Raw genomic sequence first — 64223 nt, 5'->3', positions numbered from 1 at the left:
TTGCTCAAAGAAAAACATAAATGAAGGAGCTCAAGGTGAGCACTAAAGCAGCATCTGCTGCGTTCTCCAAATGGTCCCCCTATTCTTCTCCAAATGGACTCTTAAACTAATTAGGTTTTGTTTTCATGTGGTGGAAAGACGGTAACTCGTAAATAACGAACACTTATTAATTATGGTTAAAAAATAAAACAAAATATATGCGGGTCAGTTCGATTAACCGCACCCTAAGAATTTTGAGAACCAATTAAAGTCGGTGCAGTTCGGTTTAATAACCGAAAATTTAAAATATAAAAAAAAAAAAAAAAACCAAACCAAACCAAATTACTGGTGTTGTTCGAGCGGTTCACTCAGTTTTTTTTTTTAAATGCCCAACCCTAGTTTGGGTGATGGAACTTTTAGATTTCAACATTTAGGCAAAATAAAGAAGAAATGAATTATAAAAAGTTATATAGAAGGAATTAGAAAATACATCACATGAGCATTATAGAGGTATATAAGAGAACTTGTAAATGTTTCCTTCTGTTGATGCATAAAATCGGCGAGGACTTTGGTACAACAGAAAATGTCAAGTTTGTGACCTTCGCTAGGTTGCTATGGTCATTAGTGTGGATAAGTATGTAAATGAATAGAGACAGGGAAGCAAATAACACAAGATGTACGTGGTTCACCCAGATTGGCTACGTCCACGGAGTGGAGGAGTTCTCATTAATTGTGAAGGGTTTACACAAATACATAGGTTCAAGTTCTCTTTTTGTGAGTTCTAGTGAATAGTTTAGTACAAATGACATTAGGGATTATTGTGGGAGAATGATCCCCTTTTATAGAAGAGAGTTTCTAGTTTTGTTGTGACATTGACACGTGTCGTGTTGTGATTGGCCTCTGATATCGACACGTGTTGCGCTGTGATTGGCCTCTGATACCGACACGTGTCGCGTTGTGATTGGCCTTCTAGTTGGAGGAAAAGTCTTGTGGGTCATTGACGGTATGCTGTTGACCGGTGCTTATTAGTTTCGGGATTGGTCAAGTATGGTACAAACAGTGCTCCTCTAAGTTCCCGAGTGAGGGAAGCTCATCGGTTGGGGACTTGCAAGATCCAAACCATTGAGTAATCACGAAACTTCCAAGTACCGAAGTGTGGTGTCGCCTTCACTTGCCTTTTTTGTCCTGTAAGTAGATGTGGCATCTTCTGTTGGTAGTACTTTTCCTTCATCCAGGAGTGGTATCTTTGGTTGGCGTTGACGCACAAGGTAATGTATCATTTTCATTTGAAGCTTACTTGTAGTTTCGGGTTTGGTCAAGTGCGATACAAACCATATAGTAGGAGTCCCCTAAGTCTCTAAGTGAGGAGATCTGCCGAAGGAGGTGACAGACAAGGTAAGCAATCAAGGTTCCAAGCAATCAGTCTCAGATCGGTAGGTTGATCTTGGGTTTCGGCTGATTGTAATCATTCTCCCTGTCTCTCATTCAGCAATAAGGATAAAGAAAAGAAACAGGGAGAATAGATGATATGAGGTACTCTTGTTTTTGGAGAAGACGAACGAATCGGCACGTGCTTTATTGTACTTGATGCTTTATTGTACTTGACTTTCCACATGTGTATTCTTAAACTGCGCTGGAGGGTTTTCTGGTTTCCTCCAAAGGAGCGAGCCGACTCCAGAATTTGAGGGTCAAAACAAGCCCGTCAGACCTGGAGTATGTTCGATCTTGATGATATGGGATACTTTTGTTGTTTGATAAAGTAGTAGATGTGGTATGGCGAAGCTTTGTTCTTCGACGACGGTGCTAGCAAAAAGCTGTTGAGACTTCTCGATCTCTTCAATTAGAGCAATGATGCTGAGCTTGGATTTGACTTAGACTATTCCGTCTGGATTGTGCGGTTCCAAAAGAAAGGGCGTCGTGCTGTAGTGATATGTTCTAGCTCGCTGTTGAACCTTCTGCTTCAATCTTTTGTATAACAGAAATGGTGCGCAACCTTTGCATTTAAATGGTCATTCAGAGCACTACTTCTCAGTGACTCATCCATACTTGGCAGCTTCAGTGTAAAGAGTCAATATCGTACCAACTATTCTGAGGTATTTGCCGAAGGAATTCATGACCTTGACAACAGTTGAGGATGAGTACTCAAGAGTAATGCTAGGCAAGCGATCAGGCAAAGGTTCCAGGCAATCAGTTCTAGATCGGAAGTTTGATTTCAGGTTCCGACTGATTGCATTCTTTCTCCTTGTCTTACAGGTAAGAGCAAAGACAAAGAAAAAGACAGAGAAAAAGCATGATATGGGATACTCTTGCTTTCAACCCTGATGATATGAGATATTCTTGCTCTGATGTGGCTGGTTGGCATGGGTATTATCGAAGGAGAAGAAAACGGAGTATTTCGAGATGCTAGATTGGGAGTGCCATTTCGGATGTGGGGAAGGGTTGAACATTTTTTTTTTGTTTAGCAGGTCTGCCTGGCTGTGGAGGATGAAGGTTAACATATATAGGAATTGTCCCAACAGCGAGTGGTAATGCTGTTCCTTTACCCTTCTCGGTCAAAGCAATGTAGTGGTCGCTGCAAGGTTCACGTGTTTTAACTTTGTCAGAGCACTTTGAAAAAATGGTATGTGGTATCCAAAAAGCTGATGTTGCGTGTGAGAATTGTGGACAAATTTTATCCAATGAATCTGACTTCTCGAAGTTCGGGGAGCGGTGCCTCTTCAATTTCTGAGCAGGCAATCTTGTTGGGGATATGGTTCTCTGGATTCGGAGAGCGATGCCTCTTCGATTTCTGGGCAAGCAATCCTGTTGGGAGTGTTTTCTCAGATATGTTGAAAAGTTGGGCATTTTTGAAAGTCTGCTTTGCCACGGAGCACAGAGGTTGACACACATAAGGATTTTCCAATAATGAAGCAGTGGTGCTATTCTTTTATCCTTGTGGGTAATAGTAGGGTAACTGGGCCTTCAACATTTACCTGTATTAACTTTGTCAGAGTTCTTTGGCAAAGTTTTCCTTGGTATCCGAGAAACTGATGTCGCGTGTGGAGATTGCTAATAAATTTTAACTCAGGAAATCCGCTTCTCGAAATTTGGAGAGTGGTGCCTCTTCGATTTTTGAACAAGCAGTCCTATTGAAGATCTTGCTCTTTCTTTTATAGGAGCACCAATTAAGTTCAAGGAGTCCGTTCTGAAAGTTATTGCTTGTAGGAATTTTTCCCTTATCTTCGTACTTCTGAGACTTATTGTACTTCATTTTTTTCTTCATCTTTTCTAAGAATGTCTGGCCTCTCCGACCGTCGTTTGGACTTGAATGTTGTAGAAGAGGTAGCCTTGTCTCCTCAAGATAACATATGACGCCCATCCTTCTTATCTTCTACTGGTACCCTTATTATTGGAGACTCTGTGATGAAGAATGATATAACTGCTGCAGTGGTGGTCAAGAATCTTCTTACTCCCAAAGACAATAGACTACTTTCCAAACGATTCGATGAGTTGGCTGTTAAGGATTCTCTGGCTTTCAGTGTTCAATGTGTTGGTTATGTGTCTAATATGGCCCAACGCCTATTTGCTCGAACCCGCCAAGTTGAATCGTTGACGGCTGAAGTAATAAGTCTCAAACAGGAGATCAGAGGGCTTAAGCACGAGAATAGACAGTTGCACATGCTCGCACATAACAATGATACAACCATGAAGAGAAAGCTTGACCAGTTACAGGAATCCGAGGGTCAGATTTTAAATGATCATCAGAGGTTTGTCAGTTTGTTCGAAAGGCATTTGTTGCCTTCGTCATCTGGTGTTGTACCACATACTGAAGTTCCAAATGATCAACCTCTGGTGCCTTCTCTTTCTGGGGTTCTGCACCCTCTGGTGCCTCCTATTTCTGGGACTTTGCCGAGTGTTGAGACTTCTCCTGAGCAGCCTTTTTGAAGGCGCCCTCCTGTTTGTTTTTTTTATTCATGTGTATGCACGTATTTTTAATTTATCGAATATATCAATACATAAGTTTTACTTTATTCAACGTGTTGTGTTAAATACACTAAGGTATCCTTCATTAAGTTCTTTGAATTTTTTATTTTGTTGAAGTTTACATGTTGAAACTTCATGGGTGGACCCTGTAGGTTGAAGTAGTGCTCCCTTAATTTCTTAAGTGAGGAAAACTTCTCGGTTGGAGACTTGAAAAATCCAAGGCACTGAGTAGTCGTGAAATTTCTGAGTACCAAGGTGTAGTGGTGTATGGTATGAGTTCCCCAAGTCTCTGGTTGAGGGAGTTGACGAGGGAGGTGTCTTGCTAGTAGGCAATTTTCCAAACAAAACTTCACCATTTTCCTTTCTAAGTGGTTGCCTAAAACTCCTCATTCATATATATTTGGTATGAAAGTTGTTAGGCCCAAAGAAGGGGAGGTCTAGGCTCAATTTTTTTATTTTTTATTTTTTGAATTTATGAAATTTATTTATTTATTATTTTTTTAATGGGTGAAGCTTTGATGTTGAAGTTTTGTAGGTGAAGTTTTGGTGTTGAAGCTTTTGTGTTGAAACTTTGGTGTTGAAGCTTTTGTGTTGAAGCTTTGTAGGTGAAGCTTTTGAATTGAAGCTTTGTAGGTGAAGTTTTGGTGTTGAAGCTTTGTAGGTGAAGCTTTTGTGTTGAAGCTTTGTGTTGAAACTTTGTAGTTGAGAGTTGAACCTTTGTAGTGAAACTTTGGTGTTGAAGCTTTTGTGTTGAAATTTTGTAGTTGAGAGTTGAACCTTTGTAGGTGAAACTTTGGTATTGAAGCTTTAGTGTTGAAGCTTTATAGTTGAGATTTGAGCTTTTGTGTTGAAGCTTTTGTGTTAAAGCTTTTGTGTTGAAGTTTTGGTGTTGAAGCTTTGGTGTTGAAGCTTTTGTGTTAAAGCTTTTGTGTTGAAGTTTTGGTGTTGAAGCTTTGGTGTTGAAGTTTTTGTGTTGAAGCTTTGTTGGGCACCATAAATTGATTTTGCTTCACACTATCTTGATCAAGAGTGTGTGAAGCTTTTGAGAATTGTAGTTGCTCTCCATTGATGAAGCTTTGTTTGATGTTGAAGCTTTGTAGTTGAGAGTTGAACCTTTGTAGGTGAAGTTTTGGTGTTGAAGCTTTTGTGTTGAGAGTTGAACCTTTGTAAGTGAAACTTTGGTGTTGAAGCTTTGTAGTTGAGAGTTGAACCTTTGTAGGTGAAACTTTTGTATTGAAGCTTTGTAGGTGAAGCTTTTGTATTGAAACTTTGTAGGTGAAAATTTTGTGTTGAAGCTTTGTTGGGCACCATAAATTGATTTTGCTTCACACTATCTTGATCAAGAGTGTGTGAAGTTTTTGAGAATTGTTGTTGCCCTTCACTTGTTGAAGCTTTTGTTGACATCATAAATTGATTTTGCTTCACACTATCTTGATTAAGAGCGTGTGAGGCTTTTGACATTTGTTGTTGCCCTCCATTTATTGAAGCTCTTGTGGTGAAGCTTTGATGTTGAAACTTTGTAGGTGAAGCTTTGAGGTTGAAGCTTTGTTGGGCACCATGAATTGATTTTCCTTCACACTATCTTGATTAAGAGTGTGTGAAGCTTTTGAGAGTTGTAGTTACCCTTCATTTGTTGAAGTTGTTGAATTTCCCAATTTTTTTTTTTTAGGAAAATTAGAAATTTGAAAATATGGGAGAGATAACATATACAAATTTTGCTTTCATACTGTTGAGCAAGAGATTGTATTGCAAGCCAGACCTTGTAGTAGTCGAAGGTTTGGATGAACCATATAAATTGAATTTGCTTCGAACAGTCTTGATCAAGAGTATGTAAAGCTTTTTACGAGCTATAGTGTTTGCATTGTTACAGAGGAAAAATGTCTGAAGCAGATGTAAGAGGGTTGAAGAGCTTGATCTTCATATACCATGCGCTGAAACCGTTGTTGGCTTGCAATAAGACTTTGTTGGTGACTATAACTCTTGTTAGGTATAAGTGCTCCCCTAGTTGAGTTGTAAAGCTTGAAGGTTTTTGATTATTTATGAATGCTAGGAATTCACATGTACAAGTTGTATCACTCGTCTTCTGGTTGGTGGAATGAATGGTGAGTTGCTTTCATCACTTGGTTAGTGGTACGAATGTGAGTTCCTTTATCACCTTTCATCACATTTCACCACCTGGTTGGTGGCACGAAGATGAGTTCCTTCTTTACTTGGTTAGTGGCATGAGTGGCAAGTTGTCAAATGATATTAGAGTACATATTGTACATTTCATCACCTGGTTGGTGGCATGAAGGAGAGTATGAGTTGTACATTTCATCACTTGTTTGGTGGCATGAAAATAAGTTTCTTCTTCACCTGGTTGGTGGCATGAATGGCAAGTTGCCAAATGATATTAGAGTACAGGTTGTACATTTTATCACCTGGTTGGTGGCATGAAGGAGAGTACAGGTTGTACATTTCATCACCTCGTTGGTGGCATGAAGATGAGTTCTTGCTTCACATATCATCACTTGGTTAGTGAGAATAAGGGCAAGGTGTCAAGGCACATTGTAGCAAGTGTCAAATGACATAAAGTATGTTGAACCCTTTCGAAGCACAATTGATTTATGTATGGATGTGTTGGAATGTATGATGTTTATGTTTATGTATGAATGTGTTGGAATGTATAATGTTTATGTTGATTGACATGAGTGATGCTTATGAATGTTTTGCTATGCATGAAGGGATCCATGTTTTCGATATGTGAACCATGTTGGTTGTAACACTTAGTATCACATACTTTGTGTCAAAGTACGCATGTTGAAGCTCTGAGTTGGAGTATAGGGGTAGGTCAACGTAGACCAAGTGTTCTAGTGCTAGGAATGCAAAAGATTCAGAAGAAGTTGTCTGAATTCCCTCTTCTTTAAATATTTGCCGAATGGCTTGTGTGACAAAAGATCTCAAGTGGTTGAGAGTCAAAACATTTGTAATGTGTATGCCTTCTTATAATAGCATTTCTTTCAGTACCCAGTCCTCCACTTTGAAAAAGTGAGGCTTGGCCTCATAGTCTTAATAGTCAACGATACGTTCACCTCTAGTTGTCTTGATACGAACTTTTATCCCTCTTGTTGTAATAGGCTTGCTGAGAGTAAAAATTCTTCCTCTTACCAAGAGACAAATACGTTGGGTGACTTAGTAAGTAGCTAAATGAGGCAGGAGATGATGCAATAGGTGTCTGAATGGCCAAGATCTCTTCACTTGGTAGAACTTGACTTCCACTTCTCACTTGTTGATAGGGGTTAACCATATGAAGATCCCCTTGGTATGTCCTTGCTTCGGCGGAGGCGTGGTTGTAAGCATGTGCCATCACCCCAGAGTAAGTCTTCCAAGTGTTGGCATTGATCATGTACTTGAAGAAACAATCACGTAGGCCTGCCGTGAAGGCTTTGATGGAGGTCTCGTCATCTGCCTCAGCGCAGTGAGAATACTCATAGCTAAAGCGGCCGACATACTTTCGTAGTGACTCGTCCGGCTTCTGACGAATAATATACAAGTCATCTGCGGAATGCAAGCGATCTGTCTGGAAGATGTGTTGAGAGACAAACAGTTTCCTCAGTTCCTCAAATGAGTTTACTGTCTCAGGTGGAAGACGACAATACCAATTCAGAGCTCCGCCAGAGATAGTAGAAGGGAAGAGAAGACATCGTTCTTCGTCGGTGTGCATTCGGTATACCATGGTGGACGGTTAAGGTGTTCAACTGGGTCCTCCTTTCCACTGTAAAGTTGTAAGCCAAGCTTCTGCTTTGTCTTTGCTTGGAGGGTGTGTCGAGGATCCTCTTTGTAAGAGGGCCAGGCCTAGGTTGGTTCCAGTCAGGTATTTCAGCCTGACGTTCGACCTTCAACTTGTTTACTTCCTCAAGGAGTTGTAGGACAATGGGGTCCTGAGTGGAGTCAGGTATTGCTGGATCATTCTTCTGTAAGTCTCCATCTCCTCTTGGAAGTAGGAAAGTTTGATCAAGGGCATAAGATTTTTCTTTGGACTCACCGTACTGACTTCCAGGGCAAGCCTGTCAAAACGCCCCCGAGTCCCTTGTACCTTCATATTCATCTAGGACATGTCGCTCATTCCCTAGATTGGCAGTTGGCTTGGGGCATGTGAGATGACTGAATCTGTCAGAAACCTTTGGGTTATTGACCTTCGAGTTTATGTGGATGGGGTTCTCTCGACGTTGCCTCAGGAAGTCTTGACAGTCGCGATAAACGACTTTTGATCTTTTTACTTTTTCTGCAAGAAGGTGCATTCCTCCACTTCTCCTGCTTCGGGTCGAAGCAGTTGGGTCGAGAGATGTCTCATGTTAATCAACACCTTGATGAGTAACTCGCTCCCCATCAGGGATATCCATGTTGAAGACAGGTGATCCCTCATGTTGGGGGACACCCAAGTGGTGGTTGACTTCCTCAAGGACGATGAGTTCGTGTGTTTAAGTATGCCTAACTTCATGGAGCATCCTGAAGAGCTTCTCATACTGCTCCTGGATGATCTCATTCTTTATCGCTATCTTGTTGTTCTGAGCCTTTGGCTCATCGACTTTAGCCTGAAGAGCAAACTTCTTTCGTTCCTTCTTTCGTTGCTTCGCACTAAGTGCGAGGGGGTGTCGTTCTGAGTGCTGTGGCTCCCTTCACTCCCCATGTTGGAGAGGGCTGCTTGGTCGAAAGAATTTGTATGAATGGTGGAAACCAGCTTGACAAAGCTGGAGAGAGTAGGAATAAGTGTGATTCCCACAGACGGCGCCAAATGTTGATGCACAAAATTGGCGAGGACTTTGGTACAACAGAAAGTGTCAAGTTTGTGACCTTCGCTAGGTTGCTCTGATCATTAGTGTGGATAAGTATGTAAATGAATAAAGACAGAGAAGCAAATAACACAAAATGTACGTGGTTCACCCATATTGGCTACGACCACAGAGTATAGGAGTTCTCATTAGTTGTGAAGGGTTTACACAAATACATAGGTTCAAGCTCTCTTTTTGTGAGTTCTAGTGAATGGTTCAGTACAAATGACATTAGGGATTATTGTGGGAGAATGATCTCCTTTTATAGAAGAGAGTTTCTAGTTTTGTTGTGACATTGACACTTGTCGTGTTGTGATTGGCCTCTGATATCGACACGTGTTGCGCTGTGATTGACCTCTGATATCGACACGTGTCGCGTTGTGATTGGCCTCTTAGTTGGAGGAAAAGTCTTGTGGGTTCTTGACGGTATGTTGTTGACCGGTGCTTAGTAGTTTCGGGATTAGTCAAGTATGGTACAAACACCTTCCAAGTAGTCATTTGCAATTTGTCTCACATGTCTTTTGCAATGCTCATGTGATGCATTTCTAATCCCTTTAATCTATTTTCTTTGAGAAATTTGAAAAAAAAAAAAATCAAAATTTATACTTTATAGAATTAGCTACCTTTTTAAGTTTATAATAACTATTACCAAATGTTGATATACTTAATGCATCATTTTTTTTTTTGAACCATGAGAGTGTAGTCTGGTATTGTTTATCATATCACCAAAAAATGAATCCATAAAGAGTAATGTTAGGGAGATCAAAATTTTTAAACCAAATTGCAAACTAAATGATGTCAAACATGTTAATCGACATTTAATTAATAATCTAATCATCTATAACCACATTATTTAGTTTGCAAATTTAATTTAAAAATTTTGATAAGAAAGTTCCAATTCTTTACTTGGTTTTCACTCGACCAAGCTCTTGAAATTATTTACGTAGTATTCTGTTCAACTTTTTATTGGGTTGTGATTTTTCATTCCAAAACTAAAATAAAAAATCAATTACAAGTGATGAATTGTGCAGTCCTCAGCCAGTGTTCTAGAATTAAAGAGTAAATTGTAATAACGGTTCCTCAATTTTAATTAAATTAAAGCAATAGTTCATCAACTAAAAATTCATTACCATTGATCTCTCAACTCATTAAAACGTGTAGTTATGGTTCTTTTTGTCAACTTTGTCAAAATTTTGTCAAAATGAGTTATGTTGGAATGACCATTGCTACAATTGGATTAAAGTTGAGGATCATTGCTCCAATTGAGTTAAAGTTGAGGGACAATTTCTCCAATTGGATTAAATTGAGAGATCATTGTACAATTTTTCTTATTTGATTTTCCATATTTGCCCGTTGATTTAGCCTCACGTTATGGCACGTGACTCATTTTGAAAGAAATTCTAATAGAGTTGACGAAAAAAATTATAGTTGTACGTTTTAGTGAATTGTGGGATTAATGGTACGGAATTTTTAGTTGAATGTTCATTACTCTAATTGGGTTAAAATTAGAAATCATTGCTCTAATTGAGTTAAAGTTAAGAGATGATTCCTACAATTTACTTAGATTTAAAACCTTTCAACCTATTGCAATTTGCAAATTGAAATATTAAAGTTTTGTATAAAAAAAATCACTCTGTAGAACATAAAGGATTGAAAAATCGCTTTAACCACTACTACCACGGAAGAGAGACGATTTTCGAAAGAATAAGGTTGCAGGGTAGATTTAAGCCTGTCTCCTGCGACAAGCGAATTGCGGTGAAGGGACTTTCTCATGGCTTTTGCTTCTGCGACGTGCTTTTCTTCCCAACTGCAACTGCAACGGCTTCCTCGCGGCCTCGCCGCCAACAGTCCCTTATTCGTATTTCCTTCTCCTTCTTCTTCTAATTGTCGTCGTTTCAGACCTCTCAGTCCGACACTCAGAGCAAGCAGACCCTTTTCCGCCGTTGTATCGGCGGCGGCGGTGAAGAGTAATTCGCATTCGAATTCGAATTCCAGTGGAAACAAAACCAGTAAAGCAGCACCAGCGGAAGAAGAGGATGCAGAAGAAGCAGTGGAAGAAGTGGAAGAGGATCTACCGTGGATTCAGGAGAAGGCCTTGGACGTGGTAGAGTTCACGGGCTCCGTCACACAGGCGATTCCTGGACCCAGAGTGGGCACCAGCTCTCTCCCTTGGATTCTGGCTCTCCCTCTCGCCTATGCCGGTCTCACTTTCGTCATTGCCCTTGTCAAGACCGTCAAAAAGTTTTCTTCCCCTCGACATAAACGCAAGAAGCTGGTCAATTGTCTTCTTCTTCATCTTTTCCTTATTTTCCTGTCAACTAATTATTGGGGTTTATGAATGATTTTCTAATTGATTGATCTTCTCCTTATTTTCCTGTCAACTATTTATTGGGGTTTATGAATGATTTTCTAATTGATTGATTGATTGATTAATTGTCTTGTGACAAACAAAACAGGTGAATAAAAATGCTATGCTATGTAAATCAATAGACGAATTGTTTCAGAATGGTGCAGAAGTCAAACCCGATGTCTTGAACCAACTTGTGCAGAAGGTGACATTTCTACAACTGATACATATGCAATTCAGAGGCAGTGTCATAATTTGCCATATCGTGATTACACTTTTGTTAACTGCTGAACCAAGCAAGTGCATTTGTTGTCTTATTCTTCAAAATTATTTATTCGTTCAATTTGATTCATGGTTTTTCTGGAGGAGCACTTTCGAGTTTGGAGTTCAGCTGTATATCTCTTCTGACATTGATAAATTTTTTATCCACTGAATGAGTACTGTGTCCTTTTATAAATTTCATTTGTGGTACACTTTGCCATTTTGAGTTTGACAATACATTGCTAATTAATTTCCAGACTGGTTTTGGCATGGAGGAAATTTTGCGAAAGTACATTCGATATACTTTGAATGAAAAACCATTCAACCCAGATGTGGTTTCCAACTTAATCCAGCTCAGAAAAGCTTCCAAGTTCGATGACTCTCAAGTTGCTGAAATTCTGAATGAAATTTCAAGAAGAATTGTACGAGACAAAGGTAAGCTGGCTCATCAAACAACTGCTTTCATAACCCGTTTGGTCTAATTACATATCGTTGCCTTTTCGATGCGAACATATATAATCTGACGAGGACACATTGTGAAAGTAGATCACTTCCTCCTACCTATGAGATACCAAAGATGGATGCTTTTAGTGCGGTCCAATAACGCTCTTTCAACTAATACAACTCTATTGATGTTGTTGTTGTCCATCTTGTTAGCGTAGTACTGTTTCTTTCATCCATGTGTTTTCAAATTACATTAAATTAATTGGCTGTTTAACCTTTTAACAAAACCATACTATGAAAAGTCGGAAAATTTCCTTCCAAAACTTTGCTATCAGTTGCTGACAACGTGTTTTCGGTTTCCAGGCCCAGTTGTAATGGATGTTTCAGGCTACACTGAAAGAGGTTTCAAGAGAAAATTAGCTGTTCAAGCCCTGTTTGGAAAGGTTTTCTATCTGTCAGAGGTAAGGGACTGAACATTCAAAATGGTAACTTTGACATATTTTTTGTATGTTACAGTTTTTCTCACCCGCCTTTTCTCTTTTCTGTATTGTCACTAGAAATCTTACTCGTATAGAGTCACATGAAAGAAAGATTGTGGTATACTTCCAGTTATGGTTTCGTCCAGTCAGACATGGTGGAAAACTACCTTTTGATGAGAAAAAAAAATTATTGCAAATATTTGTTTACGTTTCCAAATAGGGCCTTACCAGTTTTCCTACCTTGGAGAAACTTTTGTATTCAAAGGATATTTATTCCCCACCTATTCCCCTTTTCATGTTTTGGTTGCTTGATCGGCATATTGTGATGAGAGGGCTGTCAAAAAAAAAAAATTTATGTCCTCAACTGCTCCTTGGAGTGCTTAAACATGTTTGTCAGAAGCGTGAGGGTTATGGCTGAAACATGTGACACCACTCCACTGGTTGAATTAAAACTATGAATTTTGTGCGCAGAAATGGGTCATTTCGGTATCATTGCCTCAAAGATTCTGAACTTTTGCTGAAGCATGATGTGAGTTAGTGTTTGTCCTGGAAATTTATACACTAAATTTGCTGCATCAGTATAACTCCAGATTTGTAGAAGAGCATAAAAGTTTTCTGGGAAATCTAGGCATTTTATGATGATACATCTTGGTTATTTTGGAAATTCTCCACCTTTAGTTTGGTAGGTTAGTTATTTTCATGGAAAATCAGGGTTTTTGGAGTATAGTATGTTAATAATCTTCATGGGAAATTTTTGCAGCTTCCAGAGTTCTGTTCGAGGGATAACTCCTTAATTGTCAAAGAAATATTTGGTGTTACAGAGTATGCCTCTATCCCTAATATTCAGCTCTTTGAATTCTTGTAAAAGAATGAGGGAAACCGAAATGTCCATGTGATTGTGATCCGAAAAAAACTTTTAAGATTTCTGTTTTCAGCGCTCATGACTAATGTTTTTCCTTCTTATATTCCCTTGTTCCCAGTGAAGATGCAGATAAATTACGGATACATACACTTTCTGAAGCAGGGGACATAGATTCGTTAGAAAAGATGGTTGATGGTTCAGATTCAGATGATTCTGGCCGGGGCTCTCCTTGATTCACATGCACCACATCCATTTTGTTTGGCACGGAAAAGTAAAGTTGTGAAGGAGGAGGGAGGGCGTGTTAGTACCTCAAAGGCGCGCCTTAAAGACGTATTCTCATTTGTTACATGATCATGTGGAAATTTTTTGGTTGCAGTACAGCATGAGTTCAAATTTTGTCAAAGTTTTGTTTAAACTTCACTTTTAAATATGACACTAATTGGATTTATTTACTGAGAAATTACTGATATATATATATGGAGATGGAGTAATATGAGGTGGCGATGTACAAGTTGCTTGGGCACACATCATCGACCTGCAGTCCAACTTCGTGGAGTTGACTGTAATCTCTACCGTCCATAATGCCTGTAATCTCTACCGTTCGAAGGTATTCGATCTGTGAAAGACCATAAAAAGGCCATGCAATACTGGTGAAGCCGAACGCTAAAGCTTCGACGGTGGATGTATCCCTTCCCAGCAATGCGTCAAACAAGTTTGAGGGTCCTTTGTGTTAAATAAACTTCCAATAATGGGTTGAATACCTTCGAACTTTCACTTTCTATTCTTTATGGTTACATTTCAAGTTTCGATTCATGGAGTAGCCTATTCATAATCGTCATCTTATTTTTACCCACCCACATTACTAGGCTAACTTAGTAACTTCTAATAAGGCGCAGCTACATTCAAATATTCGTAATTGAAAACTAATGAAAATGGCTTGAAGACTTTGAGTTTTAACGATAAGGACAAAACAAAGGGTAAAATGAATAATACCATATTTGACTTTTTAGTATAAAAATATGGTTTTTTGTTAAAATGAACAGTACCGCGAACTTTTCGTTAAAACTCCATTTTCCTAATTTGTACTTTGCCAATGCAGTTGTAATTTTGGTAATTAAATGCTTAATAGTTTCTTGACAAAAGAAAGAGGGTCTGCAGTTTACTCAAATTTGCACCTTCGGCTGTTTTTATTGTGTTATGGTACGCATTTTCATGTTGTACGTGTATCATCTGTATCTATAGAGAAAATTTGAGTAATTGTTCTTAAATTGTGGTCCAATTGGAGCTTTGATTTATTTTCAGTGTTTTCATCAAGGCATTAAGTCGAGCTTTTAGTGGGCATGTCATTATCTTTCTAGTTATAATAACTGTTGGAAATATTGGTGATTCAGATGTTACTTCTCTTACAACAAATCCTATAAAATTAATATTAAGATATCACAATTTTATTAAATAAAATAACCAAATAAGATAAAATACTTATCTTTTGTAGTTATAGAACGTTCTTCGTCAATCCTTGAGTAGACAAAATTTTAGGTTGAGACGTGTAGTCACTATCCTTAAGAGTAGATTTCGCTCATCTAAGACAATGTCTTGGTGTAGCAGATTATGACGCCTACTCTCCAAAATACAACCTATGATCGTTGTAAGTGTACACTCGCAATACTTGGATCGAGTGAACAACTCGATTCTTTCTTTTAACATATAAAAGGTGGAAATTATAATATCATTTGAGATAATATGAGAGATTAGGAGAGGAGAAGATGGTGGGACTGTTTTTAACTAGGTGGGGTTTGTCCGTTGAAGGAAAGAGATGATTACTCCACAAAAAAAAAATCACCTTTGCCTCAAAGAGAGGATGATATTATATATAGGACAAATAGGCTATACACGAAGGCCATTTAACAAGGTCTAGAACGTTCGACATTATAGCCACAACGATTATAAATTAGTTAATGCTTCAATTTTTAGTTTTACTAATAAAAAACTCAAATAAAGACCTTAAAACAAATTGAATAATATTAAAGTTACTAATGAAGAGTTGTATTTTGAAATACCTAATTAAAAATTTCAACAATCCCTCACATATTACAAAATACAAATTGAATCACCAAAAGGAATTTGAGAAACCCAAGTTTAAAGAGGACAAGGAAGTACCAAAGGAAAGTGAGAATCCAACGCATCATTACTGATATCTTTTGGACTATGAACCATCCTTAGGACGAGCTAGCCGTAACTCACAGAAATTTGGTGAAAATTAACCTTTCTATGAATCAATATTTCTTTGTGTGAATCATAGGACTAACCATCCACATTGAATCCTCGGAATCGAGCATATTCTAGCGGGTTGGCGCAAATAGGCCATGCGCCCACCTGGATATTCATGAGTGCTCTAGAGAACCTGTCTAAGCTCTCATAGGAAGCGGCCCCACTCCCACACTCAAATAGGTGAATCCATCATATGTGCACTGTAGTCAAGCACGCCACCTATATATAGGTTATGGTATTCATTAAGAACATAAGTTCAACCTCACAAGCTATAGTAGTTGCACTATCTACACCACAGGGATATGCTCTCAATAGAGTTATTGATATAAATTGATAATGCATGCCCAATCAACAAGTGACTTGTTCTTACCCATATGAACCTACTTCTTGGGATCTCCATTCACATTGGTTGGGTTACCATCACTCTTGATTGATGTTATAGGCATTCGTCTCATCCCCCTCGATGTAATAATCATTACTAACATTTAGCTTAATGGATTTGTAAGAGGATTAGCTAGATCCATTTATGACCTCAAACATATTATGTCAAATGCATATATGCAAAATAAATTTATATTTAGCTCAAACTCTTGTAGCTAGGCTATCGCCACACATACACAGATAAATTTATAGTCTCTTCCACAATTAGTGGGATACAACGGGTCGCGGCGAAATGCGGGGAGGGAATTAAGGGTTTGGGTGTGTAGGAGGGGAAGGGAATCTGGGTGTGGGTTTGGTTTTGTTTTTTTTTTTTTGGTATGTGATCTAGGTGTGGGCTTGGTTTTTTTTTTGTTTCTTCAATGAGGTGGTGAAGATGGAGGAAGAGAGGCAGCGGTGGGGTGGTGAAGGAAGGTTGGGTATGGAGGGACTAAGGGAGGGATGGGTCGGGTTGGGAGGTGGTGGTGAGGGAAGAACGAGTGTAAGTGGGGAGAAGGACGGAGGAGGGAGACCACATTGTAGAGAGATGAGAGAGAAAAGAGAGAGAGGGTGGTGGAGGAAGGTTGGGGGGACGGAGAATGGTTTGGTGGTTGTCGAAGAGAAGAAGAAAATGGGTTGGTGCGGGTGGAAGCAAGGGTAGGCCGGATCCCTTAGGCCATTTTTTATTTTATTTTTAGTTTTATAATTTATATATTTTTTTAAATTTTTAATATTTAATTATTTTTTAATCCAGTGGTATTAGTGAGTAGAGTTCGTTTCTAATCACGTCAACATTTAACAGAAAAACTAAGAAAAACATGACATTGACATAAATTCCTAAGCTGAAACATGATATTATTATTTAAAAAAAATAAGGTACGAAAATATCATCAGACCAATAATTAAGATAGTGTTTTATCATTTACCCAATATTTTTTAGATCGACGGGCAAACTCTCCCTCCTCCTGGATTGCAAGAGCAATGCACTGGAGCGCGCCTTCAGGTATGACAAGATCTCCCTCCTCCACACGTGGACCTTGTATTTGCAGTTGCAGAGTGGTAAGTCCAAACTCCCAAGCTCCTGGATTGGATTAAATTGGTGGGTTGTAGAAGAAATCTAGGTATTCTAGAGAGGAAATTGAGGAGGAATCGAAGACGACGATGATGATTCAGCTGCAATCCCAAGTTTCATCATCATTTTGGCCAATCAGCCCAATCCCGATTCAGGCTCCGAAAGGCCGGATGTCTGTCTTGAATGTGCGATCAGGAGGACGTCGAGGAGGAATACGATGTGAGGCGATGGCGGCGGGAACGGGAACGGGAATGGGGCCTTACACGGGGAGAGACCCAAATGTGAAGAAGGCGGAATGGCTAAGGCAGAAAGCCCCCCAGGGACACAAGTACGAGGAGGTCAAGGAGTCCTTGTCCCGTCTGAATCTCAAGACGGTGTGCGAGGAGGCCCAGTGCCCTAACATCGGCGAGTGTTGGAATGGAGGTGGCGATGGCATTTCCACTGCCACCATCATGCTCCTCGGCGACACCTGCACCCGCGGCTGTCGCTTCTGTGCCGTCAAGACCAGCCGGACCCCTCCACCTCCAGATCCCATGGAGCCTCTTCACACTGCCACCGCCGTTGCCAGCTGGGGCGTCGATTATATTGTTTTAACCAGTGTCGACCGCGATGACCTGCCCGACGGTGGAAGCGGACATTTTGCTCGCACCGTCCAAACCCTCAAGGTTAATTGGTTACTAACTAATCAGCTTGCTTGCTTCAATTTCTCTACTTTGATTGATTGAATGCATTATATCATGTCTGATGACCTAGCTTTTAACATAACATAAAGACTCTGAGACGAGCACAGAGCATTGCAAAATCGGCAACTTCTTTCTTACATAATAATAAATTAACAATAATCCTTTCTTACATTCATCAATACAATACAACAATACAATGTTTTACACACTCATTTCACTCTGCAGACTCTCAAGCCTGACATCATGGTTGAGTGTTTAACTTCGGACTTTCGCGGTGACTTGACGGCTGTACACACTCTGCTTTACTCTGGACTTGATGTTTTTGCACACAACATTGAGACCGTCAAACGCCTCCAGCGAATTGTCAGAGACCCTCGCGCTGGGTAAGCTAGCTGCACTCCAATCCAAAGTCTTTCGGTTATGTATTTCGTAAAGAAGTGCATAAGTGGTCCGACCCAGATGATTGCACCATATGACATGCATCAGTTTTTGTACAAACATATTTTTTAAATCATTTACATGCATACCATATTTCTCTCATAAAATCATGTTTGGAAATATGGCCTTGACACATATGTGCTATGCATGCTCCAAGTTTAACATAACATTCAACGATACAATACCCACCTAGGATTAAACTTTCATGTACTTCAGGTAACAGTATCATAACAAAAGGTAAGTCACACAAATGTGATAGCTAAAGAGGACCATAACAATACTTGTCCAGGCTTTGTATGTATTTGTCGTATACTAGGAACTGAAGTCAATGGGCTGAAGAAGTTTGTTTAATGTGGTAATGCAGGTATGAGCAAAGCTTATCTGTTCTAAGACATGCAAAACAAAGCAAGAAGGGGATGATAACAAAAACTTCTATAATGTTGGGCCTGGGAGAAACAGACGATGAGCTGAAGGAAGCCATGGCTGATTTAAAGGCTATAGATGTTGATATATTGACACTTGGACAATATTTACAGGTTGGTTAAAGATGCATAGCTTTCATGTATTTAGCTTTGATTACTTTCATGCAAGTACATTGGAACTTACAGACTGTAAGGCTGGTGTCGTTTTAGGCAATCATGAAATGAGACTAAGTCATATCCCAGTAGAATTTTTGACAGTCTAATTCTTGTTATATGCTTGAAGAATGGCTGTAATCTGGCCCATGGTAGTTTTTATTTTCTATAAGCAATCCTCTTTTACTGTTTATGAGGCAATCATGAAATGAGACTAAGTTATATCCCAGTAGAATTTTGTGATAGAGATTATGATTTTAAGTTATTTTAAGTTGCTTAAAATTGTTGCAGCCAACTCCATTACATTTGACTGTAAAAGAATATGTTGCCCCTGAGAAATTCGTTTTCTGGAAGGAATATGGGGAGTCTATTGGATTTCGTTATGTAGCCAGTGGGCCCTTGGTAAGATGTTCATTAACGTCAGTTTTATAGATGTTGTGGATTATCTTTCTTTGCTATTCTTGTTTGAATGTAGTTACCTAGTTTACCATTCTTGGTGAAAAAATCTTTGCATCTATTAATTTTTCAGGTCCGGTCCTCGTATAGGGCAGGGGAACTGTTTGTTAAAACAATGGTCAGGGAAATGGCTAACAGCTCTATTGGCGTACCTCAGTAACTTATGGACTTCAATACTGATGGCTACCAAAACGACAATAAGTTGGTGGCTGCATGAACAGCTAAAAATGGGGAAAAGTTATGATTGCAATGAGCGGATGGCCATACATTTTTAGAGGGTCTGAATTTCCTAGGTCTGCTATATATATACAAATTTTGGTTCAATTGAGAATGTTGATGTGCCACAATCATTTGTTTGTTAAACGTAGTGGGAGATAAGAACACATGTTGGAGTCGGAATCAGGATTTTCGCATATTTCTGTTAACATTTCAATTCAAATTAGGAGAGGAAAGAGAGTTACTTTGATTGTAATTTCAATTGGATGGGCGGCATGGTAGCTGCTGTGGTGAACATTTGCTTGCATTTGCAGTTGCTTTTTGCTTAGTATTCAGTTGAGATTTTGAGGTATTTTAATTCTTTTAATGGATCTTGGGGTATTCAATTAGAAATTTAAGAGCTTGTTTGGTATTCTACTTGAGTTCAACTTTTTTAACTGAAAAACACTTTTTGAGTTTTAGGTGTTTAATTCTTGTTCGGTATGACTCTTTTTAAAAATTGGATTCAAAACTAACATAAAAACATAGACTATTTCCTAAAAACACTAAAAGTGAGTTTTTAGAGTTTTTTCTGCTTTCTACTCAACATTTTTTTTTGCTCTCCCCTAACCCTTTTTTATAGGAGATTTAATAAAATATTCCCGATACTGTTTATTTAAAAAAAAAAAAATTACGTTTATACTTTTTCCTGTACTATTTACTGTACTTTTAAAAAGGGTCATTACATGAAAAGTATTTTTGAACTTTTTTAGTTTCCTGTATTTTTCCTCTCCCTACCCTCTGTTTCCTCTCTCTCCCCACGTCACATCCAGTCTTCTCTCTCTTCTCAACCTTTGTCTCATCACCCTTTTTTTCTTCTCACTTCGGTGCATTTTTCATCCCCTTTTATTTTATGCGGTTACGATTAAATCACGTCAACATTTTATATTGATTTTTTTATATAGATAATAAGATAAAAAATAATAAGAATATAAAATATTGATGTGATTTAACTGTGATCACGTAAATAAAAAATGATAAGAAATACATCCAAATAGGAGGGCATACAATCTGCCTTCCCTCCCTCACCTCTTCACTCTCTCCTTGTCCTTCTCTCTCCTCGCCAACCATTTCCTCTCTCATTTTTCCCAATTCTCTCTCTCCTCCAGTATTTGCTCAAGTAGTTTGAATTCAAACTAAAAAAATTTATTTTTAAAAACTCAACCAAACAGATTTTTGAAATTTTGAGATTTAAAAAAAAACTGTTTTTAAGTGATGTTATTTAAAAATTATTTTTGGGAACAATCAAAGTTTTTTTGCTAGGATACCAAACGGACCCTAAGTGATTATCTGAAATTCAATGTGTATTCAATCAGGATTTTAAGATAGTTTATTAAAATTCTTATAAATTTAGGTGTATTCAATTAAGATTTTAAATAAGTTTATAACATTCTAAGTGTCACATCCCGGCCCGGGGCGGATCACTTCCCGGCCCCGCTCCACTACCGTAGCACGATATTGTCCGCTTTGGGCTTACCATTCCCTCACGGTTTTGTTTTTGGGAACTCACGAGCAACTTCCCAGTAGGTCACCCATCATGGTTTTGCTCTAGCCAATTCCGGAGGCAACTCCAATCTGTAAGCTACCTCACCAACACGCTCTGTGACCACGTATGGTCCGATATACCTGGGACTCAACTTTCCTTTCTTTCCAAACCGCACAACACCTCTCCACGGTGAAAGCTTCAGGAATACCCAATCTCCAACCTTGTATACTCTGTCTGTAGCATGCCGATCTGCTAAACTCTTTTGCCTGTCCTGGGCTGCTTTCAGGTTAGACTTAATCACCTGAACATTCTGCATAGTCTCCTCAACAATCTCCGGACCCACTAGAACTCTCTCGCCAATCTCCGACCAACACAATGGTGTGCGACAAGACCTACCATACAACGCTTCGAATGGCGTCACGCCAATACTCGAATGGAAACTGTTGTTATAGGCAAATTCCATCAGGTCTAACCGTTGGTGCCAAGCATCACTGAACTGTAGCACCGAAGCTCGTAACATATCCTCCAAGGTCTGAATAGTCCTCTCTGACTGTCCGTCTGTCTGCGGATGATATGCTGTACTGTAAAGTAGTCTCGTGCCCAAAGCTTCCTGAAAAGCTACCCAAAACTTCGATGTAAATCGTGGATCACGATCCGAAACAATACTCACAGGGACACCATGGTACTTCACCACCTTCGAGATAAATAACTCCGCTAGACGGCTCAAAGAATACTTCTCTCTCACTGGAATAAAATGTGCCGACTTAGTGAGCCGATCCACGATTACCCAAATGCCATCAAAACCATTATGTGTACGCGGGAGCTTGTACACAAAATCCATGGTAATGTTTTCCCATTTCCACTCTGGAACGGGAAGCGGCTGTAACAGCCCAAACGGCTTTTTCCTTTCCGCTTTAACCTGCTGACAAACAGCACATCTGCTCACATATTCAGCTATCTCCCTCTTCATACCCGGCCAATAATAAAATGGTCGAATTGTATGGTACATTTTAGTAGCTCCTGGATGCATGGCGTAAGCCGAAATATGTGCTTCATCGAGAATTTCCTTCTTTAAATCTTCATTATTAGGCACGAACAACCTGCCCTCTTGCATCAACATGCCATCAGATTCACGAACTCGGAGGTCTCGCCTCCTTCCTTGCTCTTGGGCTTGAATTAATTCTTGAGTGTTATGGTCAGCTACCTGAGCTTCAAGCACCCGATCAACAAGTATCGGCCTAACTTGGAAATTAGCAAGTAAAGCCATATCTCGGTCTTCCGCTTCTAACTTCACACCTGTAGCACGCAAGTCCGCCAAAAGAGGAATACGACTAGCGTACAATGCATTAATGCGGCCCTGAGACTTCCTGCTAAGTGCATCAGCCACTACGTTCGCACGACCCGGGTGATAATCAATCGTGCAATCGTAATCGCTGAGCAACTCCAACCACCTCCGTTGACGAAGATTAATTTCCCTCTGAGTAAAAAGATATTGAAGACTCTTGTGATCTGTAAAGATCCTACACTTTTCCCCATAAAGATAGTGTCTCCACAATTTCAATGCAAAAATGATAGCAGCCAACTCCAAATCATGTGTAGGGTAATTCAACTCGTGGGGTTTCAACTGCCGCGAAGCATAAGCAATTACCCTACCATGTTGCATCAATACACATCCCAGACCATTCAAGGAAGCATCACTATATACTTCGAAATCACCACTATCGTCCGGGAGTGCCAAAACTGGTGCATGAGTGAGACAATGTTTTAACTGCTGGAAACTCTGCTCACACCTATCATCCCACTCAAATTTAACATCCTTTCTCGTTAATCTCGTCAGTGGCAGGGCAATCACCGAAAAATCTTTAACGAATCTCCGATAATAACCCGCCAAACCAAGGAAACTTCTCACTTCAGTGACGGTTCGCGGTTGTTCCCAACTATCCACAGCTGCGATTTTCTGAGGGTCCACCAAAATACCCTGAGCCGAAATGATGTGCCCCAAAAACGCAACTTGGTCTAGCCAAAACTGGCACTTACTAAACTTGGCATACAATTGGTGTTCCCTCAACCTCTTCAACACCAAAGTAAGATGTCGAACATGCTCTGCTTTCGACTTAGAATACACTAGAATATCATCAATGAATACAATAACAAATCTATCCAAGTATGGCTGGAATACCCGGTTCATTAAATCCATAAAAGCAGCTGGTGCATTCGTCAACCCAAATGGCATAACCAGAAACTCGTAATGACCGTAACGAGTCCTGAATGCCGTCTTAGGAACATCATCTCTGCCAATCTTCAACTGATAATAACCAGATCTCAGGTCAATCTTGGAGAAGACACAAGCACCACGAAGCTGGTCAAACAAATCATCAATACGTGGCAACGGATAACGGTTTTTGATCGTCACCCGATTCAATTGCCTGTAATCAATACACAACCTCAAAGTTCCATCTTTCTTCCTCACAAACAATACTGGAGCGCCCCAAGGTGAAGTACTAGGCTGAATGAATTCCTTATCCACCAATTCTTGCAACTGAACTTTCAATTCCCGTAACTCAGCGGGAGCCATACGATAAGGAGTCAAAGAAATAGGATTTGTACCTGGAAGCAACTCAATAGTGAACTCCACGTCTCGATCTGGGGGTAACCCAGGTAAATCCTCGGGAAAAACATCAGGAAAGTGTCTGACCACTCTCACATCCTCAACTCTATCAGGAACGGCCTCATTCAACACCACATGTGCCAAGTACCCTTGGCAACCTTTAGATAGCAACTTTTTCGCTCGCAAAGCCGAAATAACGCCATGTCTCACCCCACTCTGCTCACCCACAAAAGTAACCACAGGTAGTCCAGGACGGTGAAACGTAACTACTTTCCCGTAACAATCAATATTGGCACGATAGAAATGTAACCAATCTGTGCCCAAAATCACATCAAAATCAACAATATCTAACGGGATAAGATCAGCTGGCAAAACTACACCCTCAACAATCACTGGACATCCTGGGTACACACAATCTACGACATATCTCTCTCCTCTAGGCATAGCGAACTCTAAATCGTATCCTAGAGGTGTGGGGCGGGGTTGTGTCACTTGAGCAAATGTATGAGAAATTACGGAGTGTGTAGCTCCACAATCAATTAAGACTCTAGCAAAACAACTAAGAATATTTAACGTACCCATAATCAAGTCCGGGTTGTTCTGAGCATCCTGCAAGGAAATATTGTGAAGACGTCCCTGACCTTGTTGTCGTCCACCGCGACCTCGGCTCGCCTGAACACCGCGACCCTGGGCACCACGCCCCTGACTGGGTTGTCCCGATTGTCTCGAAGACCCAGCACTGCTGGTAGCAAACTCACCCTGCTGATACTGTCCTCCCTGATACCACTGTGAACCGCCTACCGGCGCTGGAGGATACGACATATAGCTGCCAGGATACGGGGGATAACCACCCTGGGAATAGGGGTCCTGAGGATACTGATATTGCCCCGGAGCATATGGGACAACATCACCCTGATAGTGGTAGGCACCACCTCTACCTGCTTGACCATAACTACTTGGACCCTGAATTTGACGGATCGGTGCAGGTGGTGGCATAAAAGTCTGCTGTGGTTTCTGCTGCTGATTATGGGGACAATTCACAGCTCTATGTCCCGTCTGCCCACACGTAAAGCAGCCACCGCTGCCACGCCTGCACTCGCCGAAATGCCGGTTGTTACACCTACGGCAAACGGGGGCTCTGTTTCGACCACCATCGCCCTGTCTCTGACCTCGAGGGCCTCCAGCAAACCGACCTCCTCTTCCCTGTCCAGCTGCACTAAAACCACCGCTAGAAGAACTCGAACTAGCTCCACCCCTCTTGAAGTTCTGAGTCTGGCGGGGCCCGAGCGATACTTGACCTTTACCCTTATCATTCTTTTTCTGACTACTGTCTTTTTCTTCATCACTATCGCTCGACATATTCTCAGAATCTTCTATCCTCAACAACACCTCATAGAAGTCCTGGTAGGTCTCGCTGTGGACAGCAGTCGCCATAGAACGCCACTTCTTCTTAGTACCTTGGCGGAAGAGACGGAGCATCTCCGCCGAATTACCAGCGACATCAGGATGATAACGAGACAAATCCGTAAACTTGCGGTAATACTCATTCGCCGACATCTTCCGCTGCTTCAGTTCAGTAAACTCCTGTTTCTTCCTATCGATGTACTCAGGGGGCACATACCTTCTCTTGAACAAATCCGTAAAAACATTCCAATCCGTCCTCTGTTCTGGAGTCAACCTACGGAGCGCCTGCTCCCACCAAGCTGCAGACTCCGTATCCAGAAACCATGTGGTCGTCTCGACCCATCTCTCCATAGGAAGATTCCCCTGGTTATGCAATACACGGAAGGTCTTCTCTACGTGTTCTAGCCAGCGCTCTGCGCCCTCATGCCCTTCATTACCTTTAAATTTATCCAACTTCAGATTGTACATAGTCTCCAGAGGAGTCCTCTGGGGAGGGCGCAATACTGACTGAAGGGCTGTAGCAAAAACTTCTCCCAACTGAGCAACATCGGGGAAATTAGGCTCAGAAGAACGACGTGGTTCCCGACGAGGCGGCATAATTCTGACAGAAGACACCAAGACCATTAGAATACTCACAAAGACACAGGACTGCCAAACCTAGGCTCTGATACCAAACTGACACACCCCAACCGAGATCAGGGCGTGCTGGCCGTCACACGAAGGTGACGTAGCCATATGCACGTGCGGAAGCTAATAATATAATAATAAAAATTTAATAATACTAGCATACAAAGTTCTAAAACAAGAGCTAGCGTAAATAAACTACATGTTCAGAGCAAGACTACAGCAGTCCAAACAAGAAGATGCGACGGCGACTGGCCGGAGAAGGAAGGGGAATATTCCGTTAAACTTAACGGAATATTCCTAACGGCAGTGACGGCGTCAGTTAGGGAATATTCCGTCAGGTTAACGGAATATTCCTGACGGCGTCAGTTGACGCCGTCAGTGTGCAGTGCACGTGGCTGCGCGTGGGGGCGCGTGGGTCCGTGCCTAGGACGGCGCGTGGGGGCGCGTGCGTGGTCCAAAAATTATTTTAAAAATATGGGTGTGATCCTGAGGTTGTGTAGAGCACGTTGGTATATTCATTTGTCCAAATTGAGCAATGTATGAGAAGTTATTACGAGAAATTGGCTATGTGCTTTAGAATTAATTTTTTTATAGTTGTTTCGCGTATAGGTGACACGTATCCTGAGGACGAGCGTGCACACGCGAGGCAAGGGGGCTACGACCCTTCCACGTATCAGTGAGTGGGCTTTTGGTTTTCCGTATATACCTATATACTATATTTTCCCAGAATTTTATTAAATGTTAATTGTTTTATGCCATGTGTTATATTATCGTTATTTGTGCATCGATGATCATATTAGTTGCATATACATATACATATGCATATTCGGTGCTGTTGACGCACAGGTAAGTGCCAGGTAAGAGTTATGCGTATTTATGTTTCAGTAATGGGTTGAGATACGTTTGAGATACAAATGGGAATACGAACGAGCTATGATTGAGGTATAATCGTGATATGATTGAGATGTTTAGAGAGCTCATAACCTGCACCCCCGGTGTTAGTGCTCCCGCCCTGAGCAGGGCCCAGGCCTTCACGTGATGTTCACCTCCCCGCACCTTATGCTCAGCTTGGATCCAAGCTAGGTGCCCAGGCCTGTCGTACAGACCACTATAGGTGGTTCCGACTCGTAGGTGACCCGCGATTATTCGCCCAGGCTTCACGTGATCGTAGCACTTATTTACACCCCAGCCCTGTCGTACAGACCACTATAGGTGGTTCCGACTCGTGGTCAGGTTCAGATATTGAGATTGAGATTAGAGCTCTATATGCAGCCGTACAGGTCACGTTAGGTGACTCCGGCTGCCAGATTACACGATGTTGATACGATTATACCTGCGCACTTGCATATTATTACGAGATTTCGGCATGGCATATTATTGAGCACGTCTGATATATTATCGAGAATGTTGGGCATATTGAGCATGATTGTCATATATATTATACATACATGTATCTTTCTGGGAAGTATACAGGTTTTACGGCGAGGGGTTAGAAAGTATTTTATAAATGGTTTGAAAGATTTGTTTTTGCCCACTCACGCTTTTGTTTTGCGCCCCTCCAGGTTCTAGTTGAGTAGCAGTTCCGGTGGTTTCCCAGAAGGCATCTCCGGCATCTCTGACAGACACCTATCATTGTAGGGTCACCTTCGGGTGCACTACCGTCGCATCTTCTTGTTTGGACTGCTGTAGTCTTGCTCTGAACATGTAGTTTATTTACGCTAGCTCTTGTTTTAGAACTTTGTATGCTAGTATTATTAAATTTTTATTATTATATTATTAGCTTCCGCACGTGCATATGGCTACGTCACCTTCGTGTGACGGCCAGCACGCCCTGATCTCGGTTGGGGTGTGTCACTAAGTGTATTCAATTAGAATTTGATTTTAAAGAATTTGAAAAAGTTTAGGAATTAAGGGGGTGTATTCAATTGAGAATTTGAGAGATTTTAATGAATTTATAAGTCCATGGATTTTTATGGAGTCTAACTGATTTGTAAAGATTTCATGTAAAATTTTGATTCAATTCTCTCGAAATCGCATTGGGAGATGTGAGATTTGTGAATGCTTAAAATACACTACAAAATATCTTCAATTTCTTCTAATTCCTCAACTTCTCCAAATTCTTTAAATTCAAATTATAATTGAATATATATGGAACGTTATAAATTTCTTTAAAATTCTAATTGAATACAACCGATTTCTAAGGATTTTAATAAATTATCTTAAGGAGAGTGTATTCAATTGGAATTCTGAAGAATTTTAATTCTTTTAATGAATATATGGGTATTCAATCAGAAATTTAAGTGATTATCTGAAATTCAATGTGTATTCAATCAGGAATTTAAGTGATTATCTGAAATTCAATGTGTATTCAATCAGGATTTTAAGATAGTTTATTAAAATCGTTAGAAATTCGAGTGTATTCAATTAAGATTTTAAAGAATTTTATAACAATCCACGTATATTCAAATAGAATTTGATTTTAAAGAATTTGACAAAGTTGAGGAATTTGAGAGATTTTGTATTGAATTTTAAGTATCCATAAATCTCACATTTTCGCAAGAGATTTTGAGGGAATTGAATCAAAATTTTACATGGAATCTCTACAAATCAATTAGACTCCATAAAAATCTATGGATTTATAAATCCTTTAAAATATCTCAAATTCTCAGTTGAATACACCCCCTTAAAATCCTGATTGAATACACATTGAATTTTAGTGAATCACTTAAAATTTTGATTGGATACCTCTTGATTCATTAAAAGAATAAAAATTCCTCAAAATCTCAATTGAATACACTCCTAAAGGGAACTGGAGAGATTTCGTAGTGTATTTTAAGCATTCACAAATCTCAACTCTTCCCAAGAGATTTCAAGAGAATTGAATCAAAATTTTACATGGAATCTCTACAAATCAATTAAACTCCATAAAAATTCATGAATTTATAAATCTACTAAAATTTCTCAAATTCCCAATTTAATACACCCTAAAAATGGATAATACTGAATGAATGAGAGGTTTTTGGGCCAAGAGTAATCTTATGTTTACAATCTCTCTAATATGTGTGACTCACCAAAACATATAGGTCTCATCTCTAATAAAAAGATGATACAAATAGAGGGTAAGAATAATGTTTTATTAGGCCAATGCTCTCCTTGTTATTTTCTCAAAAACGTTCAATTGAGTCTCTTATTTTCTTCGGATGAGTTTGTATTTATGGAATAAGATTATTTCCTCTCCTAATCCCCTCATCTCTTCTCTCACTTTCATTTTTGTCTTTCTTTCTCTATGAAAAAGTTGAGGTTTTTCAGTCAAAATGGTCCCTCAGATTCGCATAATTCTTTACTTTGTTTCCTGAGATTTGAAATCAATATAAGTGGTTTCTGAAGTTGTCTACCATGGTCATTCGTGAATAGTTATGTTAAATAAAGATTAAAATGATAAAACTATTCTCAAGTGTAATAAACAATAGGCCAAAATGATTTAACAAAAATTGAGAATATTTTTGTCATTTTATTCTTATTTAATGGAAATTTTTCATGAAATGATCAAAATGATTGATGTGAACATTCGATTTCAAATCTCATGACCAAAATAAAGAGTTATGCAAATTTCAGAGACTATTTTGGATAAAAAGCTAAGAAATAAAAAATATTAACGTTGTTTAATCGTGACTATTCAAAAAGAAAGAGAGAAAAAATAAGAGGAATTACCATTCAAAAATGAGAAGAGAAAAAATGAAAGGAATTAGAAGGGGAGAAAATTGTACTCCTATCCTATGTAAAGAGAGAACAGTTGGCGAGGGTAGTCGGTTCACAAATTACCACCAGCGTCCGGTCCAGTGGGGTCCACCGGTTTCAAAGTTGCCCACCGTTTACATTACTCTTACAGGTCCGGTCCAGTGGGGTCCACCGGTTTCAAAGTTGCCCACCGTTTACAATACTCTTACACGTCCGGTCTAGTCACTGGTGCCTAAGCCCACAGTTTACTTTACTCTTTCACCAAAAGACACACAGTCTCCGCAACTGCTCACTCGGATTTGTGATTGCCTCCTCCTCTCCTCTCCTTTGCTGTTCCCTCCTCCTCCGTACTACTACTGCTACTGTCACACCAGCTGTCCCCGCCGCCACGAGCAAGGCTTAGTAATTAAGTTGGTAACCTTGCTACTTCTTCTTTGTTTTTTTTTATTTTTTTATTTTTACTAATTTGAAGGTAGAAATCCGAGATAGAAGGGCTTCCCTTGTTTTGTTTTGTTTTGTTTGTGTGCTGCTAATTGCTAATCAATCTCAGCTCAGAATCGACTTGAAATCGAATCGGAAGATAAAATCATCATCATCATCATCATTGTCATCGATCCAAGATCTATCTATCTTATCTAGCCGAGAAAAGAAGAGAAGAAAGTCAATCAAATTCATATTTCAAAGCATGGCCAACATAGACATAGAAGGAATACTCAAGGAGCTCCCCAACGACGGCCGCATCCCCAAGACCAAGATCGTTTGCACCCTGGGCCCTTCTTCCCGCTCCGTCCCAATGGTCGAGAAGCTTCTAAGGGCTGGCATGAACGTAGCCCGCTTCAACTTCTCTCACGGCACCCACGACTACCACCAGGAGACCCTCGACAATCTCCGCACTGCCATGCACAACACTCAGATCCTCTGCGCCGTCATGCTCGATACAAAGGTCCCTATCTATCTCTCTATTTCCTAATTAATTTCTCGATTTCACTTTCCTATACATACATACTTCTGCAGCTACATATGTATACCCTCACTTGTGTAATTTTCATCCTACTCTTGTTTTTTGTTTTCCTGCTTTGCTTTCTGGCGAACTACTGGAATGAATGAAGAAATAAATAAATAAATAGCATTGTTTAATTGTCTCTCTGTGTTATTCACCATTAGTCTTCATTATCCGCTTCTTAGTTATCATCCAATTCGACTCCTGTGTTTGTCCTATTATTATCCATATATGATACCTTTTTCCTACTCTACTCTACTCTACTCCAATGGAATGGATACATGAATATGAATATTTATCACCTGGGCCTCTATGCCCCACACATGGTTTTAAGGGTTGTATATCTTCCAGTTCCTTACTCTAGAATTTAGCTTCCGAGCCTCTACCAATATCGTTTGGCTGATTCATGTGGTTCACTATTCACATCCTCTTGAGATAAGTGGTCTATGTCAGTAAACGTTGAAAGTTGTTTTATTTCTGTCCCATGTTCCTGAGAGAAACAACACTGGGTAGGCTTGGTCACTATTACAACAGAAAGAATTGCTACAAGATTAAGTTCGCGCCTCTACTAAAATATATATAACTGTTAGAAAGCAAACTACTGCATTATGGTATCGGAGCATTAGATCCCATGTTCAATTTCTTGCAATCACAACCCTCTCAATCTTAAGTTGAATCCACATGCTGGTTCTACCGGTGGAAAGAGCCTACATATGACAGCAAGTGTTAGAATATAAAAAAATTGTTAATCCACATTCTAACAAACTCTAACAACAATTAAAGATGGTCTGGTCTACAATAATGTTACACTTTCCACATTTTGAAACTGAACACTTGTTACTTCCACTTTTCGTAGGGACCTGAGATTCGGACTGGATTCCTCAAGGGTGGAAAACCCATACAACTTAAGGAAGGGCAGGAAATTACTATTACTACTGATTACAGCATCAAGGGGGATGAAGAGATGATTTCCATGAGCTACAAGAAGCTGGCTGTGGATTTGAAGCCGAGAAATACCATTTTATGTGCAGACGGCACCATTACTCTCACTGTATTATCTTGTAATCCAGCAGCTGGTACAGTTAGGTGCTGCTGTGAGAACACTGCAATGCTGGGTGAAAGAAAAAATGTCAATCTTCCTGGTATTGTGGTGGATCTTCCCACACTGACGGAGAAGGATAAGGAAGATATTCTGGAATGGGGCGTGCCCAACAAGATTGATATGATTGCTCTTTCATTTGTACGCAAGGGATCAGATCTTGTTAATGTCCGTAAAGTTCTTGGACCTCATGCCAAGAACATACAATTGATGTCAAAGGTATGACCAGTAACCTCGCTTTTAATGTTCGATTGTCCCAGCATTGAAGTCGGAAGATGATCCGTAGCTTTACTTTTTGGGTTTGTATGTCTGAATGTTTTTTTCATTAATTAACCAGTTAAGTTTGCTGTGGTTTCTATAGGTTGAGAACCAGGAGGGAGTTATCAACTTTGATGAGATATTGCGAGAGACAGATTCATTCATGGTTGCCCGTGGTGATCTTGGAATGGAAATCCCAGTTGAGAAAATTTTTCTGGCACAAAAGATGATGATATATAAGTGTAATCTTGTGGGCAAGCCCGTGGTCACTGCCACTCAGATGCTTGAATCCATGATCAAGTCTCCACGGCCAACCCGTGCTGAAGCCACCGATGTAGCTAATGCTGTCCTTGATGGCACTGATTGTGTCATGCTTAGTGGTGAGAGTGCAGCTGGGTCCTATCCAGAACTCGCCGTGAAAATCATGGCTCGTATATGTATTGAGGCTGAATCTTCCCTTGATTACAGGGCAATCTTTAAGGAGATGATAAAGTCGACGCCCCTTCCAATGAGCCCTTTGGAGAGTCTTGCATCCTCTGCTGTCAGAACAGCCAATAAGGCCAGAGCCAAACTCATTGTTGTGTTGACACGAGGTGGGAGCACAGCCAAATTGGTGGCGAAGTACCGGCCAGCTGTTCCTATCCTGTCAGTGGTGGTTCCAGTTCTGACCACAGACTCCTTTGATTGGACCTGCAGTGATGAGAGTCCGGCAAGACATAGCCTGATCTACAGGGGGTTGATTCCTCTATTGGCTGAAGGGTCTGCCAAAGCTACCGATGCAGAATCCACAGAGGTGATCCTGGAAGCTGCTCTGAAGTCAGCAACAGAGAGGGGATTGTGCACGCCTGGGGATGCTGTGGTGGCACTTCATCGCATTGGAGTCGCCTCTGTTATTAAGATCTGTGTGGTAAAATAAAACTGAGGTTTGCAGAGTACCAACATTTGCACGGTAAAGCAATGTAGCTGAGATGGACTAAATGGGTTTTGGTTTCTAGCCCCTTATTATGTTTTAGCGATCACAGCAGTGAAAAGTGTAGTAGTTACCTTTCTTTTCTGAAGCTATGTGAGAGGGCATGGTACCTCTAGATTTTTATTGCTTTATGCTGCACAAGCTATGAGCTATTATGGGAGTATGCTTGATTTTGCCCGGGTGTAGAAATAAGGCTCAGGGGACTATTACCGCTATGTTTGGACGAGAGACTTTTAAAATACCAAAGAAGTTCAGTCTCAAACCAGTTTTGAAAACTGGACTACGAGAACACTAAAAAACATAAAATGGGATTTGGAATGACACATTTCCAGGAGTCATTTCAAAGTTTACCCCAATGGTGCATTCCTAACAAATTTACCCCAAGTTCCATGGAACATTTAAAGTCCCTCGCCCAAGTGCGCTGCTGTAGTTTTTCTGGTTGTGGTTGGTCTTGATCATGTTAGGGGTTGGGCCTGTTGGCACATTCTCTGCTGAATAGTATGTGGTTGAACACCAGAAACTATATCATAAAAGGCCTACAGAGAGGCAAACAAACATACATAAACCAGGCATGACAATGGTAAACCACAAAGACCCCTAGTAGAGGTGTGGTTAAATGATAACAGGTAGTCCGCATTTCAAAAAAGACAAGATGCGACCCACGACATCATCATCTCGTAAAACCACCCGATGCAATCTGTGAGCCCGCCATTAGCAAACGGGCACCCAGACATCGGCAATCAAAGTTACCCCCCAGCTGTTTAAACCCGAGCCCACACTAGAATGCTCCCACTACCCCTAACACGAACTAGATAAACAATTATCGCTTCAAGGGAGTACCGACCAGAATTACATACCTACTCTACGCCAACTCGGCACCAGCTGGCACCGTACAGCAACGCAAAAGCCTCCGCTGCAGCAGCAGAAGGAGCAGATATAGCATGCCGGCTGCAGCCACAAATTCTCTCTCCTCATGTCCCGCGCAATCAATCCAACAAATCCCATCTTTGAGGCCTTGACCACTAGCATCCACAAATCTCACAAAGGAGAGGCCAGGAGCACACACCACCCGCCACCTGGGTACCGCTCCTCCCGTCACCCCCTTCCCTAACCCCAGCCTTGGCCTTAGCACCAAAAAACGAGCTCATAGCCGCAGAAACATCAGCCAAGACTTTTAAAGGGTTAACAGACATCCCTTTGAAAACAAAATCACAACGAGCTTTCCAAATACACCAACAGGTAAAAACAATATAAGATTGTCTCCACTTTGTATCTCCAAAGTTGCATAAAGTCGGAGAGAATACCTTCTGAATCCAGTCCAGCCAAGACGGGAGAGAAAGACGATCCAATTTATACCCCAAAGCCCCACCAAACCAAATTGGCTCAACCCAAGAGCAAGAAAGGAAAATGTGCTCAATGGTTTCATCATGGCAGCAGCAAATAGGACAAGTAGAGTTCAGAGAAGACCGTCGTCGGTACAGAGCTTCCCGAGTAGGAAGACAATTATGCACCGTAAGCCACAAGAAATGTCGCAACTTGGGGGGCACCTCCAGCTTCCAAATCCCCTTCCAAAACGCCTTGGGAACCCCACGAACAGAAGGCCGACGCTTGTCCCTCCTAGCCAGTGATTTACCTTGCAGCCATCTATAACCCGACTTGACCGAATAAGTACCGTTCTTACTCAAATCCCAGATAAGCCTATCATTACGACTTAGATCCCCCAAAGGCGTCTCCTCAATAGCCTGCAAAACCTCCCCCGATATGAAAGGCTGTAAAAAGCTAAGATTCCACCTCCCCGACTCCGGACATATAAGCGCACTGACCCTTAAACTGGGAGTAACCGCAACCTGGCCAACCGGCACCGGATGTCCCAGGGGCAGGGATGGAAGCCACCTATCCTGCCACACCCGCACCTCCTGACCGCCCAAAATCTGCCAATGGGAACCCTCCTTGATCACGTCCCTGCCACAGATGAGGCTGCTCCATGCCCAAGAAGCCCGACCACCTTTCTTCGCATCCCATATCGAGCAATGGGGAAAATACCGGGCTTTCATCACCCTAGCCCACAGCGAGTCCGGTTCCGTGATTAAGCGCCAACATTGTTTAGCAAGCAGAGCATCATTAAATTCCATAAAGTTTCTGAAGCCCAAACCACCCAAGTCTTTTGGCAAACCCAAAACCTCCTTAGAGACCCAATGAATCTTTTGGGCTCCCTCCTTGCAACCCCACCAAAATCCAGCCACCAACGCATCCAATTCCTGACAAACGACGGCGGGGAAGGAGGTTGGACCTTGCATTTTTTTATTTTTTTTTGGAAGGAGGTTGGACCTTGCATATTAAGCTAGAGAGATTCTCTTTAAAGCCGAAGACAAAGCCTAAGACAATGGTGATGATGTGCAAATAAATAAATTAATACAATCGATTGAAAAGTAGATTCCCTCTAAAGCCAAAGCTAGCTACCCCTAGTGCGCAGTGCGGTCGTAAAGCTCAAAACAGCAGTAGGCCCACTTCCCACGCACCAAGCATTCATGCAAAGAGACAAAAAACAACCTACCTGCCCTGCGCCTCTTCTCTGTTGCTCTCACCCTCTTCTCGCACTCACCACAATCCAAGTGCCGTATTCAAGAACCTTTAGCATGCAAATGCATCGCCAACAAGAATCGATGAGTCCGGAGCCATTGTAGCGAAGGCAGATAGGCTCATAGCCAGGAGAGCCATTGTGACCAGACCACAATATAGAACAACTTACACGTGTAAGGTTTATTGTTACATCATTACATCAGAAAGCTACAATGACCATAAACCATTTATTGATCACACGACGAGTGAGAAGGAAGGCGACATAAGATTGGAGCTCAGATAGCCAAGGGTGGTGTCAATTGCTAATTTCGAGGAATACAGCTAGCTAAGAGAAGGCCCTTGTCAGTTGGTCAGGAATCGGGACTCAACGCATCGCGCATCGCATGAAAAACATGTGAGTGTCAGAGTGTAATTCCATTTCATTTGTGTCTATCTATTCAATCTACGTTCACTTTCAGCAGGCCACTTTCCTCTTCTCGTTGTTAAAAGTTATACATTGTACGGTGATCCTAATAATCCTTTCTTCCCAAAGATTTTTAATTTATTATTCCATTTTTCCAAATATTAATTGAATATTTGAAGATTCCGACCACACTTTCAATAATGTAATTAAATATTTTATATGTCCCCAATCCAATCCAGAAAATATTTTTATTTATTTACTTACTATTTGGTGTTAGAAAATCTTTTTTATGTCGCTAATTTAGAGGGTTTCACTATTTGTCCTTATTGGCTAGTTACCAGTTACGCGAACTTTCTTTATATGGCGGGATTCTTGACAAAAATTAAGGTGAAAATATTCACCGTAACGAAAACACCACTCAACGGTGGAATTCTTATCTTATCATACTCTTTAATATAGTTATTTTCTTTTAAGTCTAAAATACGGGATTGTAGTGTAAAACAATTTAAAGTTCATATCTCCTTTTATCTCTCCAACGGAATTTGATCCTCTCTTTTTAATTTCCTTTTTTTTTTTTTTTGTGGATATAGAGCATTCTTATCCTAAGATAAAGAGAGAATCAGAGGAATCTGGTCAAGTGAGTCAACATTAGAGGGGAGTGAGTGGTAGAGTAAGAGACAGTAAGGAAGGAGAAGCAGCAGCAGCGGCAGCCAATATGGGGAAGAAGGATGGTGGTGATTGTGATCATGGTACAATAGTGATGATTGTGATGTTGTTGATAATGGCAATGGGTTTATCGTTTGCTTCTTCAGCTTCAGCTGCAGCAGCTTCTTCGCAACTCAGACGAAATCTGCTTGCCAACGGACTTGGACTCACTCCTCCCATGGGGTAGAATTTTACTCATTTACAAACTATATAAAATTAATATTCTTGCCTCCTTTGATCGATGGTCAGCCACAGCCAGTCAGATCAGATTCTAAGATATATATATATATATATATATATATATTTATATTTCAGCAAACTTACGAAATGGGAAGCAATTTATTTTCCTTCTGCTGTTTTTACGCACTTGGAGTGTTATATATATCAACAACTACAAGAGGCCGTTTGCGTTTAAATCCTAATATTATATATATCAACATGTGCCGCAACCCACAACTACAATTTTATTCAAATACTTGCAAGCTTGTGGGATTAAGATTAAATGATTAATGTTGTTTTCTTTGCTTGCTTAATTAGGTGGAATAGTTGGAATCACTTCAACTGCAAAATCGATGAGAAAATCATCAAAGCAACCGGTAACTCCAGCAACTTAACTCTTGCCTACTCATCAAAGCCATGTTTTGTTTCCAAAGCTTGCTTAATTTCTCTGGTTGGTTTGACAGCTGATGCACTGGTTTCCACTGGTCTCTCTAAACTTGGATATACCTATGTTAACATAGGTATCCTTCTTCTCTCTTTTTTTGTTTTTTGGGTAGCTTGGTACTTTCCAATTTTAATAAAAGCTGATGCTCTCTATATCTATAGATGATTGCTGGGCCGAAATTGCTCGTGATCACAAGGTATTTGTTTCTATTTTTCATCACAAACAAGCTCGGCTGTAAAAGTACTGAACATGCATAAAATTTCATACGCAGCGCAATCTAGTGCCCAAGAAATCAACATTTCCATCAGGCATTAAAGCTCTTGCGGATTATGTTCACAGCAAGGGTCTTAAGCTAGGAATTTACTCAGATGCAGGGTAACACATCTAACTCTCATACACCCCATCCCATTACAGATATATGCTACATGTAGAGCCGTTCTTGAATGTTGATATATACTTAAAGTACAACTAAACAAATAGTACATTCGCTTATACTTTGCAGGTACTTCACTTGCAGCAAAACCATGCCTGGTTCACTTGGCCACGAAGAGCAAGATGCCAAAACATTTGCTGCCTGGGTACGATATATATGTTGGAATCACTTCACTCAATAAAAAGGACTCATAACATCTCCAATGATGATGATATGTTGTCACAGAATCTTGAAATGCTCATGCACTTTCTTTGCAGGGAATTGATTATTTGAAGTATGATAACTGTAATAATGATGACTCCAAGCCAACTGTTAGGTAAAATACCTAGAATAGCTATGATGATACCGCACAAAGTACTTTCCTGCCTGCACTTAATTTTCCCGGGATAAGGTCTCCATATGACAAATACCTTTCTACAAATATTTCAACTCTTCTTGTAGGTACCCTGTAATGACCCGAGCTCTGATGAAATCAGGTCGTCCATATTCTTTTCGCTTTGTGAATGGTAATGGTCCTGTTTGCTTAAATTCAAAAACCATGTATCGTGTTTTTCTTAGTAATAGGCCTAAGTTTTTAATTTTGCTTTCTATTTCGTTTTTTAGGGGAGATTTGCACCCTGCTCAATGGGGTGCTAAAGTAGGAAATAGCTGGAGAACTACTAATGACATTTCTGATACATGGGAAAGGTAGAAACATGTATGCGCTTCCGTTGACTCTCAATTTGGTCTCATGTTTTTGGGGTCTCACTCTCACATAATACCTTTTTATTGGCATTTTGCTTGGCAGTATGATCTCTAGAGCTGACGTGAATGAAGTTTATGCTGAATTTGCCAGACCTGGTGGCTGGAATGGTGAATATTCCACTAATGCAACCAACAACCCCGTTTTACATATACTGTCATTTGGGTTGGGCACACTGTTGAGTGTTGATGTTTCACTAAGAGGTTAATCTTATTTATCTGCTGAAATTTGAACAGATCCTGACATGTTAGAAGTGGGGAATGGAGGAATGACAAAAGATGAATATGTAGTCCATTTTAGCGTATGGGCCATTTCTAAGGTACCATAAACTTTAATATGCTAGATGCTCTTCTTTATATGAAATGTGCAATTTTAGGTCATCTGTTTGGTTACACATGAGCTGTGTTGCAGGCTCCCCTTCTTCTTGGCTGCGATGTGAGGAATATCACAAAAGAGAACATGGAGATCATTGCAAATAAAGAGGTTATCTCTGTAAACCAAGGTAAGTACAAGCTTTGGACGGACACTGATTTTCCTTCCTAGTGAGTGAAGTGAACGATCAAGTTGCACTAATAGCGGAATTTTGATTTTTATGATGGTTAACTGTAACAGATCCACTTGGTGTCCAAGCTAAAAAGGTCAGATCAGAAGGGGATCTGGAGGTAAAAATGAAAATGCCAGCAAATCTCTTGTGATATGTATACATAACGTAAGTATTCTGTCATTGTGTGTGTAACTCTGAAATTTGAATGAACAGATTTGGGCGGGGCCCCTTTCAGGATACAGAGTAGCTCTACTCCTTGTCAACCGAGGCCCTTGGCGAACTGCAGTCACAGCTCACTGGGATGACATTGAGATCCCCACAAACACTGTTGTTGAAGCAAGAGACCTCTGGGAGGTATACTAATTCTTTGTATTATCAATCATCTGTTTTTTCTCAATTCTTGCTACTTTTGGCAGCTGTGTTGTAATTTATGGGAGATATTTACTGATACCTTGCTTTCTGTCATGCAGCACAAGACATTGAAGGCACAATTTGTCGGAAACTTGACAGCCACTGTGGACTCTCATGCATGCAAAATGTATGTTTTGAAGCCAGAGTCTTAACCATGTATGAGTTGAGTTCTGTTGAATCAGAATGTTCATGGTGTTGATGAGAGGTCTCTGAGGTCTCTCTCATTAATGTTTGTCGCATTCATGGTTTACAATCTACGAGCTGTTCCTATTTACCATTTGACCAAAACTTGACTTCCAATTAATAACAATCTGGAGGAAGCAAATTAGTTCCTCTTCTCCGCTGATTTTTATGTGTGCGTGTGTGTGTGTTTGCGTCTTGTGGCGGATGGGCCTCCCCTCAAGGGAATGAGTGAAACTTGTGCAATCTCATCTGTTTCAGTGGTGGTGTGTCTATGACCTACCTGCATGTATGTTAGCTTAGATTCCTCTAATTCAGATTACAACATTTGACACACATAGTATTGATAAAAAACTTGGCGCGGGTTAGCGCTATTAATGGCCATGCGCTTAATCTTGATTCTCATGAGTGATTTTAGAGAACAACCCAATTCTCACAATCACGGCTCACGAGTACTCTCACTTAGGTGAGTCCTCCAAGAGTACATGTGACCTGTACTCTGCAGGAGATTGCCCGCCTTGGAACTCATTCAGGACAATGTCCTTCCTTAACATCATATATCATTAGCACAAATGTCATAGGGATGCGCAGGGATTTTATTTCAATTCTCCTATTTTAGAGTGTTGGAATATAGGTCGCACAATATGGATTGTTTCTACCCATTGAACCTTCTTCATGGGATCTCCAATCACAAAGGTTGGATTTCTTCTCTAGGTGACTTCCTTATGGGTTTAAGCCCATCCCCCTCAACAAATCTGGGACTCCATTCCTAGATAGACCTTTGGTCAATTGATCTGCAATGTTCTTTTCCGACTTCACATAGTCTAAAGAAACAACTTCTTTATTTAACAAGCTTCTCACAGATTTGTATCTAACATTAATATGTCTATTTAATTTCTTATTTGTATGTGTCTACCATACTAAATCTATCACGGCCTTATTATCACAATGCATGGAAATGGCAGGTATATGCTTGCTCACCAAAGGGATATCAAGCAAAAAGCCTCTATACATGCATTATCAAGAGCTATGAGTTCAGATTCCATTGTACTTCTAGAAATTATTGTTAGTTTCTTAGATCCCCAAGATATAGCTGCTCCTCCCAATAAAAATACATAACCTGAAGTAGATTTCACTTCGGAGCTATTAGTGATCCAATTTGCATCACTGTACCCTTCTACAACATAAGGAAATCCTTTATAGTGTATAGAATAATCCATAGTTCCTTTTAGATACTTAAATACTTGCCTTAAAGCATTCCAGTGTTCTTTACTTGGATTATGAGTGTGTCTACTTAGCCTTCCAATCACATAAGCTATATTAGGTCTAGTTTTATTTTCTATATACACCAAAGACCCAATCATTTGAGAATACTGGAGTTGACACACGGTTTCAACACTATTTTTAAGTAAGCACACGCTTGGTTCATATGGTGTCGAGACAGGATTGCAATTGAAAAAGTTGAACTTCTTAAGTATTTTCTCAATTGAACTAGCTTGGTTTATAATAAAACATGCTTGTGTCCTTTCTACTTTCATTCCCAAAATACTATTGGCTTCTCCTAGATCTTTCATGTCAAATCTCTTTGATAGATAAGACTTAACATCTTTCACAATTTCCAGACTAGTTCCAAATAATAATATATCATTGACGTAAAGACATAAATAACACATTGTCCACTTTCCTTATAGTAGACACACTTTTCATGCTCATTAATTTCAAAATCATATTCTGAAATGACTTTATCAACTTCTCATGCCATTGCTTAGGAGCTTGCTTAAGCCCATATAATGATTTAGCCAACTTACACACTTTACTGTTTTGACCTTTCACTATAAATCCTTCGGGCTGCTCCATGTAAATTTCTTCATCTAAGTCTCCATTCAAAAATGTTGTTTTAACATCCATTTGATGAACTACTAAATTGTGTATAGAAGCTAATGCTATGAGGATCCTAATTGTGGTAATCCTAGACACAGGAAGGTAAGTGTCAAAATAATCAATTCCTTTCTTTTGAGTGAATCCTTTGACTACTAGCCTAGTTTTGTACTTGTCTATACTTCCATCAGGCTTCAATTTCTTCCTAAATACCCACGTACAACCAATTGGTGTAGTACTGGGTGGTAAATCCTGTTAACTCCCAAGTGTTGTTTTGTAAAATAGACTCAACTTCACAATTTATAGCTTCTTTCCAAAATGGAGTATCGACAGAGATCATGGCTTCTTTATATGTTGTTGGATCACCTTCAATTAAAAAATATATATAAAAATCATCGTCAAAGTTCTTCTCCACTCTAGGTCTCTTACTCATTCTAAGTTCTGATGGAGGTTCTTCTTCGTTTGTGTCTTGATGACTAATACTTGTGGAGGCTTTATCAGTACTAGTGCATGATCTATCTACCATTTGCTTTTGCATTCTAGTCTTGAAAGGAAATATGTCTTCAAAATATGTTACATCCCTAAACTCCAATATAGTGTTATTCGAATTTCATATATTTCAGAGTTGATGACTAAAAATCTATTGGCACTACTATCATGAACATAACCTAAGAAAACAGTATCCACAATTTTAGGTCCTATCTTCTTTCTCTTAGGTTATGGGATTGCAACTTTAGCCAAACACCCCCACACTTTCAAGACTTGGAGATTTGGTGTTCTCTTTTTCCAAATTTCATATGGAGTAGTAGTGTTGTCTTTAATGATTATTCTATTTAATATAAAACATGCAGTCAAAATTGCTTCACCCCACAAATTTTTTTGATAATCCAGAACTCAAAAGCATTGCATTCATCATGTCCAGTAAGGTCCTATTCTTCCTCTCTACAACTCCATTTGATTGTGGAGAATAAGGTGCAGTTACTTCATGTATAATACCATGCTCTTCACAAAAATACTAAGATCGGTAAGAGTGTACTCACTACCTCTATCAGACCTAAGTCTCTTTATCCTTTTCTCTAGTTGATTTTCCACATCTTGAATTTACCAAATACTTCGACCTTGGTCTTTATCAAATAAATATAACAATACTTCGAACAATCATCTATAAATGTGACAAAATACTTATTACCAGCTCTAGTAGGTAATCTATTTGAGTCACAAACATCACTATGTATAGGCTCTAAAACTTGGGTATTTCTTTCCATGGACTTAAAAGGTTTCTTGGGTTGTTTTGCTTGTACAGAAATTTCACACTTATGCTTAAGATTCACAAACATCACTATGCTTAAGGTTTCTTGGGCATAATTCTCATCATATTTTATTGTACTTTACTTATACTCTTATATTACGTGTGAAATGGGTTCATTCTCGCTCACAAACATACTTTTAAGTTCAAATTTATTCACATTTTTCACATCACTACACTTTATGGCTTCGTCACCCTCCTAGTGTCGGCCAACACAGCTCGATTCAGAGTCCAAATGGACATTTCGGATTGGGATGTGTCATAACATCTCTAATTAAATTTATAACAAAGTGAGATAAGTATGTGATCGTTAAAAGTGACTCTCACGTAATGTATGTACATGTGTGTATGTCCAATAATTTATTTATTTATTTTAATTAGGTTGTCTTGGATTTGTGACATGACTCATTTTAAACCTGACTTTCATGAATATATATGCAAAATGTATGAGAATTAGATACATTAAATGAAAAACATATTGAAAACCCAAAATAAAATAAAAAAAATGAAGAAAAGGAAACGAGAATTCGTCCCGTAAAGAAAAGAAAAATGGATAAGGTGGAGAGTTGAGGAAGGTGAGTGATGGGTGGCTAGTCCTGTCAATTTTGATTTGGGGAAGGAAGGAGATACAAGAAGGCAATGCTGTTTTTACTCACCCACTCGTCATATTGACGCACGCTTTAAGATATACCTTTACAAAAATTTATTTAATTTGAAGATCGTTTAGTAATTTGTATGAATCAAATTAATTGATTGTTAATTATAAAAATATAATTATTTACAATAACAATCAATCTGTTCGACGCATATAGATAACTATCAAATTGATAAATTTCTCTGAACATGATCTTAAATAATGATAAATAAAATAATCATTTTCGATTATGACATTTGAATATAAACTATAACCATGTGGCCAGTGAAAAGGAGTATTTCCCTCCAAATGGGAAGGAGGCAAATATCAGCTTATGGATTAGCAGGAGAAATGACCGCATATAGTTTTTGGAAGCGCAAGACAAAAAATGGTGATGAGTAAACAGATATTAGTAGCAAAATAGAAGTGACAAAAAATCAAAATGAGATCATAAAATATTAGGAGTTTTAACGAAATATAAACATTTTCGGTACTGTTTATTTTTAACAAAAAATCATATTTTTATCCGTTTTTTGATACTATTTATTATATATTTATTTATCATTTTTCTTTAAAACTAAATTTTTTTTAAACTTTTCTTTAATTTTCCTTAAAATATTTGAAAGGAAGAAGATTGAAAGGGGACAGATGAGAGATTTTCTCTAATTGAGCTCTTAAAAGTAATTTAAAAAAAATTTTAACTGTCACATTTGTAACTTTGGGTGGGTCCGGGTGGGGTGTGGGTCAGAGTTTGTATTTTTGGAGAGTTTAGAATTCAGATTTCAACAAAAGAAAAAAAATACAATAGATTTTAATTTTAAATCTTGTAAATACGGCGTTTGAAACTAACTAATTCATACCCAGGTCCGTGAAAGGAAAGCGGCTGAAGGTCGTAGTGCGTCTGCGTGCACTTAGTTATATATTGGCGCTGCTGCTGCCACTAGCCCCGCCGTTGCCATTTTATTTGAGCAATCTATTCTGCTCTGGTCTTGTCTGCTCCGGGGAATGAATGAATGAAATTGGAGTTGGAAGCAGAGGGATACTCGCTGAGGCGCAGTCTCTGGTAACAGTAACTACTAAATTCTTTTAAGAATACTCTAATTACTAATTAATTACTACTCTCTGCTGTACGGTACCTTTGTCTTTCGTCTTTCTGTCTCTCTGTCGCGTACATTTTCAATTTCAACTTTGACAATAAATGTAATTTTAGATTTTGTGACAACTTTGAGAGAATGTGAAGAAGAAGCAGCAACAGCGACAAAAGAAAGAAACCTCAACGTAATGTACCTCTGTGTTCTACTCTTCATATTTCCTATCGCTCTCTTCTCCCGATCTAATCTCTTTTATCCCTTAACTTGTTCTGTACTTGAATTTTCAATTTTGAAATGTGAAGGCACTGAACGTTACGGAACGGAACGGAGTGAATTCTTCGAGATCCGGAATGGAACCAGAATCATCACCGTCCTCAACGTTTTCAGCAGTACCACATTGAGATTTGAGATTTGATTTCAGTGTGTGGACCGCGGGAGACTGGTTTGGTCAGTGCTGCTGCTATATTTACCTAGGGCGGCTAGGGTTTCTCTTTTCTTCTTCTTCTTCTTCCCCCATGACTACTAAACGCGCTTACAAGCTACGTATCCTCCTCTTGGTTTATTTATTTCGTTATGTGCTCTACAGTTTCCCTCCCTCATTTGTAGATTGCACGCACACACAATCTATGATTTTGCTTTTTATACTTAAACACACTGTTGTGTGTGTGTGTATGTATGGGTATCAGATTCAGAATAATATCTCCCATAGTTCTAGCCTTAACCTGTGGTGTGGCTCAGAGGAATTTGTAGCACATTCTGCAGCTGTGAATTGCCTCAAGATTGGCAGAAAATCTTCGAGAGTTCTTGTCACCGGCGGAGAAGATCACAAGGTCAATCTCTGGGCCATTGGGAAACCCAATGCCTTACTGGTAACCTTCGCTCCCTGTCTCCTTTTGAGGTTAATATTTGATGCTGCTGCAAGTTTTCCAGCGACATTGTATAGTTATCAACTTGGAACAAATTTGTTATTTCATTAATTCTAATCTTCTCAACGTGCCTTCATGCCCAGAGTTTGTCTGGACACACCAGTGGAATTGATTCAGTAAGCTTTGATTCTTCAGAGGTCTTAGTAGCTGCAGGAGCTGCAAGTGGGACAATTAAGCTTTGGGATTTAGAGGAGGCAAAGAGTATGCCGTTTGTTCTTTTTTTTTTTTTTTTTTTTTTGCAATATTTTAATTTAAATTCTTCCAAACAAGAGAACACCCCCAACCGAAATTGTACTGGAGCTTTTTAGATATCTATTTTATGGTGTCAAATTGTCTTTTATATCTTTTATTGGTTTTGCTATGTGATTTTTTGTGTAGTTGTTCGCACACTTACCGGTCACAGATCCAATTGTATATCTGTGGACTTTCATCCTTTTGGGGAGTTCTTTGCATCTGGCTCCTTAGACACAAATCTCAAAATATGGGATATCAGGAAGAAGGGGTGTATTCACACATACAAAGGCCATACACGAGGGGTCAATGCTATCAGATTTACCCCGGATGGCCGCTGGGTTGTTTCTTGTGGAGAGGACAACACTGTGAAGGTTAGTATTCCTTTTCTCTTGCAAAATAATTAATTCTATTTTCTTTGGCCGTTATTTTGGATGTTGATACATGTAATCTTTAGACAAATTATGCCATTTGCCATTTTCTTCAGACAACATATAAACTAAAGTCTATTATTTCACAGTTGTGGGACCTGACTGCTGGAAAGATGCTGCATGATTTCAAGTGTCATGAGGGCCAGGTTCAGTGCATAGACTTTCATCCCCATGAGTTTCTGCTAGCAACAGGTTAGTGATCTTCTTTTGTACTCATCAGTCATGCGTTGAGCTGGAGTTATTAGCTGTATATTACAGTATGGGTGTCAATATCCTCGGTGTATTCTGATGGTCCCTCGAGGTATCGGATTATTGTTTATATATTGAAGTGCCATTTTGTCATCCTACAGCTCAACATAGGCCATTGCTTCATTGTAGGCTGCATCTTTCTTGCTATGGATAGTAGTTTTACCTGCTGTTTTCATTTCTTATTGAAATCGGTTTACCTATTAGTCTGGTTCTTAACTGGATCAGTTTGATCATTGGATACCCTGGTGTCTGCTGCTTTGTGTTGTGTAATGGGGCAAGAAAATCTATAAATATAAGTTGGAATATGAATATCTTTCTGAGATATCTTTCTGTGACTTAAGATGGAATATCTGGATATATCTAGGTTTTGAATCTCATTGATGTAGGACAATCAGAAGCCATATGGATATAAGAAGATATCTGGAATCACTCTGGCCATGGCATCATGCCAGACATGATTGGAATCACCCCAATAGAGAAATTAGAAAGATTCTTTTACTAACTCTGACAGTAAAAGCTTACAAAGTAGTCCCCGTAGGCTAATTGGGTGGGACATGAGTCCGGAAAGATACACATTAATATACTTACAAATTCTAGCAACTAATTTGTGAGACCTAAACACATTACTTTTTTAACTGAGAGAGACTCAACCATAGAATACAAGCTGCATCGGGTGTGTTGTGCGATCAAACTCAAGGGAAAATTTTATAGGACGGCAATAAGGCCAACAATGCTTATGGCACGGAATGTAGGATGGTCAAGCATCACCATGTGCAAAAAATGAGTGTAGTGGAGATGAGAATGCTTCGTAGATATGTGGGCACACGAGAAAGGACATGATCCAAAATGAGGATATCCAAGGTAAAGTAGGAGTGGCCACAATTGAAGATAAGATGAGAGAAAATCGGTTAAGGTGGTTTGGATATGTGAACCGAAGACCTACAGATGCTCCAGTTAGAAAATGCAATTATGAGATAGAGGCTCAAGGCAAAAGGGATGAAGGAAGAGACTTTAAGAAAAAACATGGAGTAGTTGGAGCTAATGGAAGATTTGGCGCAAAACCGAGCACAGTGGCATTTTAGGATTCATATAGCCGACCCCACTTTTAGTGGGATAAGGCTTTGTTGTTAATATTTTTGTTAAAGAAAATTGTTGAGTTTTTCTATTTTTGACACATTTTTCCTTTCCAAACGTAGATTTGTATGTCTGAAATTTCAATATCAGTGCTGATTTTACTTTATTGATCGCCTTAAACTCTACCCATAGAAAAGTCATGTACATATTTTACCATGTTCTGACCTTGACGTCTTCGAGATTCCCCAAAACACCAATGACTGACAAGTGAATTTTCATGTATGTATCCTATTTTAATGGGAACTTGCGAGTCGATCTGTCTATAGTAGCTGCTTCATTTCTTAGAGTGGCTCTTTTGCTGCTGTCAATGTCGGTTACGAAAGTAACAATAATAGTGTCATTTCAAAGTTGTGTGGTTTGTTTCAATTATCAATAAATGTGCATAACATGCTGCTCAAATCATGTAAAGTGCTTATTACTTCAGCTTTATTCCAGCATGTGAACTGTAAACTCTGGTAATCTGTAATCATTTACACTGCACATCTGTCCTTGTACAGTATTTCACATATATTGCTTTCTTCTCCCTTCCTCACTTCCTTTCAGGTTCAGCGGATAGGACAGTCAAATTTTGGGACCTCGAAACCTTTGAGCTAATTGGCTCAGCTGGACCTGAGGTACCTGTGTACCTCATGAATACTGCTCTTGGCTCTTAATTAGTAAAAGTATTGGTCCATATTGCCAAGAAATTAAGATTCTCATGATTTTCTTTCTACAAGGAGATTATCTATCTCATTTCTAGTTTCTAACAGACAACTGGAGTGCGTTCTTTGACTTTTAGCCCGGATGGGAGAGCCCTACTCTGTGGATTGCATGAAAGTTTAAAGGTAAGCTCATATAATCCTTCATAATAATCAGGATTATCAGGTATGCATACTTATAATTTTACTATGTAGGTTTTCTCGTGGGAGCCAATAAGATGCCATGATGCTGTGGAGGTGGGATGGTCTCGATTGTCAGATCTTACTGTTCATGAGGGAAAGCTTCTTGGATGCTCATACAATCAGAGTTGTGTTGGAGTGTGGGTTGTAGACATCTCGGTATTATTCAGTTTATCTTTGTTCTTGGAGTGTTTTCTTGGTTTCTAGCCCTGGTGCTATTAACTATTGATTTCAAACTTATCTGTTGCTTGGTATAGCGCATAGAACCGTATGCAATTGGTAATGCCAGCAGATTGAGTGAGCACTCAGAATCTAAATCATTGTCTGGTGGGAATCTCTCCGTGCTCAATGAAAATGCTGCCAAATCTAGTTTGGGCCGGTTATCTATTTCTCAAAATTCAGATTCTTTAGTGAAGGAAACAAAGTCTCTTGGAAGGTTATCAGTTTCTCAGAATTCAGATCTCGTTAAGGAGCCAAAAATTATTGCATGTAGGCAAACTATTAGCCTTTTTAATTTTTAATTTTTGCTGTGTCACTGAGATTCTCAGATTTTTTTTTATCACAGATCTTACCTTAGCTTGGTTACATTTCTTATGTTATTACTTCATTCTGATGTTGACTTTTTAATGCCTGATGATTATCCTCTGAATGAAGCCACAGGAAGTTTTCCTGTTACTCCTCAAAGGATCAATTTGAATTCCAGTCCAAAAACTATTGCGGCTAGTTCAGTGGCAGTTCCTACTGTAACAACCCTGAAGAGGAGTTCTACTAAGACCCATTCAACAGCTAATATTCCAACATTTAACAAGTCTGATGTCATACCTGTAATTGTGCCAAGAACTAGTATGAGGTCAGAGCTGTCAGCTGAATCTAGAAAAGAGGTCGGCATTGCTGGAAGACCACTGGCGTTTTCTTTGCAGTCAAAGGCAACTGATCTCCGGAAGTTGTCCAATAACAGAGAAGAAGTGGATAAGCCAGCTGTGTCTTCAGTGTCTGAATCCCCTGCTTCTAAGGCTATTGAATTAAGCAGTGCGGCAGATAAGAATGGCTTCTCAACAGTTATAAATTCAACTCGGGAAATACATGCTGAAAAAAACACAAAGGATGATATATGTTTTGGGCCTGGGAAGCTTGAAACAAGTTCAATGATGGAGCCGACTGCAAGTTACCAGCATGAAAGTTGTATGTATCTAATCTTGGTAGCACGCTTTCCACTCATATCCAATATATTCAATATATTGTCATTTAGTCTAATTTTGGATCTTGATTCTTGGGGTGGTTGTTTTGAAGATGTTTATACATCATTGACATGTCTATAAATGAGCCATACTATCGTAAGTCTGATGATTTTCTAGTCTCTGCTACACAAGCCTTCAATGTGTGAACACTGGAGATTATATTGATATTTTAAATATCTTTATGGGCAGAATATTGTAAATATTAAATTTATAATATCAGCTGCTCAAACCTTCGTGTGTGTGAATTGGGGAGGTCGCCCTCCCCTCTGCCTGACCCCTTACTTAAATAATTGTTTTGTGGTACCAAAATAATGTTATAGCCTTATAGGTTTCTAGTATTATCTTGGAAATAAAACAGTTTTCATAATCAGTTGTGAAGGTTGTACAAGGCTGGTAGAATGAACCAAGCATACAGTAGAACCACAAGCATCTCATTTCCTCAAATGATTGATAATCAATACTCCACATAGGTTTTTATCAGATAGTCACGCAAAGAAAGGAATTGTCACTAGTGTGAAAGCAAGCAGATGGACGGCTGATCATGAAAACCAAAATAAGCAAGTAACCCTTTGTGGATGGTATTGCCAACCAAGGGACTGGGAAAATTCCTTACTCTGAAAATGGATTCTCCATATGCGCAGTCTTAATGGCTGTTATAAGAACTTGTGTATGTTTTGCATATTCATTGCCGTCATTTCCCAGGTGTTTTAGTTTGGTTTCTCTATTGTATAGTATTTTATTCTATATTATCTGTAATGTTTTCCTTAATGACTGATGGCATTGTACATGTGGGTTTGTCTATCTTTTTCATACCTTTGAGACCGAGTGTCATTGTCAAACCTTAAGCTTCTATTTTTTTTCACTTTTGTTTCTTTTTTGTTATTAAGATGAGGCTCCAGGGCACAAGGTGATTAGAGATGCACATTTTGCTGAAGGTCAAAGAGGAGGTATAGTGTTTTTGCTTGTGCGTCATTTATAAGACTAGTCTAGTGAAGTATGACCCAAGCTCTGTATGGTATATCTAGGGAGAATGCGCTCAATCGCTGTAAATTGGGAGAAAAGAGAGAGAAATTCTAACTACGAGGGACCTACTTCCAATGGTACCATGGGAACAGCATCTGCACCAAACATTATCCCTTTAATTGCGGTATGGCCACATCTATGTTCTGCCTTTTGGTGCCATCTTTCTTTCTTGATACACATCACATATTGTACTTAAGAAAATGACATGGGAATATTCTGTCATTTTTCAAAGAATGACATTAACCATGAGATAATTTAATTGCAAATTGATTGCCCAATTCTCAATGTACTTTTCTTTCCCCATAATGTCATGATATGAGGACTGACTAGAAACCATGGATAGAGCACTGTAGTAGAGACCATGGAACTGTATAAGATTGATCATTTTCTCATGATAGCTTCTGGATGGTGTTCCGTTTTACTGGACAAAATTTGTAACCTATGCCATCTTCTTTTTGTTTGAAGTTTAAGCAACGAGGTTATCCTACATCTACTGAAAAAGAAACAGTGACTGCTAGTGATGAGGATGCTATTGCAGATGTCCTGGAAAAACACAATCTATTTGTTGGCTCCATGCAATCTCGTCTTGCCAAATTACAGGTTATATTTATTGGTTTTGAGACTATTTTTAAGTGTTTATGTGGTGCTATTGTTTTCTATATGCATCTTTTCTTTCTTTAAATGAATTTTGGGCGTTGGTAAGTTGATGGGAGCTCAATGCTTGTTAATTGGGGTTGTCAATAAAGCTTAGATCAACTATCTTTCAATAATTCATTGTATTCCATCTTTCTTCCTTCTATAGAATTTCTTGAGCTTTATTTTTCTGTTTGCATCTTTGTAGCCACAGAAATGCAAGATCTTTTGAATGTTTTTTTAATAGCAGTTATTTCAGTGTTTATTTTTATTATTTTTTTTTATGCTAGTAGTGTTTTGAATGGCAGATAAGGTTGGGGATAGATAGGGGCCTAGGGTTTGGGATAGGTTTCAAACTAATGGTTCCGTGTAGGAGGTTATATAAGAATGGCTGAGCTGCAATGAGGAACTACCAATCAGTGCTCAGTTACAATAATAATAGTGACAATTTGCTGACAGAATACATTTAACTATCACCTAATAAATTCATGAATGTTATTGGTAGCCCTTTGCAGGTAGTCTATAGATATTGGGAAAGGAATGATGTTAAGGCAGTCCTTGGTGCAATGGAGAAGATGGCTGATCATGCTGTAAGTATAGAACTAATGTTTTTCTTGAGCCCTCAATTTCTAGATACTATTGAATGTGGAGCAATCATCCCTTTTAGTTATTGTATAGAATTAAAGTTTCTGTATAATGTTTGTGCTTTTAATCCAGGTCATTGCAGACGTAGTTGGCATTATGACAGAAAAATTTGATATTGTCACGCTGGATATATGCACTTGTCTTCTGCCACTCCTCACTGGCCTTCTAGAAAGTAACATGGATAGGTAAGAAGTTTTAGCAGTATCTTCCTTTTTTCGCTTTTTATTTATTTGGGGTCTTTGTCGCGGATTCAGGTAGTGGGCCTTCTAGAATCTTAATGACATTAAACAGCTTCCAGAAACTTTTCTTCTTTATATATTCATTTTGAGTTTTAGTTATGATCAGCTGCACATAAGTAATACATTTGTGCTTTGATTTTCCTCTGTTATATCCGAGTTATGGGATACATTCCCCATTTTACTTGTTGTCTTTTTCTTTTGTTATCGCATAAGGGGGCTCACTATGTCATAGGTGTCCTCTGCTCCCCAATGTTTTCTAAAGTGCTATGCATACACATAGAAGTATCATCCATTCATTTGTTATGTTATAATTTTCTGTGGATTTCTGAGCGTGTCGCACTTTTGGGTTTGAAATTGGAAAAGCTGGTGCAAGTTGTCCTCTGGGAAACCAGTCTAATATTTCTTTCAACTAAATATGCTTTGTGCTTTTGAAGTGATTTATTTTCAATCATTTCTTTTAGGAGTGATGCTTTGCCACCACATTTTTTTTTTCCCCTTAAAATGGAATGGCATGTGGATTTCTGGTGCACTACGGGCACCATATTCACAGGTTTGATATGAATGAAATTGTGACATGCCATCTATTGCCCATAAAATTTCACTAACGAGAACAATTGTTTATGAAATCAAGAAAAAAAAGGCGGGGTAGGGTGTTGGTGGCTGTGAAAGAGGGGCCTCTAATAGCAATTTTCCGGTGAAGGATGGATGTTACCTGGGTGAAGAATATTTAGGATCCTGGGTCTGGTTGCTTTGTGGTAGAATAACAGACCCCTTGTAGTAGTCAAGCTGAATTGGATAGGCAATAATAACATTCCTGATTAGCAAATAAATTCACAGCCATTCTTTACTAGGTTTTGTGCTCGGGATCTTTCATCTGCAATTTTGATACTCATTATTTGACGGGCCTGATCTTTATTCAGGCATTTAGGCATTTCTTTGGACATGCTGCTCAAGTTGGTTAGAGTATTTGGTTCTGTGATCTATTCAGCAATATCTGCATCATCATCTGTTGGCATTGATATTGAAGCCGAGAAAAGGTATGCTTTTTATTGTTCTGATATACATTTTTCTTTACCTTATATCTAGATTTAAGCATGATCAGCTTTGAGGTGGCTATCTTTTTGAAATGGTTATCCTAGGCTGGAGCGTTGCAACATCTGTTTTATGGAGCTTGAAAAGGTCAAATGCAGTTTGCCTGCTCTTACCAGGTGCCTGTTTTTCTTTAGTTTGCTTCAATACAGGGGTTTTTTCCCCTCATTTAATTAATTATGCTGGAGATGTCAATACTCTTTTGTGCGTTCTTTTTTACCCATAGAAGAGGAGGATCAATTGCAAAGTCTGCACAGGAGTTGAGTTTAGCTCTTCAGGAAATTTCTTGACTGAAAAAGTGTGCATAGTGAAAGTGCAGTTTGGAGGGAGTTTGTGCATTTTGGAGTTGTGAACCCCTCCTCTCTCTTGCAACACCGCCCTGATGGTTCAATGCTCTCTGTGTTGTGTGGCCTGGCAGGCTCGGGCAGTCCCTGATTGTACATTAATCCTAAGTGGAGAACTGGTACAAGCTAACTCTAAACTATTAACTAAAACGAGAGGCTAATTGACGACGTGTCACTCTACTCAGTGGAGATCGCTCCACTCCGTTTCACTCGTAACCCAACTTGGCAGCATCCAATCGTATCTTCTTTTTTTATGGGTTAATCTGAGCATCAAATTGTAACCTTTGGCCGCATTAACAATTATATATTGGTAAATTATATTTTGCACTCTCAAGTTTGCCTACAATGGCAATCTCATATTGTGTCTTTTAAACACTGCAATGTCATACACAAAGTAATGTCATACATTTGTTAGTCAATTCGTCAATTTGATCATAAATAATAATGTTTTAACTGTGTGTCCCAAATTTTTATTGATAATGATGTCAAATTTGTGCCATGTGGACAACAACTAATTAAAATTATATAAAAAGAGACTTCGGATGCGGTCCCTAACTACCAATGTTCTTTGATTGAAACTTTGGTGGTTTTTACTTTTTAGTTTTTTAAGTCCTTGACATTAATGTGACAATGTATTTTTATGTAGGTTTTTGTATTTTTAAATTAAAAATTAAAATTTATAGTTGTTTATATTAATGAGATTTTAAATAAAACCTATAATTTATGAGATTAGAAATATTGAATATATAAACAATTAAACATGGATACATTCATCAAAACTAACAAAAAAAATTATTGTATGAAAACATGAGTACATTTTTCAAAAAAAAAAAAAAAAAAAAAGGTTTAATAACATTATTAAATTTCTTCTATTAAACTTAGCATGGATACATTCTCAAATTAACGAAATAGAATGTACTCATATAAGTTAAAAAAATGAATTAGAAAAAAAATTGAATGGATTTTATATAAAAAATGGGTACATTTTATGTTAAAAAATTGTACATTTTACATATAATAAATTGGTATATTTAAAATGAGTACATTTAAGATTAGAAAAAAATTGAAAAATTATAAGAGTGTACATTTAAGATTAAAATATTGAAACTCTTTTATAAAAGAGTGCTGCATTTTTTTTTTTGGAAAACAAAGAGTGCTGCATTTAGTTGCGAATATGATCTCTTGTTTTCAAAACGTAAGCGATTGGAAGGTGAAATGCATATGCAGAACAGTGAACCAATAAAGGCAGGCACTTAACTCTTAAGCGAGGTAGTTGAAATGCATACGCAGAAAACACTGAACAATGTATAATTTGGGTGGAGGCGCCTATGGATTAGAAAGCAGCTTCCATTAACATTCCAAGTCCCCCGAGACAGCATTACTTTAGTATGAACCGTAGTGGCAAAAAAAAAAAAAAAAGAAAAAAAAAAGAGTAACCGTTTATTAAATTATTTAGTCTGGGGTTCTCATAGCTGGTTTTAGACAATGATAAGCTATAAGCTCGTCAGTTGTCACCACTCCAGATCTGGCCCTTCTCCAGATTGGACTTTGTATAAGTTGCACGGAGTTTAAGCTCAAAGATTAATGCTCAAACATGGCCTAAGCTTGAACCAAACTGGAGTGTTCTCCATCTTAACAATCATTAGTTCAATTATTAAGAAAAACTAAGGCAATCGATTGATGAACAACAATAGTCTCTGTGCCTTTGAAATGAAACAAGGAGGCAAAACAATCTGTTTCAACTTCTTGTTGCGAATGAAATTTGTTGCTATTATTTCATTCGCAACAAATTTTTGTCAGAAGCTGCATCAATGCGAATGCAACTTTTATCTAGCAGGAGGTGAGGAGGTTAGGCAGGCTAACCAACAAGAAAACTGCAGATTGCTCAATGCTCGAGAAATAATAATAGATCAGACTGATCCATGTGAATGTGATTAAATACGTACAATCAAGTGCAGTTGCAGTTTCTTTGAAACGAGACAGAACTAACTGCTATTACAATTATAATTACAAATATAACTATAATTTATTTGATATATAATGTGTGAGGTGAGAGAGAGAATGATACCAAAACTGATTAAAGATATTCGAACTCGTCCTCCTTGAGATGGGCGAAGAACTTAACTGCGCCACGGCCTTGAACGTCGACGACGAACTGCACCTTATAAGGGAGATTGGCTGAAATCCGCTTGCCCTTCCACAGCCCAACGTACTGCTTCAGCTCACCTTCCATGCCAGTAATGTCTACCTCCGGAACTCTGGGCACGTGGTACACCTTCAGAGGCACCTTCACTGTAACCCTAGATCCGATCTTGGAGGAGGCTGCGGCGGCGGTGGCTTCATCTGATGATGTTGATGGAGATACATCGGCGGCAGCGACCTCGCAAATTACCCTTCTACTTAATTTCCTCCTCCGCGGGCAGTGGGCAGGAGGGGTGGGAGTGAGTTTGTGATGTGAAAAAGAAACTGCCCAACAAGAAGGGAAAGAAAATGAGAACGATTTCATCTGTCCCACATCTGCTACTGCGCTCAGGGATGAAGAGGCGGCGGCTGCCACTGTTGCGATACTCATTGCTCCTGTGTCCATCTATCTTCCACTTATCTAGTAAATCCCTCTCCGTGAACGCACACCCAGTCTTTCTTTTGCTTTCTTTTTTCTCAACTCGCTCTCCAAACCCCATGCCCCACACGAAAATTCTTCGAATTTGGTTAAAGTAGAGAGATTTTTCAATGTGACCAATACACGGTGTCATTTCGTGTCATTATATAAATGGTGAGATATGTGTGTTAAAACGTTAATAACTTAAGGGAATTGTTATTGACACTCCAAAAATCTCATTCTACATTCCAAACTTTCTATATTTGGAAAGAAAAATACCCTTGTGAGGAGTGTAGAATGAGATTTTTGGAATGCCAATAACACTTCTCTAACTTAAAATATAAAATTTTCCATCACTTCTATAAAAACATGTGGTGTACCACCCATATTTCTGTCACAGTAAAAATTTTCTAAAGTAGACCCTTCTATCTAGGCCAATCTGATATAACCACAACTATTGAGTAATTACTAAAAAGCACTTCATTTAAAGGTCAATCTGCAATTTACCAATAACGCTTCTTTCTGCAACTGTGCATATCGACCCTTACTATGAGATAATGAGAGACACCACACAACTCAAATGGGGTTACACAAAAATCAAGAATGGAGGACAAGCTTTATTGAAGGTGTTAAGAGACAGCAACCAATATATCTGATGGTGATTGGATCAAGATGAAGATGAGCGATGTTTTATGGTAAAGAAGTCTATAATTTCCTTTGCCAATGAAGATGAGATGTTCAATCATGGGAGTTTGGTCATGGGTACTTCGATCAAAGGGAGTCTAGTCAAGAGAAGTTTGGTCAAGAGGTGTTCGATGGAAGGTCGAGTCATGGGTACTTCGATCAAGGAAGCTTGGTTAAGAGAAGTAGGAACTTGGTCAAAGAGAAGTTTGATTAAAGGGAGTCTGGTCATGAGTAGTTCGACCAGGGGAAGCCTAGTTATGAGTAGTTTGATCAGGAGGTGCTTGGTTATAAGTAGTTTGATCATGGGGAATCTACCATGAGTAGTTCAATTAGGGGGAGTCTGGTTACAAGTAGTTTAATCAGAGGGAGCCTAGTTATGAGAAATCTCTATCAATGGGAATTTGATCAAGATGAGCAATCCTATTTTGGTATACCTTTCTAATGGTCTGGAAGGAGAAATTGGTAGGTTTTTCCATCCTATGATGAGTTGACATAAGTTTATTAGGAATTATAGTCTTGGAGGATTTATTTGTTTTCCCAATTGGAGTGGTTTCTTTATTTGGAGTTGTTCTTCGAATTGGAGTTGTTTTCCCAATTGGAGCTGTTTCCCAATTGAAGTTGTTTACCCAATTTAAATTGTTTACCTGAAGTTGTTTTCCAATTGGATTTGGTTCCTCAATTAGAGAAGGATTCATAACTAAATTCCACTTAAGATTAGTAATCCTTATTGAAGAAGATCGTTATTATGTCTATATAAATAGGCTATTGTAGTATTTTTGAATTGGAGCAAAACAATAAGTTGGATACCACTCAAGGAGTCAGAGTGAGAGAAGGGCAAAATGTGTGCTAGGGAAAAGAAAAGAGATAAGAATGTATTTCTTCTTCTTGTTCTTTCAAGTTTTTCGTCAAGTCTTAATTTTAAAGGCTAGATAAGATTATTTATTGTACTCATTATTGATATAGTGAAAGATTGTTGTTGTTGTCCCGTGGACGTAGGCACATATAACCGAACCACGTTACTTTTTTTTTAATTTTTTATGTTGATTTATCTTGGTTATTTCTTTTCGATTACCCGAATGTGTTCTATTTTTCTCATTTTTAAACGTAATATTGACAACTTCTTTTACTTGCTGCATTATTCACAATTCCTTTTTTGCGGCTCCTCTCCTAGCTACATCATATCCTACCTCTTACCACCCAGTCATTCTCCACCTCCACGCCCCTGCTCTTAACCGCTGCAAGTATTTCGTCGCCCCTCTTATTCAACCGATGCAGCACTTCCACGCTCATTAGGGGCAAATCTAGAAATTTAGTATTGAATGGGCAAAATACATAAGCTTACAAGTGATTGTACCAAGACATTTAAAATTGACTATCAATCAATCAATCACAATTCAAATTCACTATCAATTCATGAAAAAATTCAAGTTAATAATATATCTTTAACATCACAAAATCACAATAACCATACTATCCAAATCTCTAATCATATTCTACTAAATCACAAATCAAAATAACCACCAATTCACCATCCAAAAAAACTTTAGAAACTAACAAGTAACAATGGGAATTATACAAAAATAGAAATACATATTGAAACTATGAAATTAAGGATTTAAGTTAAAAATATATACTTGTTCTTATCTATATTTCTTTATATATACTTGTTCTTATCTATATTTCTTTATTGGTGGGTGGATCTTAGCATTAGAGGCGTCAAAGTGATTAAGAAAGAAAGTGAAAATGGATAATTTTGAGCGTTGATAAAGTACAATAGGGTTTGAATGGGAGAAATATGGAAAAAATGGTTGTTGCCATCGAGTCAAAGGAGGGATCTGAAATCTTGAAGGAACAACATGCTGTTGCTTTGTTTTTTAAGCAACACATCTCGTTTTTTGAAAAACATGAGTTATAAGGACCAAACGAGGTTGTTATGGTACAAGGGTTATTTTTTTTTATAAATTTCTTCTTCCTCCTTGAATCCATGGGTGAGAAAAACTGCTCTTTGTATGAGAATTTTCCAGGGCTGAGTGGTTAGCTGCCCACCCTTGATTCTCATGCTAGAATGTTATTCGTTGAGAATATATTGTGATGCAGGACAGAACGTTTTTAAGGAGATGAGGGATAGATGACCTGTGATTCGCTCAACCAGCTAATCGTGGATTCTCTCACACGACCAAGGCAAACGCTTGATTTCTCTTCAAATGCTCAAGGAAACTAATTTTTTAATTCATTCCAGTCTCCTTTCTCAAGGGTTTAATACATATATTTATAAGGAATACAACACAATGAAACTCTAGTCCAAATTGGACTTTTGCTCTACCCAAAAATATTTAAAATGTTCTTATATGACTACTTAATTATTTGTGTTGCTCTAAAACTCAATTAAATATATTTGATGAATCCAATACGCATGAGACTCTTGGTAGATTCCAATACATGCATGTGAGATTTGGTTATTGCAACATTCTCCTCTTCTCTGAAGAAACTTGTCCTTGAGTTTAAATATTTGTCGACTCCGTTATAATCTTGAAACTGATTTTTACCTTTCCATGCGAACAAGTACTTGGAATATTTTCTTTTTCTTGAAGTGGTAAATTCATGCTCCATGAAAAATCTTGCAATCCAACTGATATCAATCTTCATTTGATTGACTAAATCAACTAAAACTTGAGAAGCCTTCCAATTAAAAATATCAAAACCAATAAAATCAACGTATTCATAAATAACATCTTCCTTCATATCAACAATATCTTGGAATTTGATATCTCCCACTTCAGTAATGTCACCGACTTCCTTCAAAGATTCGAGAGATGAAAACCCTTCTTCTCTCCCACCGAAACTTTTGTTATTACTCAAGTTAAACCCGTCACAAATTTCACAATTACTCAAGCAACGATCAAATAAGGGAGGCATACTCAAATGAATTAAAGATGAAGCCTCAATATTTTCACACCCATAGTTTGAACTAAGATAATCCAAACTAACCGTATCTTGTGCCACTTCATGGTAAAATGCTGAACAAAAATCTCTTTCTTCAGTTGACTCAAACCATATAGTGTTATCATGAAAAAGGTCAACACATTGCAAACAAATGCCTCCCTCCACTTCGGAAGCTACAACGCCTCGTCGTCGATTTTCGATGCGAGAAATTTGATTGGTGAGATGTCGATGTATCCTCTTAATCTCTTCCATGTCGTCATCAACATACTTGTCATAAACTGGTGGAGAATTCCAATCAACCAAGCTAATCTCTTCAATTATTTGATGTTCAAATGGATGAAAAATATTAGCCACGATCTTCTAATGCAGTGGAAAACCTGCTCTGATACCACTTGATGCAAGACAGAACATTCTCGAGGAGACGAGGGATAAATGACCTGGGATTCGCTCAACTAGGGCAACGAAGCTCTCTCACATTGCTAATCGTGGATTCTCTCACACGACCAAGCCAAATGCTTGATTTTAGAAGGAGAAATCACTCTGATTGATGTTGTAACCAAATCTCTCATGCATGTATTGGAATCTATCAAGAGTCTCATGTGTATTGGATTCATCAAATATATTTAATTGAGTTTTAGAGCAACACAAATAATTAAGTAGTCATATAAGAACATTTTAAATATTTTTGGGTAGAGCAAAAGTCCAATTCGGACTAGAGTTTCGTTGTGTTGTATTTGTTATAAATATATGTATTAAACCCTTGAGAAAGGAGACTGGAATGAATTAAAGTATTATTTTCCTTGAGCATTTGAAGAGAGTGATTTCGCCTTCTAAAATGCTTGGTTGTGTGAGAGAATCCACGATTAGCGACGTGAGCGAACTCCATTGCCCCTGATTGAATTAATCTCAGGTCATTTATCTCTCGTCTCCTTGAGAACGTTCTGTCTTGCATCATATTGTGATATATGTTAAAGATAAAAATGAGACAAATTTGTGAATCACTCATTTGAGATAGTTGTTTGGAATTATGGAGTTGAGATAATAGTTCGAAATTATGGAATTGAGATAATTTGAAAGAATCTTTTGTGTAGTTGAGTTTAACTTTTGTTAGGTACCAGGTCTCAAGTTAGCCTAAAGTACACAAGATTTTTATCGGGTATTTTGGAGTTGGATACAAGAAGTTAAAGAAAGATGACTAACAAAAGAAAAAAATTGGAATGATTGACTTACAAGTGTTGGTTTATATAACAGAGCTTTCACACAACCACTGCAGTGGTCAAATGCATGGTATGGAAAATACATGTCTACTTGTTCTATTATATAGATTAACAAGTTGAGTAATTGAAGTTAATTAGTTGCATTATGAAATATAACCCATATAGTTGATTATTGATAACATGTTATAATTGAATTATGTGTTACATGACATTTAATTTAGTTTTGTCAATTAATGTTCATGTATATATTGGGTATTTTTTTAATAAGGAATGTCCATATTGAGTTGTTAAAGTTCACCACTCCATATTTTTGCAGGTTTATAAACTAGACAATCAAAATGATAGGCGGGATGAGATCAAATTGTTTATTTAGCTTAGTTGATAGAGTGTTGTGTTTTTACTTATGCGTCTTGGATTTGAAAGTGTCATTTCTCCAAATTATTGTAATAGTTTGAACTCTCTCCTCTCTTCTTATAATAATATATATATTTTAAAAAAAGTTCTTTTTATAAGAGATTAATTTGACCCTATTTTAGTTTCCTTTTAATTATTAATTAACTGACTTTATATTTATGAATTTTTATCGATTTCGTGTCTGCGGCGTGTCGTTTAAATTAAAAACTAACTGACCGGTAGGTTAATGAGACTTTAACCGTTCATTTGGACCCACTCTGCAATGTTAAAACGAACACCCTTGTAAAAATATTAAGCAAATTAAACAACATTTGGTCATTGAACTAATCAAACAAATAGACGAAGACTATATTCCTTAATGGCAATGAACTTTTTCAGAAGAGAAATCAAACAGTGAAACGATTGTTTGCCTCTCTGCAATTTGTCTGCCATTTCACCCAACCAGTCATTGCATGCTAAATGTAAATGAGAAAACTAGTATTTGGAGGGAAGGTTGTTAATTTCTTATTTGGTTTCTACTTTTTTTTTTTAATTTTCAAGAGTGTTTTTTATACTCTCTATGTGGCACAAAATTATTAGTTATGTGTAGTTCTTGTATGGTAGCCCAGCATAGAAAATTTAATGAATTTGACGAGAGACTACATTGATATACGGTAGTTAAATCTAAAAATGATTTGGATTGATTTTTCAGTGAAATGATCAAATGATGAATTAGACCAATTTCAAAATTATTTATGATAAAAAGTGTGTCGTTAAAATAAAAAAATTATTAATATCAAAAGAAAAAGTACAAGGATGTGATATCCACATATCCTATTTTACTTCTCACACTTATTTTTAATTTTTAATTGTCGGATCGAATGAATTTTAAAAGATTAATAGACATAAATTATCAAAAAAATGTGTGAGAGTCCAAACACCCAAAGTACAAAATAGAAAAACTTGCACGACCAACTGGTCCAAATAGAACGACTCCCTAAGATTATAGGGGAGCTAGCTCCGTTTCAGTTCCTGTCCATTACCCGGTGAATAGAAAAAGAGAGGAAAAACTGATAATTGAGGGCCGACCCCGACGCGGACTGACTGAAGAAGAGGAAAGCGGGCTGATTTTCCTGTTCAGGTCTGATTGAGTGTGCGACTTTGTATTCCGAAGGATCGCCATCTCCACCTCGGCTGAGCAACAAGACGGACCTGCAGCTCAGCTCGTAAGTCGCCCCCTTCTTCCTTTTCCTCAATTCCAGCGGATTGAGTCTCGATTATTTTTCATATCTTATATTGTTGTAATTGTAAGTGTAATTGTAATTGTAATAGGATTGTAATTATTTTTCGACTTGTTGAGGATTCCGGTCCCAGTTGTAGAAATGGCGACTTGTCCTCAATGAATCCATTTTTGATGAAGACCTCTAATTCGAAACAATATATATGCAGGGTGGTTGATCTAGTCATTTTTATGCCGCAGTTACTGTGTAATCAACGTTTCACTGTTAGAATTGGGATTGAAACCTCCTCTCCAGCTGCTGCCGCTCACCTATCCCTACTAACAACACATCTTTCGTCTGTTTTCTCGATCCCCCCTTTTGCAATTCATAAGCAGAATAATAATTCTGGTTTTACAAGGAAAAGTAAGAAGAAAAGAAAGATAAATAATATGCAGAAGAGTGGGAGTGTTTCCAAGAACAGTTTGAGAGTAACGACGCCCCAGCAGTCTCTCAGGCGACTGGGATTGTGCTCCCAGATAGCTACTGCAACTGGGGGCCAACACTCCTCCCCAATTGTCTTCCCTGAGAAACAGAAGCGACAGAAGATCAAGGCTTCCAAGACTCCAACCCCTGCCTCCACTGATGATCCCAACACACTAAAGACCTTCGAGCACAGGATTGACATTCCGGCTTCTGCTGCTGGAGATGAAAAGTCTGATCTGTTGGGTTATGTCGTCTTCACCGGAAAATTAGTGTTGGACAAAAGAAAAACCAGCAGTATAAACACTACTTCTACTGATGCACAACAAACCACCTCCTCCTCTGCTGATATTCCCAACCAGGAAGCTGTTGCTGGCAAGCTTACCAGTAAGGCTTTAATTTGGGGTTCTCACATGCTGCATCTTGATGATGTCATCTCAGTAAGAACTTCCTCCTTCTATAGCTGAATGTTACAACAGCTACAAATCACAAGTCTGCCTTTCCCTCTTTGGAATGAAGTAGGAAACAATAATGTTTTTGTTTTCTTGCACAGGTTTCATACAACGTTGGTCTCAGACATTTCACCGTGCATTCTTATCCCTTGAAAAAGGGTTCTTGTGGCCTTTCATGTTTTATAAAGCCTCGCAGAAGCCGTAAGGACTTTCGATTCTCGGCTTCTAGCATAGAAGAGGCAGTTCAGTGGGTTGGGGGCTTTGCTGAACAGCAGTGTTATGTGAATTGCTTGCCTCATCCGTTGCTATCTTCTAAAAAGCAGGCTTCTTCAGAATTAATTCCAATTGATACTCCTCCTGAATTAATTTTCAAATGTAAGAAGCCGCCAAAAATGCTTGTTATATTAAATCCACGATCTGGACGTGGCCGTTCAAGTAAGGTTTTTCACAACGTCGTTGAACCTATATTTAAGGTATGATGTATATTCTGTTAGCTTTCCCTATATATTGATTATAGTGCCTTTTGGTAGTCAGGAGAAGTATTATTTTTATTTGATGGATACGACTCTTAAACTGAGCTGTTGTATGTCACCCATTGATGTAGCTATCTAATAGGAAATAAGTATTTATAATTCCTCTTTGTATATTTGAACTCAGTGGTAGAGTTGGCCTGCTTCTCTAATCTTGATAGTGTTAATGCACTCTTCCAGAGCTTGTGGTCATATTTATATTCATATTGTAGCTGTGAACTGTGACAGCTTGCAGGTTTCAAAGTGGAGGTAGTTAAAACAACGTCTGCAGGTCATGCTAGGAAACTTGCCTCTACTGTTGACATTAGCACTTGTCCTGATGGTACTACTACAGAATCCAATATCAAATCACATTGCTTATTTTTGGTTTTCCTTATGCTTTCTGATTTTCTTTGTCATCTTTATAGCTTTTGCGCATTTATAATTTTTTATTTTCAGGAATCATTTGTGTTGGGGGTGATGGAATTATTAATGAGGTAAATCCTTTGCTACTTCAATGTTCCCGGTACATATCCATGATTCTTATTATTTTCTCTCCCCTTCACTCCACGACAACCACCGCCCCCCCCCCCCC

The 64223-nt window shown here is 38.8% G+C and overlaps 8 protein-coding genes across 13 annotated transcripts; 6 read left to right on the top strand and 2 right to left on the bottom strand.

Moving 5' to 3' along the window:
- Positions 1 to 10424: 10424 nt before the first annotated feature.
- On the top strand, positions 10425 to 13594 carry LOC125472072. The gene is made up of 6 exons (XM_048573133.1): positions 10425 to 11028; positions 11210 to 11305; positions 11619 to 11796; positions 12169 to 12266; positions 13045 to 13106; positions 13265 to 13594. Exons 1-6 carry the CDS (start codon positions 10525 to 10527, stop codon positions 13377 to 13379), a joined length of 1053 nt encoding a protein of 350 aa, XP_048429090.1. The 5' UTR covers positions 10425 to 10524; the 3' UTR covers positions 13380 to 13594.
- A 3148-nt stretch (positions 13595 to 16742) lies between these two features.
- On the top strand, positions 16743 to 19640 carry LOC125467917 (lipoyl synthase, chloroplastic-like). Its single transcript, XM_048573122.1, has 5 exons — positions 16743 to 17568; positions 17812 to 17969; positions 18389 to 18560; positions 18891 to 19001; positions 19129 to 19640. Exons 1-5 carry the CDS (start codon positions 16993 to 16995, stop codon positions 19213 to 19215), a joined length of 1104 nt encoding a protein of 367 aa, XP_048429079.1. The 5' UTR covers positions 16743 to 16992; the 3' UTR covers positions 19216 to 19640.
- A 2618-nt stretch (positions 19641 to 22258) lies between these two features.
- LOC125471927 lies at positions 22259 to 25276 on the bottom strand (the record flags this gene model as incomplete). The annotated part of the gene is made up of 4 exons (XM_048572903.1): positions 25083 to 25276; positions 24046 to 25025; positions 23492 to 23562; positions 22259 to 23389 (listed from the first exon to the last, which is right to left on the bottom strand). Coding segments are annotated over exons 1-4 (2376 nt in total), but the record flags the coding sequence as incomplete, so codon positions are not given.
- Positions 25277 to 29411: 4135 nt separating this feature from the next.
- Positions 29412 to 32673, top strand: LOC125471986 (pyruvate kinase, cytosolic isozyme-like). 4 transcript variants are annotated; one of them, XM_048572984.1, is made up of 4 exons: positions 29412 to 29583; positions 29729 to 30116; positions 31030 to 31491; positions 31634 to 32673. In XM_048572984.1, the coding sequence occupies exons 2-4, from the start codon at positions 29859 to 29861 to the stop codon at positions 32444 to 32446; spliced, it is 1533 nt and encodes a 510-aa protein (XP_048428941.1). In that variant the 5' UTR covers positions 29412 to 29583; positions 29729 to 29858; the 3' UTR covers positions 32447 to 32673. The 4 variants fall into 4 exon arrangements, with proteins under 4 accessions (XP_048428941.1, XP_048428940.1, XP_048428939.1 ...); XM_048572983.1 differs by having other exon boundaries at positions 29724 to 30116; XM_048572982.1 differs by having other exon boundaries at positions 29412 to 29587.
- Positions 32674 to 35957: 3284 nt separating this feature from the next.
- On the top strand, positions 35958 to 39328 carry LOC103943279 (alpha-galactosidase 1-like). Its single transcript, XM_048572881.1, is given in 16 exon segments — positions 35958 to 36371; positions 36726 to 36784; positions 36872 to 36928; positions 37014 to 37048; positions 37124 to 37227; positions 37355 to 37430; positions 37543 to 37601; positions 37727 to 37764; positions 37767 to 37791; positions 37889 to 37972; positions 38073 to 38137; positions 38264 to 38346; positions 38439 to 38529; positions 38640 to 38689; positions 38785 to 38925; positions 39042 to 39328. Coding segments are annotated over 16 exon segments (1233 nt in total). The 5' UTR covers positions 35958 to 36198; the 3' UTR covers positions 39135 to 39328.
- Positions 39329 to 43828: 4500 nt separating this feature from the next.
- On the top strand, positions 43829 to 53465 carry LOC125468162 (katanin p80 WD40 repeat-containing subunit B1 homolog KTN80.4). Of its 3 annotated transcripts, none has more exons than XM_048572880.1 (20): positions 43829 to 44043; positions 44191 to 44258; positions 44374 to 44614; positions 44810 to 44940; positions 45081 to 45198; positions 45376 to 45602; positions 45749 to 45851; positions 47586 to 47656; positions 47792 to 47866; positions 47936 to 48079; positions 48178 to 48409; positions 48575 to 49102; positions 50046 to 50105; positions 50184 to 50305; positions 50647 to 50781; positions 51330 to 51404; positions 51532 to 51644; positions 52619 to 52735; positions 52838 to 52906; positions 53017 to 53465. In XM_048572880.1, exons 3-20 carry the CDS (start codon positions 44587 to 44589, stop codon positions 53075 to 53077), a joined length of 2409 nt encoding a protein of 802 aa, XP_048428837.1. In that variant the 5' UTR covers positions 43829 to 44043; positions 44191 to 44258; positions 44374 to 44586; the 3' UTR covers positions 53078 to 53465. The 3 variants fall into 3 exon arrangements, 2 of the variants coding, with proteins under 2 accessions (XP_048428837.1, XP_048428836.1); XM_048572879.1 differs by having other exon boundaries at positions 53014 to 53465; XR_007254007.1 differs by lacking the exons at positions 52619 to 52735; positions 52838 to 52906; positions 53017 to 53465 and having other exon boundaries at positions 51320 to 51404; positions 51532 to 51606.
- Positions 53466 to 55026: 1561 nt separating this feature from the next.
- On the bottom strand, positions 55027 to 55812 carry LOC103943249 (ferredoxin-thioredoxin reductase, variable chain). The gene has a single exon (XM_009353505.3). The coding sequence runs from the start codon at positions 55716 to 55718 to the stop codon at positions 55209 to 55211; it is 510 nt and encodes a 169-aa protein (XP_009351780.2). The 5' UTR covers positions 55719 to 55812; the 3' UTR covers positions 55027 to 55208.
- A 6126-nt stretch (positions 55813 to 61938) lies between these two features.
- Positions 61939 to 64218, top strand: LOC125472049 (sphingoid long-chain bases kinase 1; the record flags this gene model as incomplete). The annotated part of the gene is made up of 5 exons (XM_048573095.1): positions 61939 to 62193; positions 62448 to 63107; positions 63221 to 63592; positions 63878 to 63971; positions 64088 to 64218. Coding segments are annotated over exons 2-5 (1068 nt in total), but the record flags the coding sequence as incomplete, so codon positions are not given.
- Positions 64219 to 64223: the final 5 nt, after the last annotated feature.

Source organism: the organism of the source record quoted next, unplaced genomic scaffold (genome assembly GCF_019419815.1).
Source record: "Pyrus x bretschneideri cultivar Hongxiangsu unplaced genomic scaffold, Pyrus_bretschneideri_v1 Contig63, whole genome shotgun sequence".
Lineage (NCBI taxonomy): Eukaryota > Viridiplantae > Streptophyta > Magnoliopsida > Rosales > Rosaceae > Pyrus > Pyrus x bretschneideri.
Note: the sequence above shows the minus strand (reverse complement) of the source record. Positions and strands in the feature narration are given on the sequence as shown.

Coding starts and splice junctions, on each gene's coding strand:
- LOC125472072 (XM_048573133.1), top strand. CDS start 10,525: ATGGCTTTTGCTTCTGCGACGTGCTTTTCTTCCCAACTGCAACTGCAA. Junction 11,029..11,209: donor GACATAAACGCAAGAAGCTG/GTCAATTGTCTT, acceptor CAAACAAAACAG/GTGAATAAAAATGCTATGCT. Junction 13,107..13,264: donor GAAATATTTGGTGTTACAGA/GTATGCCTCTAT, acceptor CCTTGTTCCCAG/TGAAGATGCAGATAAATTAC.
- LOC125467917 (XM_048573122.1), top strand. CDS start 16,993: ATGATGATTCAGCTGCAATCCCAAGTTTCATCATCATTTTGGCCAATC. Junction 18,561..18,890: donor CACTTGGACAATATTTACAG/GTTGGTTAAAGA, acceptor AAATTGTTGCAG/CCAACTCCATTACATTTGAC. Junction 19,002..19,128: donor ATGTAGCCAGTGGGCCCTTG/GTAAGATGTTCA, acceptor TTAATTTTTCAG/GTCCGGTCCTCGTATAGGGC.
- LOC125471986 (XM_048572984.1), top strand. CDS start 29,859: ATGGCCAACATAGACATAGAAGGAATACTCAAGGAGCTCCCCAACGAC. Junction 30,117..31,029: donor CCGTCATGCTCGATACAAAG/GTCCCTATCTAT, acceptor CACTTTTCGTAG/GGACCTGAGATTCGGACTGG. Junction 31,492..31,633: donor ACATACAATTGATGTCAAAG/GTATGACCAGTA, acceptor TGGTTTCTATAG/GTTGAGAACCAGGAGGGAGT.
- LOC125468162 (XM_048572879.1), top strand. CDS start 44,587: ATGACTACTAAACGCGCTTACAAGCTAC. Junction 50,106..50,183: donor TGCTGAAGGTCAAAGAGGAG/GTATAGTGTTTT, acceptor TGGTATATCTAG/GGAGAATGCGCTCAATCGCT. Junction 52,907..53,013: donor AGTTTGCCTGCTCTTACCAG/GTGCCTGTTTTT, acceptor TTTTACCCATAG/AAGAGGAGGATCAATTGCAA.
- LOC103943249 (XM_009353505.3), bottom strand. CDS start 55,718: ATGGACACAGGAGCAATGAGTATCGCAACAGTGGCAGCCGCCGCCTCT.